General features: G+C 40.1%; 1 protein-coding gene across 5 annotated transcripts; it reads right to left on the bottom strand.

Annotated features, from left to right (window-relative positions):
• Positions 1-3,323: 3,323 nt before the first annotated feature.
• S1PR3 (sphingosine-1-phosphate receptor 3) lies at positions 3,324-22,399 on the bottom strand. Of its 5 annotated transcripts, none has more exons than XM_067568950.1 (2): positions 22,178-22,399; positions 3,324-6,772 (listed from the first exon to the last, which is right to left on the bottom strand). In XM_067568950.1, the coding sequence occupies exon 2, from the start codon at positions 6,599-6,601 to the stop codon at positions 5,462-5,464; it is 1,140 nt and encodes a 379-aa protein (XP_067425051.1). In that variant the 5' UTR covers positions 6,602-6,772; positions 22,178-22,399; the 3' UTR covers positions 3,324-5,461. The 5 variants fall into 5 exon arrangements, 4 of the variants coding, with proteins under 4 accessions (XP_067425051.1, XP_067425052.1, XP_067425050.1 ...); XM_067568951.1 differs by lacking the exon at positions 22,178-22,399 and adding an exon at positions 12,666-12,903; XM_067568949.1 differs by lacking the exon at positions 22,178-22,399 and adding an exon at positions 12,501-12,596.
• Between the last annotated feature and the right edge of the window lie 38,549 nt (positions 22,400-60,948).

Here is a 60,948-nt window from a genome sequence, read left to right as displayed (position 1 = left end):
TACTAAAAATATTGAGTTTTTACTTCACATATTTTTCCAGTTGAAGGTTAGTTACCTTGCTGCTGATCAAAATACAGGGAATTGTTCACTAAATCATATATTTGACTCTCATAGTTGTGGTAGACTCAAAGTTTAGAAATGCAGTAGCTATATTTCAAACATGTTCATACCTAACATGAAGATCTATTCTACAACTTTCTCCAGCAGTTCCTCTTTTATCTTCAGTGAGGTAAAAGACACTCAGAAAATATTCATTATAAACCAATGAAAGTACATTATAAACTAATGAAAAATAAATAACATAGTTGGTATGGGAAACAAATTTTTGTCCTCTGTGACTAGATTTGTGTAATAATGGCTTCTATTCCCAGTGGAGTGCTCTAGTCCAAACATAACTTAAATCCTGGAACAAGCCAAGTTTCTTTTTAAGATGAATACGTTTCTTTGTCATATATTTTTTTAAAAACTGCTGCTGTAAAAATATTTGTTCAAAAGTATATTCAATATTTATTACTTTTCAGACCCATTTTTGATTGAGAATTTTACATACCGTGCTATCTGTAAAAATGAGTGGTGTGTGGAAATACTGTGATAATAGAGTATTTTACAATAGATTTCATTTTGGATTCACAAAACTTCCAGGAAAAATAAACTATGTCCCAACTTTTTACTAGCCCACTACTAGTGGCTACTTTGATTTTAGAGCCAAATTGGCTTTTAGGAGATCCTTCAGCCATGGAATTTAGTCACTTAGCCCATTTTTGATTATCCAATTTGTGCAGGAAATAATGACATCAGCACTAATTTTATCACATCTAAGGACTTGTCTGTATGGCACAACAATGCGCTCTAGAGGGATGTGAATGGTGGCGTGCGTCTAACATGTAGACTTTTCTGGAATGGACTAAAAGATACCTGATTAAATAGGTACCTTTCAGTTTGTGCCAGCAGAGTCTACATGGGACAGCAAGAGCACAGAACGTTAGAGTACTCTACAAATCGCACCGCTCTGAAGAGCTTTACCACAGCACACAGGCAAACCCTAAATGTAGACAGTGGTTTCTTTCCCAGGCTTTCCCAGATTTCCTGATTCTTTCCCAGTTTTCCACTCAGTTGTTTAACTCATTTTTTACTTCACTGAGTCATTCCTGATTTAGAGCAGAGACAGTGAGATCAAAAGCAGGCCCAGTGTTAACCGGCGTCAAATTCTGCAGGCCTTTCTGTTGACAACGAGGCACATCAACCCAGCCTCCCTCTGGTCCCACAGATTACTAGAGAAAGGCAATACCTTGTATTACTTTTCTTGCAGATAACCCCCTCAGTGAGAATTTCCATCTCTAAAGGGAGGTCAGAATTAGCTGTGGTCAGGCATGTGCTTTGCAGCCATCCCACCTGGGAGTGTGGATAGGGGAACTGGAACTTAAGAGCCAGTGAAGACAGCAAAAGACCCTAGAGCTACTGTAGGTCCTGGGGGAATCCTTAGGTTTGCCTGCAGGCTCCACTGAAGTCAGTGGATGACATTGTGCTCTGATTACATCAGTGTAAATCCCAAGCACTCCATTAAATTAAATGGCACTAGGCCAGGTTTACACTGGTGGCATTCAGCTCAAAGAGTATGGCCCAATGAGAATTGATCAGCAAAAGGTCACAGCCTTGTGGATTTTATGATGGCAGATGGAGTGTAGTGCACACTGTTTGTTTTCATTATTATGACCATTGACAATAATGAACTTTCAGGCAATGCTGACTTATAATTGGTTATTGGAAAATGTGCCTTTTATTATGGAACTGCATCATTCTGCCTGTGTAGCAAACCCTTGGAGCATTTAACTTAAGTCCTAAGGATATGGGCCTGTGCCCACTGAAATCAGAGGCCAAACTCCCTTTGACTGCAACAGAGTCAGAGCCTATCATATTTGGTTGCCATTTTATTTGTGTAGATACTGTGCTTTCAAGCATGACTTTTATAATTTAACTAAGTTTTCTATACAAACACAAACTCTTGTTCCATTTATTTGAAAGACGACTGCTAAGGTAACTTTGGTTCAAAGGTTTGAGATTTTAAAAAAAGTTTTCTAAAATGTTTATGGTACTTAATGATTTTAAAATACTGTCACGCTGTAAGACTGTTGGCAATAAAATCTCTTGTGAAAGCTCTTTTCCTTAAGTGGTTTCTTTTGTAGTCTGAAACAAAAATAAAGACGCCAGTTCATGAAATGAGAGAGTGAAGTGTGTATTTCTTTTGTGGCTTTTCCTCTGTGTAAAACAAATCAGCTGCAGATTGAGGGTCTGGTTCTGATCCCACATAAGTGCAACTCTTGGCCCTGTGCAGACCCAGCTACTCAGGCTGCACTCAAGATGTTCTTTGGTGTTTTGGGTGAAAGAATCAAGGATGGCTATCCTCCTCCTGCACCTGTAGTCCCATCTTCACTGCCAATCCCCTAGCTTTCCCTGCCCCCTAAATTCCTACTATTTGCACTGCCAGGTGGGTTTCCTAAATCCAGCCTCCCCTTTGTACAGTCGAGTCAGGCTGGTTCTGCAGTGGGCAGTAAGCTCAATGGCCAGGAAGAACAGATGTATCCATTTGTGTATAATGGCCTTATATATTCTGATATTGGCTGTTGCATAGGAGTGCACAAATTGAGTAGCCAGCCTTAAGATGAGCACAGTGCTGTGCTGCAGGAAGTTGGGGGTTTGCATGATGAGTTTCCCACTTTCCCCTTCATTGGACTCCACTGCAAGAATGAGGGAGAGAGATCAGGGTTGAGTGGAACGTTGCCATGTCAGTCCAAAACCATCAGCCCCAAACAGCTGAATGGCTCACATAGCTTGTAGATTGGGCTAATGCTAATAGTATCTTAGAATAGACTTGGGCTTTTAAACTCATGCTTATGGACAGGTGTGTGGGCTTTGGCTGCTATGTATTTTCATTCTTATTTCAAATTTAAGTATGGAGACACGTAACAGCCTTAACTTGAGTCATGGGGGGTGAGTTCAGCCCCACTACTTTCCTTAACGCTAATGGGAGTTGAGTTGCTAAAGCCCTTCACATTTACAATAGCTGAGAATGCAGCCTTTGGGCTAAGGGAAGACTGGTCACGTAAACAAAGCAAACATTTAGAAGAACTGGTAACAGAAGACTTTAGCAAACATTTTCAATGAAACTCCTTTCAAGAGCGCTAGCCAAGACTGGAAACTACACATCAGTCGAAGCTGTAAAGAGGTAAACTGGGAAACTACCATGCAGACAGTTCAGTTTATAACATAAATACACATACAAATCCTACAGCTTTGATTCAATGTGTAGCCACAGTTCAGTCTCCTATGTCATTAGACTTATTTTCTTGCCACTCTTTGTCAAGCTTTTCTTGCAAGTGCCTAATAAATTGTAACTCACTGCTTTGGGCAGTCTCTATTTCATACAAGTAATTTCTTATTTATTGGTATCTTCACAGTTGCTGCAGAATCAGCCTTATTCTCATGCTTTTTACAAATGTCAAAAGATTACTGCTGACATTTTTTACAAGTAGCCTCCTACCTTGCACATGACAATGAAAAGACAAAACAGCATATTTTGAAAAGCTTTTGCTACATACTTTACAGGATTTTATGCACTGTACATACGTGGACATATAATTTGAAGATCTTTAATTCAGAGGAAAAACTAAGCATGAGTTTTTGTAAGTTGTGAATTCAGAATGGTTGTGATTGTTTGATAATTATGTGCATTTATCTTATTTAGTGATTTCCATACCACTATGGGGGCTTCAGGCCGTAGTGTTTTTCCCTATGGCACATAATAGTCTAGTCTCTGTGGGCTGTAATACTTTGGTCTAATTTTGGTTGTTAGATTTACTGTGTGGGTGCTGGGTGGGTAGGGGTCTGTGATATACAGGTGCTCATGTTAGATGATCTGGTGGTCCCTTCTGATCTTAAATTCTATGACTCGAATGCTTCATGCTTGATTCATTTAGGCTGGGATTTTCAAATGGGTCCAAGAGAGTCAGTTGCTCAACTGCTATTGAAAGTTAATGGGAGCTATTTTAAGCACCTTATTCACTTGGGTGACTTTGAAAAGCCCAACCTTAAAACACAATTCATTTCTTCCTGAGTATAAATCAGGCATGCTGCACTGACTTCAAGAAAGCTATGCTGATTTAGACCAGCCAAGGCTCTAGCCCCATATATTTATGAGCTTTTAATCACAGTGGACCAGACTACTTCCTCCTTAGAGAATGCACTTGGAAGGGGACAGAGGGACAAGAAAAGTCCATGAAGTCCTCAGATGGGCTAGAGTTGGGGTGCTAAGGTGACTTCAGAAAGCAAGGCATCGCAAACCCAGTGGATTCATGGGGATTCATTCCACATCCAGAGGAACAAACTGTGATATCCCTTCCCTTGTGCAACATGACTCCAAATGAACAGTTCTGCAGTGGATGGGTCTGCCCCCAGAAGATGTTAATACAGCTCCATGCTGTGCTAACTCCTGAATAGAATTCCAGAAGTTCTGCAAGGATTTTGTCATGGTTCATTATCTTTTTAAAGGAAGTCTGCTTTAACTGGGGGAGAATGGCACTTCAGACAGACTTTCATAGGTTTGACATACTTACATTTTTAAATACTTTGCAAATAGTAAAAATATATGCATTGAAAAAATACCTACACGTGAGATATGTGAATTGTTAAATCATATTTTAACTACCTTGAACAAACAAACATATGTATTCACTGTCAGTGGTAGTTTGCTTGAAATAAACTGAAAAGATTTGGTCACAGCCGTAGTGCTTATACTGTTACTATTTAAACATGAACAGACTGTGGTATTGTTTGCAAGGAAAAATACTGCGGAGACATAGCAACTTTATCTACTCAGTTCAGAATTACTACTTGATACATTTTCAAACATACTATTTGAAACATCTACATACTTGTATAATCTGTACTATTGCATTATATATTGTAATACTATGTGTAGCATAATGCAAACTTCTGCCATACAATTACTATTTAATAAAGAAATGTACAAATATACAGTTATTTATACCACATACATGTAAGGCCATTAACATAACAGCAAGATATGTAGTGAAAAATATAATGCACTTTGTATAATGTAATTAAATTTTCTCCCAATTAACAAGATAGTGAGATATATATATATATAATAGCTGAAGTTTCTTGTAGGTGATGTAGATGAACTGTAAGATCAGACTGTACCAAATACATTGATGTCATACATGACACACACAAGGATTTTGTGTAGACGGGTGGGTAGTAAAAAAAAGCTTTCCTGCATCAGATCTCTCACAGAATTAAAATCCAAACCAAGTCATGTGATAAATAGGTACTCAGAGTTAAATAAGTGGTTACTGTTTTCCCCTATGATTTAAGTGCATGAACATTGAAAGTTTGTAATTGGATCCTAAAAAGCCATAGACGAGTCCTTGACTTGCAGAGTCCATCATTTGCACAAGGTTCCATTCTGAAATGATTTATTTTTTTCAATTATACATGAAGGAACACTGATCTGTGAGAAATCATCCTTTGGTTTCTGTGCATTGCTGCTGCTAGACTTACTTCGACTGTGATCTGGAGTACGCTGAATAGGCAAAGATGTAGCCCCATTGGTCTTTACTAGACAGCCACAAACAAGGCGAAAGAAAGCCCGACGCATTTCCTTACTGGCCAAAGTGTAGATGATGGGATTCATCGCAGAATTGAGGACAGCCAAAGCAATGAACCAGTCAGCCTTGTATAAAATGGCACACTCTTTTACGCTGCAGGCTACATCTATGAGCAACAGAATAAACAATGGCGACCAACAGGCAATGAAAACACCAACTACAATAACAACTGTCCTAAGCAATGCCATAGATCTCTCTGTGTTATTATGGTTAGTGACATTACGGCTACTGGATTTTACCAGTATGTAAATACGTGCATAAAGGATAACAATCGCCACCAAAATGGCTATGAAGATACTGATGCAAAATACAACATATTTCTTGGAATAAAGAGGCAAAATTGTTGAGCAGTCCGGTAAATTGTTGATACAGTTCCAGCCAAGGATTGGTAAAGCACCAAGGGAAACCGAGATAAGCCAACATGTTCCAATAAGAAGGAAGACCCTGTATTTTTTATTTGCATCGTAAGGCCTCATTTTAATCATAGTCAAATGTCTCTCAATGGCTATAGCTAATAAGCTTAAAGTGGAAGCTCCTAGGGCAACAAACATACTGCCTTCCCTAATAAACCAGAGTGTGTAGGACAGGCTCAGAGTTCTTTTTCCAGACATAAGAATGTTTACTTTGTAAACAATTCCAGCTAACAGATCACAGAGAGCTAGATTGCCAATAAAAAAGTACATGCGGTTGTGAAATTTGTTATTTTTCCATATGGCAATCAACACCATCAAGTTCTCCAGGACTATGAAACTACATATGATCAGAAATGAAACCGTTGTAAAGCCAATGCGATCAGTTGCCTTTTCTCTTAGAATAAGTTTTCCTGTATAATTATAATGTAGTACTATTAGAGAGTCAGATTCTTCATTTCCTTGAGGGGTGAACGTAGCAGCAAGTGGTATGGTAACTTTTGCCATAATTTGTTTGTTTTGTTTTTTAAAATCATGGAAGTTTAATTCTAATATCGTTCCACTGGAGGGAGCTCAAGTCACAGTCCCTAAAGCACTTCTCTGAGTCCTCTGAGGATGCCCCCAGGCTTCAGTAGTTGTTGCATGTCAACATCCAGCAGTGGCAGTGAAACCAAGGACCTGGGGAGGGGGGGGAGGAGGAAGAAAAAGTCAGTAGAGTCAATATCACTGTCTTTATATAAAGAAAATCCCATGTATATGCCCTATAATAATATATACTAAGTGTATAAGAACTTGTGGGGACCATTAAATATGTACCCAGGACAAGAGTTACAGTGGATTTGATCACTTGGTACCTGAAAGCCAATCATCTACTAAGACTTTAGTCATGTACTTTACTTGATTATAATTCTACTGATGAAAAAAGAAGGAAACGGAGGGACTTGCTGTATTGTTGGATCCAAACTGTTCATTGCTGTGTAAACCCCAAAGTATGTGGAACTGGGGAGTAGGAAGGAAGGTTTAGTACAAACACCCAACCAGTCTCAGGGAGTTTAGTAACTATCTAATTTTGACTCTAAGCAGGAATAAGTGTAAGTAGTTTTACTTGAAATCCAACAAAGCCAACACAATTTTTAAGAGAACAAGTCAGATCCTCAGCTCCTGTTATGCTCCCTGTGGAGGAACAAAGTGACTTTACACTATCTCTAAAGTGTTGATGAGCATGGGAGAATCCAGAGCTGATGATGAGGTGGCTTGGGTAGGATGGGGATATTCTGGAGCAGGTCAGGAGGGTGACAGAATCAAGGGGGCAGTGCTGGAATGCTATGTGCTCTGCTGATGTCCTACCAGTGGAACTTATCTGTGGCTGTTAAAAGTTGCTCTGGGAGCTGTTTTGGTCCCTGGCAGCCCTAGGATTAGAAAGGATATAAAAGTGGATTATAGCCCCTTACGCTCAACTTGTCAGGTGCCCAGCTCCCAACTGCTACTGTAATGGGTATGTTATAAATGCCTAAAATAGTCTCTCTCTCTTAACATGGCAAAATTATGCTACTTATAGTTAAGGAGATCTGTGAAAACCCACTAGCCCAAATACAATTCTACTAGTTGCTTGGATTATGTAATTTTTCAGTATCATTACTTTATATACAAATTAAGTCCAACCTTTATTTGCACCATCCAATGAAAAGAAACCAGTAGTTCATAGCTTGTAACTTTTCAGAACTACATTAGTTTCTTAATTTAATTATACATGAAAGATGAATCAGATGATATTTTATTAATACTTTTAAAAACAGCTTTGATTTTTCTTTCCTTGTCATGATTTTAAATCATCACTAATTTTTTCCATGGACTTTGATGTAATATACATTCACAATGGAGTCTCTGAGACTTTGGTATACAAATACTGCAAAGGGACTGCATGATTATGCAAAAATAATATGTGATGGTGCTTCAGCCTTATGATTTTGCAGGAATTATTAGAATTTAGATACTGCATGGTCACACTGGTACCAGCACTTCGTTATTAGGTTATGGGTACTATAGAAAATACATACATGTTGAAAGATGGATTTCATCAACATGATCTAAAGAAAGTAATATTACATGTTAAGACCTTCAGAAAAAGAATCTCACTGATGAACCTTTTCAATGTTTATATTAAGAATAATTCAATAAATAATTTAAGAAAATGCTTGAAAATTAAAATTTAATCTGTAACCAACATTTTAAAGTAATGTTTTGGACCACATTATGCCACTGATTTTTAAGCAGACCATCCCATTTTTCTGTTTAAAAATCAATGGCATAATATGGCCTGTTAATTTTTTTTAATAGTTAGTTAAAGAAGTTGAATATTACTATAAGACATTATCAGCCAAAAATTTTTTACAGGACATTTCTTTGTCAACACCTCACTACAGATCTAGACGTTCTATAAACTGTTGTACTGCCAGTTACATACAAATGACTTGTCACTCCTTACAAACTATGGGCCTGATCCTGATATCTTTAAAAAAAGGTAACTTACCTCTTAACTTTGTGTCAGGTTTTTTAGTTAAAATCGGTGTTAACCAAACCAGACAAAGAGCCAGATTCACTGGTATATTCAGGCAGCTTTGTGCTGCAAAGCAACCATAAACAATGGCAGGAGTGAAACAGAGAATCTGGCCCAAAAAGTTGTAAGTAGTTTGATTACAAACTTGATTCCCTGCCTTATACAGTTGCTCAGGTTTCACTTCCTTGGTACTAACAATGTCATAATCCTTCAATTTCTCCTGCTGCCCATAGAGCTTTCCAAGTAAAATAGGATAGATGAGATGAAGTTCTAATGTAACAAAGAAACAGAACCTTCTCACCCTCACCTCCTCTAAATAAAACAAAAAACCATCCAAGTCTTCTTTATATATATCATAAAGAAACAAAAATTCACAAACTCCTAATTTATTTCCAGGTCATCTTTAAATTGGCCTAGCAGAAAATTGTTTCCAGCTAAACAAAAACTTCTCTCTCTCCCAACACATTCACAACAGTGTGATGTCCATTCACCTTGGAAAACTACATCTAGAGGTTCACATGAATATCTCATTGAGAATATTTAAATATCAAACATTTTTCTACATGTCTGATTCAGCTGTTCTCAGTGAAGACACTAAGGTGGAGGGCAAAGGTGGGTGTACATCATCTTTACACCTCACTTTCTCTCCAAAACCCCACTGTTGTTGGGGTCAGTTTGTCACTATATATGAAGTATAACAGCCTCATTGCTGCTGTTACTCACACCAGCAGTAACAGCCCCTTAAGACCCATTAAGTTGGCCTGGGATCCCCAAAGCAAAGCAATGCCATTTACATGCGCTCTATGCTGAGAACAGAGGACATAGTAACGCGGCTGTGCTAGCAGTGGATTTTCTCATGGCAGGGAAATATCTAACTGCCCAATTAATACACTTCATGGTCTCAATGTGCTGCTGGAGTGGTTCAAAGGACTGTATGGAAGCCAAGGATCTGCCCCAACACTGTAGATGCCATCTTGCACCATTGCAATCAATGGAGCAGGAGCTGGTCCATTACACATAAGTAATGTATAAGGTCTATCTTGCAAAACACTAAGCAACTCCCTTCCATTGGGAACTGAAGGCTCAGCATCGCACAACAGACACTCAGCACTTTGCAGTAATAAGGCCGAAGAAATATTCATCTAGGAATTATATTATTTGGAACAATGGGGCAACTTTGCTCTCAATTACACACACCCTGAAGTCAAAGACGTTGTATGGGTATAAAGGAGAAAATAGTTTGTCTCATTGTTTCTATGCTCTCCCTTCTACTTCTATCTATACAAGGACATATTATATTACACAATTACATTGGTAACGGAATTATATCTCTATCCTGTACACCACTAGAACTGACCTTTTCCTACATTCCAAGCAGCAACAAAAACACTTGAATAAAGGGACTGGAGAGACACTCCACACATTCCAGGTCTCCGTCCTTCTCCAAATGTAGCCATTTACTTTACCCACAAATGACAATTTTAAGAAAGGAGAAGGAAAAGAAAAGAATATGTGTACAATGCCAAACTCTCTTCTATTTTATTTATTTTTAAAGCTTTTCCAGATGATGAGTAAATGTGTGCAGTTTGTCAGGCACGCCCTGGTAGTGTTATATTTAAGAACAGAAAAAGCTTTCTGAGAACATAAGTGAATTTTAATCTACATTCCCAGTTTGATACTGAATGGGTCTAGCTGCAGATGGGGTTTAGACAACAAACATCAGCTGCAGAACAATATTTTTTCTTGGAAAGCGCAAACAAAGAAAAATGTAGAAGTTTTTTAAATGAATGTGCTGGCAGTTTTATGGCTTAGGCCAAAACCTCTAATAAATAGTTATTTTTCTTGGCTTCTGAGCTTTTAGACAACAGCATTTTGCATTTGTAATTTTTCCAAGTAGCATGCATGCAAATCTCATATAGGAGTTCTCAAGTGTTTTGAATCTTGGCTTTAAGCATAGTGAAGGAAGTTATTTACTCTGCTCTTTCTCACTCCCTCTAGCTGCTCTCCCTTCCAGGAAAGCATCCACTGTTCAGTATCCAGATTCTAAAAGGTTGCTGTGACCTCAACTTTTTCTTTGGGTCAAAGATCTTTTTTAAACAAAGAACTAAAGGTATGAAAAGAAAGTATCAGTGCCAATTCTATGGTATGACTATTCTAAACAGGAAGTAATTTTCTAATTCAGAACAACTCTCATGACCTTACCTGTTTAACCAATCTCCTGAAAATTCAATCTGTGTGACACTGAGCCTTCACTTTACATCTTAAACTAATTTCCCTTCCAGCATCTTTCCAAGTAATGTCACAAAAAATTCATCAAAAAATGCAGCAAGTGGCACCAACATATACTTTTGCAGGTTATCTAATATAAGGAAACCTTGGAAATTACATTAAGTATAGTATATAAGACAAAGAACTGATTATAAAAGCTGACAGTTTTCAACCTGAACAGTGCTTAAAATAAATGTCATGGGAGCGGTATAACTTTAAAAGAGCCTCAAAGACTGACTACATTAGAGTGATAGATAAAAATTGAGTGTGGAGATATAAATTATGACAGCGACTAAAATTTGCAAGAAAATAAATGAAATAAGTTTTAATGCAATGACCAGAGAAATGCAGCATTCACAAGGTATAACTTTGCCCAGGCCAATATAACAACCAGCTGTAGGTGGAGACCTAAATTTGTCATGGACTCCAATATTATACCTGTCTTAGGCTGTATGAGTTGGGCATGGTATTTTCAGTTTCAAGGAACTTGATCACCAGCCTTGATAAGTTACCAACACATCCTGAAGCTGTTCAGTGGAGCTGCCCTATCACACGGCCCACCTAAATCGTGTTCTCAGCACACAGAAGGTGAGGCGGGCTGGGGTTTGACTACTCCCTTCAAGTGAAATTCGTGGTAATCAATCTATAAGGAAGCGGGAGAATATAGACTCCGACGTGGTATAACTGGGACTAGCAAGAGGGATGGACTCATTGTACCCGTTCTATTCCTCTGACTTTCGTTGAAACGTTTACACGCAAATCGGTCTAAAAATGGTGACGAACCAAATAAGCCTGGATTGGCCCAAACTAGCTGAACCCATACAGACCCCTCTCCTCGGAAAGCGCATCGCAGCACTCAGACTAGTCCAAGGGCGGGGGAGGGGGGGGGGGGGGTCTGAGCCCACAAACAGCGAAGCTACCTCGGTGGCCTTCTGACAATACACCCCTGGCGTAAAGTCCAGCCAGTGGGATCCGATTCCAGGTTACCTTGATGAAGGCTGCCCAGCGACAGCGACAGCACCCCTACCCTGCAGCACGCTCGGACGAGCCAGGCTGCGGTGAACAGGAGCTGGCAGCTAGCGCTGAGTTGTTAGCCCCACCTGTCCATACTCCACACGGGACAGCCGGCTACTTAGTGCTCGAAGCCCCACTTTTTTGCACAAGTGCCTTCCCCGAAGATCTGTTTTCTGCATCTCCTGGTCAAAAGCGCACGCTCCCCTTCAGCAGCCCGGCCTGGGTCCCTGGGTCCCGTGCCTCGCCTCGAGCCCACCCCGCGCGGGGCCGGGCCGGGCAAGGTCCCGAACCAGGGAGACCCAGCTGACGGGCGGGTCACGCGGGGCTGGAGCTCAGCATTCACTCGAAAGGCGGCGCGCGGGGCCGGGCTGGGAACCCGCGAGCTCCCGGGTTTGCCGGAGGAGCGCACGCCAGGCGAACGGCGCGTGCGCGGGGAAAGGCACTCGGGGGCGCCCCAAACTCCGCAAGGGGATGCCCGCCAGGCAGGGATCCAGCATGACCCTCCACCCCGACTCTTTACAATCACCCCTCCCCCAACCAGCGCCAAACCAGCCACCAGCGACCAACCTGCGGGCGGGCAGTTAAAGGCCCGCGTGGCTCCGGTGATTATTACTGGCGCGCCTGCCGCGGGGAGTGCAGCCCAGAGAGCGAGCTGCCTGCCTGCCTGCCTGCCGTGTAAAGTTGCCCTCCCCGGCCCGCGCCGCTCAGCGGTTCAACTTTGCTCCTACTCACGCTGGACACGCGCGCTATCGCCTGCTCACGCCCCGCTCGCCTCTGCCTCTCGGAGACATTCGGCTGCCCGGCATCCTGGGCTGAGGTGGCTCTCCGGGGGTCCGAGCCCTCTGGGGTGGGCGTGACGGAGATGGCGCCCCTGCAGCTGCACTGCTCTCAGGCAAATGCCCCCGAAGCCGCTTCCTTCTCGCCCCCTCGGTTCCGGGCCAAGCAGGGACCAGTCAGCAAACGCGTCCAGTCCAGCTGACTCTCCCCCCGTGCAGCGAGTCAGGGCTCTGTGTGGTGGCTCAGGGATGCTCAGCAAACTTCTCAGGCTGCCTGGGAGGAGCCGCAGCGCCTTCCTTCGCTTTACAGCGCCTCCCCTCTGTAGCCCCCTCCCATTCCCAGCGCTCAGGTCCTTCCACTCCCCTTTGTCCCTCTCAGCCTCTGTCCACCCCCTCCTCTCTGCTCCTTCCACCTTCTAGTCCCCTCTGGGCCCCCCTTCTACCCGGCCTTCCACTATCCTAGTCCCCTTTCTAGCCTCCCTCCATCCCCTCTTCTCCTGTTCTCCACTCCACCTTGTCCCTCCCCTTGCTCTTTCTCTCCCCCCTCCATTCCCTGGGCCTTGCCTTTTCCCTTGCCTCCTTCTTTCTAGGCTGCTCTTTTTATTCTCATTTCCCATATTCCTCCCACTCTTCCCCTTCACTTCTTTCTCTCTCTGACTTTTCCTCTCCCGCCCTTCCTCTCCTTTTCTTTCCTTCACTTCCCTCCTCTTTCCCCCCACCCTTCCTTCCAAGTCCCACTTCTAGACCTTTTCTCAGTTTTGTCTCGACATTGTGCTCTTGTGCAGGGACTGAAGCTGGCTGATTGCTGTCCCTATGACCTTACTGCAGTGACTTCCCAACCCTGATACAGCTGCCTGCCAGTGAAAGTTAGTGACAGGAACGGGAACAATAGGGAAAAGGGGGGTTGACAGAGAAGTGCCTTGAGGCAGTGAACTGCATTGGAATCAAACATTTTGGAGGGACAAAAATGCCAATATTTTTCATTTTTTTTAAAAAAATGGCTAGTCCCTACTACACTGGAGCTGTTGGCATTCTTGAGTCAGAGCCACACTCCTCGTTGCTCAGCCTGTCTTTATTACTATGTTATTTGAATTAAAACAGCACCAACTGGGGCCAATAGGAACAACATGAAAATGGGGTGAGAAAACGCTCTTCTCTATGTAGGCTCACAGCAAGGACACTGCACTGTTTGTCTCTAACTTCCTCTCTACAATAGGTTCTTAGGGGAGTCCACACTGACAATGCCGGGATACTGACTGAGAAAATGGAGTTCTTGGATCACAGAAATGTAGGACTGGAAGGGACTGAGGCAGGACTAAGTACTAACTAGACCATCCCTGACAGTTGTTTGTCTAACCTGTTCTTAAAAAAATCCAATGACAGAGATTCCACAACTTCCCTTAGTAATTTGTTTCAGTGCTTAACTACCCTGAAAGTCAGGAAGATTTTCCTTATGTCTAACTTAAATCTCCCTTGTTGCAATTTAGGCCCATTACTTTTTTTGTCCTATCCTCAGAGGTTATGGGGAACAATTTATAGCTACATAACTACAATATATGGAAGCTGCTGATTTTGAAAATATGCAAAAATCTGATCAAGAGGTGCTGTGTACTAATGGTTAGTGTATCAGGAATTCCAAAATGCACTAGTACAAACAAGCTTATAAGCAGTCTGTGAATATAGTAGAACCTGAGCATTAAAAAAACCAGAGTTACGAACTGACCAGTCAACCACACAGCTCATTTGGAACCAGAAGTACACAATCAGGCAGCCACAGAGAGAAAAAAAAAAGCAAATACAGTACAGTACAGTGTTAAAAATAAACTACTAAAAAAAAGGGGACAGCAGCATTTTTCTTCAGCATAGTAGTGTTTCAAAGCTGTATTAAGTTAATGTTCAGTTGTTAACTTGAACCACCATAACGTTTTGTTCAGAGTTATGAACATTTCAGAGTTACGAACAACCTCCATTCCTGAGGTGTTTGTAAAACTCTGAAGTTCTACTGTACATCTAGACTGTTCTCCCAGAGACATCACTGTTAAGTGGACAGACTGAACTTGAAAGAATGAGTGAGGCAACAAACCACTTCAGTCAATCAATTTCCCTGTAACAGTTCCATTGCTAAGTGCAGACAGTCCTGTAAGGTTGCCAACTCTTCTCAGCTGCAGTAACTCAGTATTTGTCTTGGGAGTCTCCCCTCTGGAGTTGAGCAAAGCCGTGCTGGGATTTGTGCCAGATGCTCATCCATGTAATACTTAGTTGCCAGCAATTTTGTTACTGAGAAAGTAGAAAAGCAAATCCTTGAAGACAACGGAATAATTTTCAAGCATTGACAAAGCTAGAAGCACAAAATAGGTGGAGTGGCAGAACAAATGGCAATTTCCAAGTCCAATTTTTATTTTCTAAATTGGTAAAAATATGACAAATATAACTTTCCTCTGACATTAGGCAGAGGAACTTTTTGGGGATGATGGGGCTATACAGCTGTACTTATATTTGGGCTTATTTTTTCACATTACATAAAATTGATTGAAAAAATATTGTTTCCTCATATGATGGCTTAACTACTTAGTCATTGTTTCTTAAGGTCTTCCCCTGACTCCACACAGAACATTACAAACTTAAACTCTGATCCAGCGCTTGACTTCATTTGGGCAAACCTTACACCTGTGTGGAGCCCCACTGTTTTCATGGGTCCACCACAAAGTCAGTTGCTAGACTGGGGCTTTAATTGCCAAAGTTAAAAGCCGATCTATCCTTCCTCTCTACCAACAATCCTTTGTTCATTTTAATGGGGCCAATGGGAATTCACTCTTATTTTTGTCTTTTTGGCACCCACCTACACTCCCACACTGACAGCCACAGTCAGTGACTGACCACTCATTATCCCTTCACCCATTCACTCAAGGCAGGGTCTAAAGCTACAATTAACTTCAGTGGACTTTGAATCAGGCCCTCAGTCTCCCAGTCTTGAGTGATAAGGCCAGGAGCTCTAATAACTTCAGAGCAACCTGAAACCACATTTTTTTCCATCAGCAGCATAACACTTACATCTTCCCACAGACCTCACGACGAACATCCTTTTGGTTCTCATGTAAAACTACTCACAATGCACACACCTGATTCCTCTAAATTATCCTGAGGTATATAGATTTAACTATGACTTTGGATTTGTTAGTGTAGTAATAATACATGCCCACTTCCACAGTGAATGTGTATTTCCCAGTAAAATATCTTAATCTCATGGAGGCAAGATTTAAGGTTGTATGTTGGAGTGTGATTTAGAGGAAGTGGGTATTACGGTGTGGGTGATTGTATGTTGGAAATGAAAGGAAGTCAATACCAATTTCCTTTCTTGGGATAAGAGCACTTCTTTTAAATCTCTTGATTTATAGAAGGGTGGGCATTGATGAAACTTCTTGTGTCAAAGTTTTTTGGAGGCAAAATTCAATTTGGTTATGACAAATTATAGCACTTAACTTTTAAATTTCATTATTTCAATGCAATACCTAGCCAAAGTCTGAGAGATTGTGAAGATGAAAACCGAATTTTCTATAACATTTATCTTTTAAGTTAGAAGAACCCAAATACATGAAAGGAAATGGGCAACATTTTAAAAAGTACACATTTAAAAACTTTTCTCTGCAAAAGCTACGTCTTTTACTGAAAAAGTGGGAATGAATATTAAATTGTCCCTTGGAGAGTTATCGTGCCAAATCTGGAGACTCGGTCAATTCATTAAAGTATAATCAGAAGGATTTTAGTTCTGATTTAAGTGGAAATCTCAGTGCAAATGTAATTCTGAAGTCACAGCTGATGCCTCTATACTATACCACACAGGTGGAGGAGATAGCCAAATTTATAATACATCTTGGACTGAATTCTGCCCACTAATCCATCTTTCCAGCACTGAAGCTAACATTCCAAACTCCTCAGCCATACACTCTCCATTTAAAATTAAAAAAAATCAACCTGCCAGAGAAATGTTTGCTTTTTCTCCTGGTATATATGTAGTCTCACTCCTCAGAATTACACTGGCCTGGTAATTAGGATAGGCAAAACTCTGGTTGGCATCAATGGCAAGTTCACGATATAAAAATGCCACAAATTTAAACTGATCTTGGGACCTTGCAGGATTAGAAACAGGTTCTTTTTCCTATTTAGAAGGGGTCATTCCCAACTTCCCAGTAGGAGTCAGCATTCACTTTTAGCTCAGGAAATTCCTGAGATTTTGGACCTTATACTTGGGACATTTGTATATTCAGAAAAGCTATTTTAGGTCATTTTTAGAGGTTTCTATTGCATTCCCCTGAGCCATGAACACTTGCACTCATGTTACCTTAGAATCCTGACTTTATATGGAGTGGGATACAAAAATAGTCCCAATATATTTTTTTAAAACTCACTAAAACATTCCTTCCCTTGTCTTCCCTGTAACATGCGTAATATACAGAATACAGGATGGGAAAACTTCCATTGATTTCAATGTGATCAGTATATGGAGAGTGATCCAATTCCCACTGGAGTCAGTTGCATTGATTTCACTTAGCATTGGATCAAAATAATTTGGCCCCAATTCAGGAAAGCATCTCTGTTCAGCAAAGCACTTAAGCATGTGCTGAGATCCCACTGAAGGAAATGAGACTTCAGCACATAGTTAAACAAGTGCTTAAGTGCTTTCTTGAACTGGGGCCTTGGTCTTTAGTGAATACGAAATTATCTTCAGATGACATTTACAGTAACATCCTATGAATAGATAGAACAGCTCTTAATGACATCAGTTAACTTTCCCACACATTAGTTATGTCTACTCTAAAGTATCACATATGAGGTTGTCCTCCTTTAAGTACATGAACAGTTCCTTCTTCACAAGCTGCTTAGGGCATGTTGAAATATTTTTCATTTTCTTCTACCTAAATTAAAAATTCATGCCATCAGCATCTTAATAGTGGCTTGGTTATATTTTACATTAACATTATTTAATCAAATGTTTCTAAAGGTCTGACATTGATTCTTTTAATCTATCAGTTATATGGGTTTTAGTTCTTGACTGACTTTTTCCCACAGTGCACATGAGGTATTCTCAAATGTTTTACGTAGGTGGCTTTGTGTCAGGGGGAGCAGATTGTAGGTGCTCAGACTTACTAGTCAGAGTCCAAATGCCAGAGCCAAGGGTCAAGACAGGGTCAGAACCAAAGTCAGAGTCCAAATGCTAAAGCCAAGGTTAAGACAGGAATAAGAGCCAAAGGTCAGAACCAGATTACCAGGAGTCAGGGAAGAGAGGAGCAAGGCTGGGACAGGACTGGAACACAGCTGCGTGCAGGACTTGGCAAGAGAGACAAGCACGTAGAGACGGGAAGTCCATGGACATATGCTACAGCTGTAAATGGGCTTGAGAACCATCCTGCTAGCTTCCTCAATAAATCAGGAAGGGTGGTACACCAGCCAACCTCACTGACTCATTAGACTGTCATGAGTACTTAACAGGCACAGCTACAGGACCTTATTCATGACAGTCTAAAAACCAAAACAGCAATAATGTAATTTAAAAATTATATTTAAAAATAGAGTAGAATTGACCAAACTATATTAAACACTACTTTAGCACTCTACTACTTTCCATTGCTAATTTCATACTTTTAAATCTTAACTATCAATAATATGCCTTGTTTTGTTTAAATAATGAATTATTGGGGCATATATGATTTTGTAATGTCTCCTATGTTTATTGTCTGCAGTTTGGCTTAAATGTTACACTGTCTGCAGCATGGTTTAATCCAGAAAGCTTCAATTAAGGACTCTTTTTGGATCCTAAAGTGTGACAACCAAATTTGGTTAATATAGTCAGGAAATGGGCCCCAAACAACTTTTGTCACAGTTAGATTTAAGAAAGGAAGGTTTTGCAAACTGCAGAAATGATTAGCCCTTAACATTTGTCATCTGTATCCAATTGTTTTGCACAATTTTATTGTCTTCTGGCCTTCCTTCATTTGCTGTAAAAGTCTGGCTTATTTATTTTCTTTCACAAAGCAATTAACTTTGATAGTTAAATTGCAGGAGCTCCCAAACTGCATTCCGGTATCGGCCAAATTCCCATTAAATTCACCTGAGATTTTTGAGTGTGTAAAGCCTAGATCTACAAAATCCTATATATTTATCTAAATAAATCCATTTACGCTAACAATAGTAGCAGCAGCTCACATTCAATGTATTTTTAATGAATATATTTATTTAGTGATTTCTAAGGAAATAACATCTTTGATTTAGAGAACTTTAAAAAATATTAATGTTGCTTTAGTGATCTGAATTTTGATGTTACTCTTAGAGCGATCAGTATATACTGTATTCAGTGACAGTTAGATCTATTACCATTTCTGGCACTTCAGATTGTTATTTAGGATGTCCAAACCAGGGCTGCTATTATCTTAAAAGCTAAATGCAAGATCACGTGATTTTTGCAGCTTTTGTTATCTTTTTTATTCTTCTTCTGTGTGAATGTACTGACATTTAAAGGGGTACAATGTATCTGCATAATATATACCTAACTACCTCAATTACATACTTAAATATGTTCAAGTATGGCTGCTTCTGCAGAGATGCATGGGGGAGGGGCATGAGGATGCTGTGGGGCCCTTACCTCCAATATCCTCAGAGAAGACAGGCATTTTGTATTTATTTCCAGAGGGGTAGCCGTGTTAGTCTGTATACAGCAAAAACAACGAGAATCCTGTAGCACCTTAAAGACTAACAAATTTCTGCGGGCATCACAACCAGCCTTTATTTGTATTGTAGTGTCCAGGAAGTGGATTTCTTGCGTGGACTGATCCACATCATGTGCCAGCAATGCCCCTCTGCCATATACATTGGCCAACCCGGACTGTCACTACGCAAAAGAATAAATGGACACAAATCAGACATAAAAAATGGTAACATCCATAAACCAGTAGGAGAGCACTTCAATCTCCCAGGACACTCTGTAGCTGACTTGAAAGTTGCCATACTTCTACAAAAAAACTTCAAAAACAGACTTCAGCAAGAAACTGCAGAGCTGGAACTCATATGCAAACTTGATATGATCAGACTGGCTCTGAATAGGGACTTGGAATGGTTATCTCATTACAAGAAGTAATTGTCACTGTTCACACATTATCACCTTCTAATCAACAGTTGTGAATAGGCCTCATCTACTCTAACTGAATTGACTTTGTTAGCACTTGCCCTCCCCATCGTTGTTTCTTACCCTTGGATGTATATATATATACCTCCTATATGTGATTTCCATTTCATGCATCTGATGAAATGGGTTGCAGCCCACGAAAGCTTATGCCTGCAGAAATTTGTTAGTCTTTAAGGTGCTGCAGGATTCTCATTGTTTTGGGGTTTTTTTATATTTATTGTTATTAGTAGCACTCACAGAGTCAAATCAGGGTAGAGACCCCATTGTGCTAGGTACTGTACAGACACATTGTGACATTTTGGGGTTCCCCCAGGCCAATAAGGGGTTTGGTCTGCCTTGTAACTCTGGATATATTGTAGCTGTGCAGCTTTGGTCCAGAGCTCTGACTCTCAACTGCCTTCCAACAGTCCACAAGGCTCACCCTTGCTTTGCCCAACCTGGTTACTCCTTGCAGACTGACTTTAGTACTTAGTACTCTTCCAGCCCCAAATTCTCCCCCAAATCATCCTACTACAGGGACCAGTCCCTCTCACTGGACCCTCACAGGGAAAGCATTAAATTCCTCGCCTGTACAGAAATGGTAAAACACTCCAACGTCTCATTACATACCTTACTGAATTTACACAGCAGTGATGGTTTTTCTCATACACGCTCTCCTTTCCAACTTTGACTGGACAGCCTGGCCAGGATCCATTTTACACATATTAAGAAATAGTTGCTGTCATGAAGAACTTACAGCAGTCACAGCAGACATGAGGCAAAAAGTAATGCAAAGAAGAAAGGGAAGGGCAAGATGAGGATACAATGAGAATTCACAAAGTTATTCGGGTTTCTTATGTGTGTGTTCTGTGGTTAAACAATATAATACAAATTCTAGAATATGTCGTCAATTTAATTTTTAGCTTTTCCTTTCACCTTTCCCTCAGTTTCATTTCTACTCCACCAGCCCATTGTCACTGAATTCTTGCCATGCCCCTACATTCTGCCTCTGGGAAGAAGGACTCTGCCCTGTTCCATGTGGCTCTGAGATGGGAAGGGAGCATAGTAAGTGTCTAAGGAGCTCTCACTTTGTGGTCTGTGGGTGGGTGGAGTCATGATTTGTCTGTCTGCATTTCCTTAGTGCTGGGGCGTGGGGTGGGGGGGATCAGTGATGAACAGTATAGACGGGAGAGATTGAGGACATGGCTCTGCTCCCTGCATATCAGATTTCAGAAGATGTAACAAGGGTCAGTGAAGCACAACTTGTGGTATTGTGCCTGCTGCTAGCCTCTATGGGCATAATGCCTCCTATCATCATCACTCATGAAGTGCTCCTTCCTTTCACCCCAATGAAGCATCATGTACAGAAATAATAAGGCCTTTAGAGTACTGTGTTTAATCGTGGACATCTTATTTTAAGAAAGCGATAGAGTTAAGTTGGAGAAAGTTCAATATGCTAGTTATTCTTATTGTTTAAACAAGAAAGATAATTAACAGAATGGAGGAGCTCACCTATGAGGAGAGAGGGATGAAAGTGGGAATTATTTAGTGTTAAGAGAAAATAATTAATACTGTAAGTGACCTCACTGAAGTATTTAAAGTAGTTTAGGGTTATTATAAGATTAAGGTTTAAGATAGGTTTGAGGTTATTGAACAGATTGGAAGAAGGGAAACAGATTTTGGTTAAGAGATATAAATAAAATGAGGAGGTGTTATTTTCTGTATGATGGTGGTGAATAAATGGAATGCATATCCACTCAAGAGTCTAGAGTCAAGTGGTAATCACATTTTTTAATTAAAAATCAAATGACTGCAATATGTGGAATTTAACATGTTCAAGCATTCAGAGTAATTTTTGTGTTTCAGAGTACAGCAAAGTAGTCAAATGTCATCAGAAGGTAATATTTTATTTATTATTTTAAAAAGATTTTCCCCCTTCTGAGCTGAAACTGGAAGAGAGGCTCCTTTCAGTTTTGGGTCTGACCAAGAATCAAGCCACAGGAGCAGAACTGAATCTATGGGTTTCAAATTTAAGGTTGCCTAACATTCAAAGGGATTTGGATTCCAGGATTTGCTTTTGATCCAACTCTAATATTGTATGGATGGGATAGATTCTTGCTACTAACGTGTTTGTTTTTAATATTTCCCTGAAAACCTGATCTCTGGGAAAAGCCCCTGACATATGTTTATATGAGTCTGTTGCTCTATTGCATCATAAGCATAATTAAGCATGATTTCTTTCCCCAAAATAAAAATAGGACTAGATCCTCAGCTGGTGTAAATTGGCATAGTTCCACTGATGTGTTCATTACCTGATGCTCCTCTGATTTGCACCAGCTGATGTGGTCCATTTTGTTCAGCTCAGCAGCATGAAAGTCCAAGCAGTAAGAAGCACTTTTCTGTATAAAAAACCCAGGAAACAAATTTGAAAAGACATTCTTTTGTTACAACTGATTTCTTGGGCCCAGTGTTAGTTGGAGCCCTCCTGCTAAAAACAGACAAACTTTAGTGCCAGCGGGGAAACACAGTGCAAGAAACCAGAGTTTCCTTCCTGTTTTCATACTGATTTAACAAATGATTAAAGGTATAGTAATATTTAAACAAGGAACATTTTATTTAAATATTAAACAATGATGCTTTTGCTCATGATGTTAAACCAGCAAGCACTGTATTAAACTGCCATTATACTTTGAAACATTCTGCTGTAACAATGGCATCCTAGGGCTCTATGTTTATTGTGTCTCAGTGACTCATAAACTGAACAAATTTGTTATGGAGTAACATGGTTTGTTTTTTTTTCCTAGCTGACATCATTGCAAGCTTTTCCAGGCAACTGAAAGGCTTTATTCTTTAAGACATATTAACCCTGACCCAGATAACAGGTATGGTTGATGTACAACTCAATTATACCCTGGGTATCTTTCAGCTGGGATAAAGTTACTAGTGCTGATGCATGACAGTTTGACTTTCAGATCCTAGGTCAAGATTTTAGTGATAGCAGTCAGAGGGGAAAAATATCTTTGTAAACTGAGCAAATCTGGGGCTCAGTTCTGTGAGGTGCTGAGTACTCTTAGTTCCCATTGAAACCAGTGGGAGTTTAGGGTGCTCACAACCTTAAATGATTGAGCTCTGGATTTTGAACCACTGAGGGACAGTAAATATGGAACCACGCTATTTCAATTTTTCAGAATAATTCTTCGGAATTCATTCATTTTCTTTAGAGCAGAATGATTTACAATCAGGCTAGGCTGCCAGGAACCCATAAATTTGCCTTTGGGCTGGTCACTAGCATGGACTGAAGGACCTTATGGTTACTGCTGATTTTACATTGTGTGGAGTGATTCCTGTGCCAGGCCACACGGTAAGGAGGAAAAAGCGAGTGAAGGAAGGGAAACAGGATGGAGAAGCAACGAGAGTTCTGTGTCACTTTAAAGACTAACAAATTTAATATTTGCAGGCATAAGCTTTCAAGAGACTTCAGCTCTCTTCTTCTGATGCAGTAATACAGAAAATATGTAACACAGAGGCATCTTATAGATATCCAGGTGCATTGAGAACAATGGGGGAGGTGGAGTCCAGTACTTAAGACCTAATGATGACCATTGAGTAGGAGGTGAGAATGGGTGAGCAAAGTAATTTACCTTCGGTAGTGAGATAGCCACTCCAAGTCTCTGTTTAAACCCAGTTTGAATGTGTCAAGTTTGCAGATCATTTCTAACTCAGCAGTTTCTCTTTGAAGTCTGTTTCTGGAGTTTTTTTGGAGAAGTACAGCAACTTTCAGGTCAGAGACAGAATGCCCTGGGGAATTAAAGTGTTCTCCCACTGGTTTATGGATGTTGTTATTTTTTATGTCTGATTTGTGTCCATTTATCCTTCTGCATAGTGATAGTCCAGTTTGGCTGATGTACACGGCAGAGGGGCATTGCTGGCACATGATGGCATATATAACATTAGTGGATATGCAGGTGAATTGAGCCCCTTATGGTGTGATTGATGTGGTTAAGACCAGTGATGATGACATTAGAGACGATGTGTGGGCAGAGCTGACAACGGGGTTTGTTGCAGGGATAGGTTCCTGGGTCGGATTTTTTGTAGGGTGTATGGTTGCTGGTGAGTATTTGCTTCAGGTTGGGGGGCTGTCTGTAAGCCAGGATGGGTCTGCCGCCCACTGCCTGAGCGAGAGATGGATCATCTGCTAGGATAGGTTGTAGATCTTTAATGATGTGCTGGAGAGATTTTAGCTGGGGACTGTAGGTGGTGACCAGTGGGGTTCTGTTGTTTTCTTTGTTGGGTCTGTCCTGTAGTAGGTGACTTCTGGGTACCCATCTGGCTCTGTCAGTTTGTTTCTTTACTTCTCCAGGTGGGTATTGTAGTTTTAGGAATGTTTCATAGAGATCCTGTAGGTGTTTGTCTCTGTCTAAGGGATCAGAACAAATCTGGTTGTATCTTAAGGCTTGGCTGTAGACAATGTATTGTGTAATGTGTCCAGGGTGGAAGCTGGAGGTATGAAGGTATGCATTGTGGTCAGTTGGTTTTCGGTATAGGGTGGTATTAATGTGCCCATCCTTTATTTTTATTGTAGTGTCCAGGAAGTGGATTTCTTGTGTGGACAGGTCCAGGCTGAGGTTGATAGTGGGATGGAAATTATTAAAATCCCGGTGGAAATCTTCGAGGGATTCTTTCCAATAGGTCCAGATGAAGAAAATGTCATCAATGTAGCGTAGGTAAAGAAGAGGTGTTAAGGGACGAGTTTTGAGGAAGCATTGTTCGATGTCAGCCATAAAAATGTTGAAATACTGTGGGGCGATGCGGGTGCCCATAGTTGTGCCACTGACTCGGAGGTATAGATTGGTTCCAAATCTGAAGTTGTTGTGGTCAGGACAAAGTCACAAAGTTCAACTGTGAGATGTGAAATATGATCATCTGGGAGAGTGTTTTTGATGGCTTGAAGTCCATCTTTATGTGGAATGTTAGTGTAGAGAGCTTCTACATCCATAGTGGCTAGGATGGTATTTTCTGGGAGATAACTAATGGGTTGTAGTTTTCTCAGGAAGTCAGTGGTATCACGAAGATAGCTAGGAGTGCTGGTGGCATAGGGTCTGAGGAGAGAGTCTATATAGCCTGATAGACCTGTAGTGAGAGTGCAAATGCCTGAGATGATAGGGTGTCCAGGATTCCCAGGTTTGTGGATCTTAGGTAGCAGATAGAATAACCCTGGTCGGGGCTCGGGGTGTGTGTCTGTGTAGTTTATTATAAGTTTATTATTTAGGGAGTTTATTATTTCTAACCAGGATGGAGAAGGAAAAACAAAATCAAGGAAGGCTTTTTCTTAAGTGGATGAGCTTGATTTTCAGAGCTGTTGAGCCTTTCTAATGCTCATTGAAGTTAACAGGAGTTGTGCAGCTCAATAGCTTTGAAAATTAGGCATCTTTATTGATTTTTAAAATACCGATTCAAAATTATACATGAGTGACACAAAACAAGCACTTGTTGGGGTACCATTAAAAGCAACTAAATATCCAGGTCCAAAAATTGAGACACTTCCTCAAAACATATTCACAGGAAAATGTATAATGAAGATTCTTTTGTAGTGATTCACAAAGAAAACTGGACTTTAAATGAAAAGCCATGTTTACAGAAGATAAGTGTTAACTTTAAAGAAACATCATGTTTTTCATAACTCTCCTCCTCTTCTAACAGATTAGAAAGGGATAACATATATAGAGTTATAATACTGAAATATAAAATGAAGAATTGAGAATGGTAAGATTCAGAACTTTGATAGCTATATTCACAGTGATTTGTGATTATGGATAGTGAATGAGTACAGATGAGGTAACACTGAGGCCACGCCTTGCTGGCATAAGTGTGGTTTTGCCAATTCTTTTACATAGAATTGCTAATCTTCTTAAAGTGATGTTATTGCAGACAGAACTGGAAGTTTTGGGGTGAAAATAAACAAACCTGTTACAACAAGAAGCCTTTTTTACTGAGAAGACCCGGGGCAGGGTGACACAAAAAACCAACATGACACTGAACCTGCAAAATAAGCAGACAAAATAAAGAAGCTGGATAACTGAAGCTTGCCCATGCATCAAGTATGAGTTATCTGAAACCCAAAGGGTTAGTGTGTTAAAAGCCAGATGGATAAAGATTAAATAATCTGTAATGTAGGAATGTATACAAGATCTAAGTGAACATGGGCCCAAACTGGAGAAACACCAGACCAGAAACTGAAGAATGAAACTCAAGGATCAGAAAAAGAGGTCAGGGGAGATAACAACCATCAAGAAGACAGGAGGACTTCCAGATGTCATGGAATGTGGTAACTTGGCTCCTTTACCAATTCTGTCTTGTATCTTATTATTTGTCTGGCATAAATGTATGTCCAGCCACTATAGGTGACAATAATTCTGACTGGAATTGTACAAATAAAGGCAAAAATAAAGTCTAAATTGGGTGGACCTGTGACTCAGTTTCCCAGCTTTTACCTCAACACAGTTTACAAAAAACAGCCCGCTGATCTGTTACACCACTTAATCCACAACAGCTCCTAAGATAGCTCATGTCCCTCTCTCTTGCACATCTGTTTTTCTTTATATAAGAAATAAATTCCTCCCATACCACATGACATTCTGCACTGTCATTACACAGAAACAAGATGCTCATGAGAAGCAATTTCTGCCAATTCAGTGCATCAATCTTTTAAAGTGTCTAAACAAGTCATGCAACGTTTGCTATTTTATAGAAAAATTAATGCCAAATGTCATGATAAAAATACATGTAAATAACACCGTTTATAATATTTACCAGGTTCTGATGTCCTTAGTAACATTCAGTAATAACTTACTCCCCAATTAGTTCCATTGAAACCGATAGGATTGCTTATGGGGGAAGGTAAGCAAGGAAGGAGAGTAAGGACATTACAATTTTGTCCAATATGTTTTATACAGATGTCCATATGATATAAGGCATATATTGTTATTAAAGATTTTAAATGTTTGTTAACTGTTTTGAAGATGAAAAGCGCTGCATAAATATTTCTCCTTCTTTCTCTCCTTTATGCTGGCACCTCTCAGGGTTATAGTCAAACTGCCTCCTCACCTCCTTCTACACACTCTTCCTTGGCAACCTCATCCTCTCCCAGGTTTCAATTATTACCTAATGCAGAGGGTGCCTGCTCTAAAGCCCTTTCAAGTCAGTGGAAAGATCCCATTGACTTGAATGCGTTTCGTATTACATCCAGGATTCTTAAAGCTACTGCCTTACCCACACAGCTTCTCCTTCTTTCTCACATTTCCAATTGCTTCTCAAATGTCCCACCTTCCTCTGAAACTCAAAGTCTCTTGACTTGTCTTCTGATTCCTTTCCTATATCTCCCTTCACTCCATATCGAAAGCTCCCCTCCTCTTCCTGTCTCCTAGGCTTGCAGTTTCATAGCGATCTTTGATTATTCTTTCTCCTTCTCCTCCCAATATTCAGTCTTCACTAGCGGCCGGATCTAACTAACATTGAAGGAAAGATTCCCATTAGCTTTAAGTCCCAGTCTCTTCCTACTCATTAATATCACAAAAACATGTCCTTTCCACACCATTCCCTCTGCAAAAAGCACTTGTCAGCACCTCTCACCTTGACTGTGGTAAGCTCTCGACCACATCCCTCCCAGTTTTTCACCTTTCCCCCTAATGTTCCATTTTACAATCAGAAAGTGTATCTGAATGTCTGTCTCCCTTCTTAGTTGTTCATTTCCATGTTTTTAAAAGCCTAGGTTATTTAAACACATTAATAGCCCTTGGAATATCTATACATAGTATCAATGTTAACTGCAAGTCCAAAGTTTCTTGTTTGCTATATTACATCTAACAGAAATTCTTAAATCTAAATTGTGATTTGGATTATATGCCCATGCAGTGCAATAAGAACTTTGTGCCTTGTGCCTTTGCATGCACTACCTGGACCTTGGGTCTAGGCATGAAGGGAAAAATAGGGAGGAGGGAGTAGGGAGGAACAACCTCCCCTCATTCACTGACCCACGTGAGGGGTGGTGTTATATGTTGCTGGTATAGGCCAGTAGCAAGTTATTGTCCCTTCCCCCAAGCAAAGGGGAAGGAGGATGAAATTGTATGTCCCTGGGCACAATGTATTTTGTGGTAGCGTAATTTATATCTCACTCCTTGCTCCAGGCTGTTCCCAAAAGGCACAATATCTAGCCTTAACCAAGCTTAAATGTAGAGGTCTGTATTGCCTCTTCACAGATAGTCATGTAGCCCATGCAGCCATAGAAGTGTTACAATTACAAGCTGCTTTCCTTAGTTCTTTTCTTGGGCAGACAGGGAAATGGAGAGCAAGAGAGACGGAGACAGAGACTTGTTCACAGCAAAAAGATATTATTATTATTATTACAGTTTAACTAAAACAAAATACTGTAAAATATGTCTCAAAATCCAAATATTTTATGTCTATTTCCTAGCCAACTGGCCATCACAGTTAGATTCAGGTGGACCAGGGAAGAAATTGAAAGCCAAGGCAAAAGGCCCCTCACTGAAAATGTCTTGCCGCCAGCCCTCTCACATTTATATCAGGAAAATATTGCTGGCTCAAGTAGCTCAGATGACCTCAACTGTGGCAGTTTTACCCATTACTACACAAACACACACACAGGCAATCTCTCAAACAGCTGAATCCTAAGATCAAACTCAGTAAAAACCTCTCATGTTTCACTGAATTCCTATATTGGCTTAGCTGACCTCAAAAAGTCATCCCAGGCTTGCCGAAAGGTTTGTGATTCTTGGTGATGCTGGCATGAGTTTTAGGTGTGGATTGCAACCCTGATAGTATTATCTGGTGATCTTGCACATCGTACTTCTTCGTCCAACCATCTCATACTGAGCAGTTGCTTCCAGCATGGATGGCAGGAGCAGCAAAGGAGCAGAACCAACTATATAAGAAACAGATATAGCAATAAAATCAATAATGCACCTCTTTTCAGTATATTCAAACCTTAATTCATGCACTTATTTACTATTAACACCCATGGGAACTACACATGCATACAGAGAGGCGAGGGGAGTAAGTACCTTAACGCTTCAGATGCAAAAAACTGGTTTACATCCATTCTTTTGCTTCAGCACTTACCTTATTGTATCACGTGGAGCCCCAGATGCAGTTCTCCTTGTCCTGCAAAGCAACAAAACCTGACACTGATTCCACCGGAAAATAATTTGCATCAGATCTTTGTATTTAGGTACTTTGGAGATTTGTTTAGTTGTATCGTAATGCCAGTTTGGTGCAGTGAAATGAGTATGTGGTTTTTGTTTAACTTCCAAATTCTCTTTGTAGAAACAGAACACAGTGTGTTTTCTTTTTCAACAACTGATTTGATTATAGTGTACAAATTATAGGCCTCATGGTTCCTTCTGTTTCATGACCTGGAGAGGACCAAAATTATAGCCAAGACAGCATGCTTCCCCTTTCCCCAGCCCCAAATGCACCTTCATGTCGATTGGGAATCAGGAGATCTGGGTTCTGCATCTAGCTTTGCCACTGACCTACTATGTGACCTATAATCTCTGGGCTGGTTCACACTTACCGCGCAATTCGGCGGCAATTGACGGGAGTTACGCAAACTACACATAGTAGTTTGCGTAACTGACGTCGACTGCTCTGCTTCCTTTCTGTGCGCTGTTCTCACTGTGCTGAGCCGTGTTCCTGTCGGTTCAACGCTACGCTACTTGAGGGGGTAGACTTACTCAGTTGACTTCCTGACTGATTGAGCAGGTCTCACTGACCGCTCAATTGATCAAGAAAGATCGATCTGGCAGTGGCGATTTTGCCGCTGTCAGTCTGAACATAGCTTCTGTGTGCATCAGTTTCTCTATCTGTAAAATGCGGATAAAGTCTTCTATTGCAAAATGCTTTGAGAACTAGAGATGAAAAGTTCTATATGGAAGCTAAGTATTAACATGCAGGGATGCATGTGTCTTTGAGGGACAGTACTGAGGTGGGCGAGCTTGAAGCAGGAGATAAGATGCTCTCCATTACATGCTCCCTTAAGATCTTGTGGTGTTCCAAGACATCTGAGCAGGTGGTAATATTGTTAAAACAGCATTTCCTCTCACACATAGTCTCCTCTGTAGATTCTATTGTGCAGTTGAGTGTAGGGGAAAATGTTATAAGATCTGTGTTGTTTGATTCACTGTTTGGTGTTTCTGATATTTAGTTGGTGGGAATTCTGGCCATAGTTTTACAAATGTCCATGTTGTATTGTTTGATGAAATACTGTTACTATATTGATTTTTATTTGTACATCTCTTCCCTCTATCTCCCTTCCTCTTACAATGGCTATTCCTACCAGCTAATGGATGGGCTGGCATCAAAATAGTATAGCAGCCTGTTCTCATATTATTCCCAGGAGTGGCTGGACCAGGAACACAAAATGAAGATGGCCAGGAACTAGTCTATTTTGAAGTAAAGGATATCACATGATCAGGGAGATAGTGAGTCTAATTCAAATCCAAAACAATTTTGCCTCTTACATTATAGTCAAGGTTCCTCAATGTTCATATTTTCAGGGTTTTACATCTTGTTAATAGAAATTTGCTGTGAGCTGAAACTTGGATTAGTATATAAGGTCTTTTCAGCATAAAGTCATAAAAATCAGAGCAAAATATGCTTTCTTCATGTCAGTGTTAATTAATAAGCACTATTAACATAACTCCGAGTTTCCTGACTTTGTTGGTTCTTGTCACAACGTTAATGTTATTGCAAAGCAGTTTGAAATGGTGCAAAATCCTCCTGTCCGCTTTATAACTATTTTCTGAAAGATCTCCTAAAAATAAAGAATTGTGCATGAAGGCTTTTTACCTTTCTGAATGCTACATAATTGTTTGGAAGCTAAAATGGAATGAACTACCAGATATTTAGATTTTCCAAACAAAGAGTGGAGTGCAGCACTAGGAGTTCCTGGCTCCAAGCCCTGCTGCTCTAACTACTATACGATCTTGCCTATTTCAGGCACAGCACTGAAAATGTGAGATCATTGTTTTCATGCCACTGTAAAAGCATCAGACAGTCTCAACAGGGCTCTAAGAATTTAGTAGCAGTGCTTTCTCACATAAAAGCAACCAAGCACTTTTAAAAATATAAGCCTATGTCCTTAGCTAGGTCTAGCATGAGTCACTTCAATGGATTTACATTATCTGAAGATTTGTACCACATATTTTATTTGAGAAAAAAAAAAAAAGAAAAGAAAAAGACACTGTTTTTCTTAGGAACTGTCACCCTCAGATCTTGTGACCTTTGCTGCAGGAAAGGTACAATGGGTTCTTTTAGGTCTTACTTGATGTACATACCGTATGAGAAGTTGTGGAAAGTGATCCATAATAATGAATGACAGAAGTATATGATATTGGGCAACAATATCCTAACGTTATCCGTCCAAAACCCCTTCATTATTTTAATTTGTATGATCACAATTGTTATTCTCTACTAGCTAATTGTTGACTCAGGCAGTGAAGCAATCTATATTCCTCCAGTGATAATACATTTTTAAAGGCTCATTTCATGGACATTCTGTTGAACTTTTGACCGTATCATATCAGTTAAAGCTCTGCAATGTGTAAATGCTTATTGGGTGTATCGTAAAATAGGTTCTGTTTGAATCTAGTTCCTCATGATTCCAAGAATGATTTGCAAGGGCTGAAGAAAAGGAAATGATGCACTGATTTAAAAGCTGCTGTTTAATGTGACATCACTCTAGATATAGTCATTTAGCAGCTGCTTAAAGAAAAATGAACCTGAAAAAATTAGTAGGTGAATGCTGTACTGCAGACACTGTGAAGCTGCAGAAGAATCATCCCTTTACACTTCATGTCTAAACATTTTTCTCTCCAGGAGATTTAGGAAAATGTACCCCACCTACTCAATTTCATTTTACCAAAGCTTTCCTTTTCAAAAACATCCTATGCAGTGTCTCCATTATCCGAATGGGGATGTTGCGGCATGTAAAATGAGGATAAAAATGTCCATGGGGAGGACAGAATCGTTTTGGGGGAGTGGGGGTGGGCTAAGACAGTAAGCTGCACAGTTGCATCATGAAATAGATACAGGGGAGTATCTGTCAAAAGACCATCGCTCAAAAGAATTATCTGAATAACAGTACAACATGTGAGGGAACTGGATGGCTTAGGTCAGTGGCTCCCAAACTGTGGCCTGGGGGCCAAAAGTGGCTCGTGGGGTCTTTCAAAGTGGCCCACTGCTCCCTTCTCGCTGGCTGCAGAAGGGAACCACTGCTTAAGGACCCAGGTGGAGTGCGTTGCCACAGGTTACATGACTGGTGCAGGCTTCTTGCTGCAGACAAGAGGATGGGAGATCAGCGCTCCCCTCCCCCAGCTTGTAGCAGGAAGTACAGCAAAGCAGTCCATCTGGGTCCCTAGGTGCTGGGTCCCTGCTGGAGCCAGAGGGAGGGGAGCTGTGATCTCCCGGCCCCCTGGCCTAGGGACCCAGGTGGAACACACAGGGCTACAGGATGTGTGTGGCTTCCCTGCTATAGCCAGAGGGACAGAAGATCAGCAAGACAGCCTCCTTCCTGAACTCCTTACATCCGGCTGCAGTGGGGAGGGTGGGGGGAGCTGCTAGCAGAGCAGCCAGGGCCCACTATGCTTGAGGAGGGGCAGGACTCTAAAAATCCATGCCTTCCAGTTTGGCCTGCATTTAGCAGGTCACCCACTGTGACTTAGCTGCCAGGCCATGTGCTTTACTGTGTAATGACAATCACTCATCTACACTAGTGCTTTGTCTGTGGGTGTGTGACATACTGTGGGTAACTTGTAGGTGTAAAATAGTAAATGTGAAAATGAGCACAGTAGCATCAAAATCTTTACTTTAAATATGTAGTGATTTGTAGTCCTTAATGGTGTATATGTCAGTACATTTTCTATGAGTTGATAGACTGGTGGCCCTTCAGGGTTGTAAAAGTGATATTTGTGGCTCTCGAGCCAAAAAGGTTGGGAACCACTGGTATAGGTATTTCACAATGGGGTGAAAGAGACAGTCTTCATGGATATGCAGCAATAGGTTACCAGCAGGGTGTACATATGTGTCTATATACGCATCTGGTGGACCTCAGAGTGCCTCACAAGCATGGTGCTTGGAGGAGATCCTGCAGATATTATTTCTATATTTTCTGTCCCTTCCTTTTTTTATAGAAAAAGCCCAGCAGGCATTGCTTGTGGGAATTATCTTTTGATTTTGCTTCCCTTCTAGATTGTTGGTTGTGTTGATTTTCCAGAACATCTCTTTTTCACAGTTCTTAGAGTCAACATCTTCCCTATCACAGACAAACATGATCCCATCATCAAAGAAAGGAAATCAAGCCAGAAACCCACCCCAATGCCCCCTCCTGCCCTCTCAGACAACAAAACCACTCAAACCAAAACATTTTGAGCATTTTTTTAATGGAATAAAGAACTATGTTAAATTAGCAAGTCTAACAACTCATAAGTACTTTGTGGGTTTTCTTTCTTTGTGAGGTGCTAATGAGCTGTGATGACCTTTTGTCGCTGCTCTTATGAACACAGCAATTGTGACAACACAGATTGCATAAGCAGGAGTCAGGTGGAGATGAAAGACCAGTTTCTTGTCTGCCCTAGAGCAGTTTGCACCATTCAGCTGATGCTGCATTTCCTACAAAATGTAGCATAAATTATTGCAGCAGGTTACGTCCATACGATATACAGTTTCTAAGTGGAAGAATTAAATAATTAAAACCTGAACTAAAATTCCAGTTCAAACTTTCATTCTTTTTTAAGTCCTTCCATATTCAGTAGCAGTATTACTGAAGCTCCTGCATGCTTCTAACTAAATTCAAAGCCCCTTCATGCTAGACATTCTACATACACATAGTAAGATAGTTCCTGCCCTGAAGAGTTTGTGGTGCTAATCTAATAGAAAAACTAATGCTGAACAAAAAAGATAAATGATCAGTAAGCTGAGAGAGAGAGAGAGAGAGAGGAAAAAGGTGGTTTTTATTATTATTGTTTTAGTAGAATGGTTAGCATGTGGATTACAAAGGACCAGACAAATAGACACCATGAACCAGACCCTAACAAGTGCAAATCAGTGTAGTTGCATTGACTTCAGGGGAGCTGCTGCCATTTACACCAACTGAGGATTTGACTTTATATCATGAGAAATTTGAAATGCATCTTATACTAAAATTTATTTAGGTTAATGTATGAATACAGGGGGAATGAATTCACATGTAGTTCCATCTGAATTGTTCATCTGAAAACCAAAACTGGCTGAAGATTTTAAAAGGTGACACTTTATTCCCCTCACTCTACTTGGTTATTTGTGTTAATCATTTGAAATTTCACAAAGTGTTAATCTCCTTCCTGTTGTTTCTTATAGCCCTCTTAGATCTCTAGTGTGTTCTAAAATACTCCAAGACATATCCGGTGTTACTTTTTTCAATTCTATTTAAAGCAAATGACTTATATACTGGGTTTGCAAGTTGGCTGAGGTGATAGACATTTTCAACATAATGTGACATGAAAAATTAATTTACATTAGTTCTCATAGCATAGATTTTAAAAAGTGATACAACATGAAAGCATCAGAATCAAAGATACACATCTAGGTCTGAATATCTTTCACAATAACAAGAAGTCCCATAAAAATAACTGGAATTAGGCATATGGCAATTCCTGGGTGGGCCCAGTACCCTGTGGTGAGTGCTGCACACTGCCATATAAGAGAGACCTTTGTTTAGTTCTTGGACCTGGTTTATTGGTCCCTAAACCGCTGGGGGTGTGAACTTGCCATAAAGGTAACTTGTGCAGCCTTTGCAGAGGGAATGCATGGTACCACATGCAATGAGTGACCTTACTGGCCAAAATAGGGGTGACCTACATTAATGTGGATATGCCTTCCATCTCAGCCCTCCTCACTTCTTTGCAGGATCACGTAGGATGTGGAAATGGACTGTGAGGGAGCAAAGTCTTGTTCAAACACAAATACATTCAGAAGTTAGCAAATGTGGTATCTTGTGTAAAAGGTGTGACAGGTAAATAAAGTTAAGGATGAGTTATTTTCAAGTTCTCCTCAGCATAACAATTGCACTTTAGTTCTGTGTAGTTCATAAGTTCCACTTGGAATAGCAGACATGACTGAATAGGCACCCACCATGTTGTTTGTCACAGTGAACTGCACAGAGCTCTGGTACAGGAGAGAGTCTTGCCCTGGGAACTGTAAATTCTGACCTTTTGTTTGTGAGACTTGGTAATCATTTTTATCCAGCTTAGATGTAAAGGGAAACAACTCAAAATCATGGACCTTTGAACTTGATTTCATTTTAATACAATAGAAGGGAAGTTTGATTCAACGGTAGGTGGAGTCTTCATGTCTTAAACTCTCTGTGTTATTTGGGAGATAAATTTTGCCTTCTCCAAGGGTGTGTGGAATATGGTTTGGAAAAATGCCTCTTCTCAGATGAACTCTGGACTAAAGCGTTCAAATGTCTACATAAATGCCAATCTACAATGAATTTCAGCCAGAATGCAATTACATCTGAGCCTCTTACTTCCTGGGAATGTGCTTGTGTTAAATATTTATGGAATTTGATCTCTCAATGAATCACAGATGTTACAGATTTACCCTTTGCCTTAGATCCAGTGCTGGATGGAAACTAACAGGTTTGAATAACTCTCAAAAGGTCTTTTTATGTATGATGAGGATTGTGGAATAAATGGTAAAGAAGAATATAAATCCCTTACATATTATAAATACTTATTGCAATGTGCTTCATTATTAGCAAGCAAAATATTAAGGGGAAGCACCAACAGCCCCTCCTAGGGAATCCTGACCAGAAGAATTTTCTTCCTTGTTTTTGTAAGCTGACCTGGCTCTCACATAAATGAAAGCTACAGCAGGCTTTTTCCTGGTCATTTGCGGATTCCAATGGGAAAATTTGGAATTGATTTTATTTGAAACAAATACACATGGGACTGTTGCCTCTCTGTCTTCAGAGATCCACAAAGAAATGATTGTGCTGATCAGTGCCATATAAAACAATGCAAGTGGAAAAACTTCTTTTACATTTTTAATGTATTATGGATTTCAGATTGCAAGTAACCATCAGCTCTCGGACATATTTGCAATAATGTTAAACAGTGCAATTCCTAAATAATTCATATCTCACTTTACTCACCAGGATCATATTACACAACATACCAAGGGCATGTCTTGACTTGGAAAACTGATTGTGTTTAAAAATGTTTTGGTTAACACATTTTTATTAACAAGCTTTCACTACTAGTGCAGAGAGGGTTTAACACCTTTAAAATGTGTTAGCTCGTCATAGTCAACCTTAGGGCAGGTCTATACTGCTGGCAAAATTCGGTGGCAGTCGACGGGAGTTATGGAAGCTACACAGAGTAGCTTGCGTAACTCCCATCAACTTCGTTACTTCCCTTTAGCGCACCACCTCCACTGTGCTGCGCTGACAGGAAATGCGTTCCCATTGATGCAGCGCTATGCTTTTTTGGAGGTGGTTTTAATAGATCGACTTCCGGATTGATTGAATGTGTCTTCATGCTGCTCAATCGATCCGGAAAAATTGATCTGTGTACATAGCCTTAGGCCAGGGTCTACACTTACCTGGAAATTTGGCAGCAGTCATCAATAGTTACGCAAGCTACACAGAGTAGCTTATGTAACTCCCATCGACTTCGTAACTCTTCTTCTATGTGGTGTCTTCACTGTGCTGCGCCGACAGGAAATGCATTTCCATCGACACAGCGCTATGCCACTTGAGAGGGTGGTTTTATTGCACTGACTTCTGAATCGATTGAGCGGGATAGATCAATCTGACAGCGGTGAATTTGCTGCCATCAGTGAAGACATAGCCTTAGACTCCCACATTTTTTTAAGTTGTTGAACCCTGTCTTCACTAGTATTTAAAACCGTATTAATTTAAATGAGTTAGCTAACATGTTTTTAAAGAAGACCTATTCTAGACAGGGCCCAACTGAACAACAGCTGTCCTAGGAACCAGGTTTCTGTGTGATCCATCTTCTTGTTTCCCCACTCCAAAGAAGGCTTACTCTACTTATTCCTTTAAAAGCAATAGTGTTCAACATGCCAACAGAGACAGAACTATCTCACTAAGATAACTATATGACTACATTTTCTGCCTTGAAGAGGAATTCATTGCTGAAGACACCCTGGACATGCCCAAAAGTCTAGACTGAGAGTTGGGACCATGCTTTTTGGTGGAAGGGATCTTGGAGCATTGAAAAGATGTTTCTCTGTAGCAGCTCTGTCTTGAGATTTCGGCTCTGATTTACCAAAGCACTTAAGTATGCTTTGCTCTTTTGGGATGGGATAATTTGTTTAAAGTTAAGCACATGCTAAAGTGATTTGCTGATTCAAGGACACAGTCAATGGAACTACACTGACATATACCTGCTGGAACAGTTTTTAAAGAGCTTTACAAAATTTGTCATGGTTTAAAAAGGAGAACAATGAGGACCCAGGGAATAATAGGCTAGTCAGCCTAACATTGATACCTGGAAAGATGCTGGAATAAATTATTGAGGAATAGCTAGCATGGATTTAACAAGAATAAATCATGCCAAATCAACTAATTTCTTTTTTTGACAGTGTTGCTGGCCTGGTGTCTGGGGAGAAGAAGTAGACATGATAAATCTTGATTTTAGTAAGGCTTTTGACACCGTCCCACATGACATTCTCATGAGCAAACTAGGGAAATGTGGTCTAGATTAAATTACTATAAAATAGGTGCAAAACTGGGTGAAAAACCATATGCAAAGAGCAGTTATCAATGGTCCACTGTCTACTCGGAGGGTGTATCTAGTGGGGTCTCACAGGGTCACTCATGGGCCCAGTACAATTCAATATGTTCATCAATGACTTGGATAATGGAGTGGAAAGTATGCTTATAAAATTTGCAGATGACACTAAATTTAGAGGGATTGCAAGCCCTTTGGAGGACAGGATTAGAATTCAAAATGACCTCGACAAATTGGAGAATTGGTCTGAAATCAACAAGATGAAATTCAAGACAGACAAGTGCAAAGTACTTCAACTTAGGAAGGAAAAATCAAATGCAAAAAATGGAGAATAACTGCTATGCAGTAATAATGCATAAAAGGATTGGGGGTCTTATAGTAGATCAAAAACTAAATACGGGTCAACAATGTTTGCAGATAACACAAAATTGGGGGAGAAGTAGATAATGAAGAGGACAGGTCACTGATTCAGAGCGATCTGGATCACTTGGTAAACTGGGCACAAGCAAATAATGTGTTTTAATACAACTGAATGTAAATGTATGTACTTAGGAACAAAAGAATGTAGAGCATACTTACAGAATGAGGGACTTTATCCTGGGAAGCAGTGACTTTGAAAAAGATCTGGGGGTCATGGTGGATAATCAGCTGAACATGAGCTCCCAATATGATGCTGTAGCCAATATAGCTAATGTGATCCTGGGATGCATACATTTGGGAATCTCAAGTAGGAATAGAGAGATTATTTTACCTGTGGATTTGGCACTGGACTTCTGTGTCCAGTTCTGGAAGGATGCTGATAAATTAGAATGTTCAGAGAAGAGCCATGAGAATGATTAAAGGATTAGAAAACATGCCTTATAGTGATTGACTTCAAAGAGATCAACTGATTTAATTTAACAAAGAGGATGTTAAGGAGTGACTTGATTACAATATATAAGTTCCTACATGGGGAACAAATATTTAATAATGGGTTCTTTAATCTAGCAGAGAAAGGTATAATGTGCTCCAATGACTGGAAGTTGAAGTTAGACAAATAAGGTGTACATTTTTGACAGTGAGAGTAACTAGCCATTGGAACAATTTACCAAGGGTTGCAGTAGATTCTCCATCAAACGGCAATCAAGATTGGATGTCTTTCTAAAAGATATGCTCTAGAAATTATTTTGAAGAAATTCCATGGCCTGTTATTCAAGAGGTCAGACTACATAATCACAGTGGTCCTTTCTGCCTTAGAAACTATGTGATGCAGTTGTGAAAAAGGCTAATATGATACTGGGGACATATTAACAGTATTGATATATGTAAGACATGGGAGGTAATTGTCTCACTCTACACAACCTCAGGGAGGCCTCAGCTGGAGTACTGTGCCCAATTCTGGGCACCAAACTTTCAGAAAGGTGTGGACAAATTGGAGAGAATCCAGAGGATAGCAACAAAAATGATGATAGGTTTAGAAAACCTGACTTATGAGGAAAGGTTTTAAAGAAATGGGCATGTTTAGTTTTGAGAAAAGAAAGCTGAGGGAGGACCTGATGACAGTCTTCAAATATGTTAAGGACTGTTATAAGGAAGTAGGTGATCAATTGTTTTCCATGTCCATTGAAGGTAGGATAAGAAGTAATGGGCTTACTCTGCAGCAAAGAGATTTAGGGTAGATATTAGGAAAAAATTTCTAACTATATGGGTAGTTAAATTGTGGATTAGCCTTCCAAGGGAAGCAGTGGAATCCCCATCACTGGAGGTTTTAAAAAATAGGTTGGTCTAGGTTTACTTGGTCCTGCCTCAGTGCCGGGGGCTGGACCAGATGACCTTTCAAGGTTTTCTTTCAGCCCTACATTTCTTTGATTCCATAGTACATAAGAAATATTTATAAAAGTAAAATGTTTAACAAACAGTCATAATTAAAAAGACAGTAAGTTCCACATTGTGACCTACAAAATGTCTCAGGTTCTGCATTTTGGACATGGCTAGTTAGTAGTTTGAAATTAGAAGTAGCCACTAAATAGTGATTTTAAGAATAATATTATTGCTACAAATTCCTGGCTACACATCTTTTTGATCTTTTATAGCTTTCCATCCTTGCCCACCTCTTTCTAACAAGACTGGGTAGAAGTGGATTGATTTATATGGCAAATACATCCTCAATGGATATTTTAAAATACGTCAGGCCACATTTGCCTCTGTTTCCCCATTAAAGTCAATGGGCGTATTTTGGCATTGAGAAGATAATTTGGCCCATCCTGATCATTTTATGTTGAACTGGCAGTTTTCTGTCCCTCTCAGTTCTCAGTGGGGATGAAACCCACCCTAGTTGGTGGAGGGCAGCGGAAGAAGGCCTTAGAGGGGTCACATACCACTCTCTTGCTTCTGGTCAGATGTCCATCTTGACCACGGAAGTAATACCTCAGAGGTAGTCTGAAGGTGACAGGTGGGTGGGCACTGACAGGTCAGGGGGCAGGGGTCAACATTTGAGTGATGGTAGGTCCCTTGTACTATTTTTATTGATGCTTCAAATGCTCTGCATACAAAATGCTAAATGAATGTATAGGAATATGGCAAAAGAAAGACATAACTGCATTTTAATTTTGATTCTTGACACAAGATCTTGCTGTCACAGCTTTGGGTGTCAGAGGTAAAGGTTAGCATTTTTACAACCATCTAAATAACTTAGGACCCTGAATCCTATTTTCAAAAGTGACTTAGACACTTTGGCCCAGGACTTCAAAGGGATTTAGGTGCCTTAATGAGTTAAGTACCTACATCTGTTTGAGGATCTGGGCCTTGGGCACTGGTTTTTAAAGGTATTCAGACATCTAACTCCGATTGTCTTCAATGGGAGTTAGGTGCTTAAATATCTTTTAAATTCTGGACTTTACGAATCTACATCTCACTGAAGGCTAATGAGATTTAGGTTTTTATGTACCTAAGTCTCCTTTGAAATTGGGACTTAGATTCCCAAGTCACTTAGGTGCTTGAAAACTTTACCCCAAAACAGGTTTGGTAACACAGGGCCTCATTCTCCCCCACTTACTTGTTTTATATGAACTATGAATAAATGTATTCACGTCCTATGAAATGATAATGTAGCACGTATCAGTCTAACAAACAGTTTTCTTCTACCTTTCCACAGATGGGTAAGATATTACTTGTTGGATGATGTATCAAGATCTTTAGATCTCTATGGTAAACCGCATAGACAGACTAATTTTAATGATCAGAGTTAGATTATTCTTCTGAAAAAGGGACTAATCCATTATCAGAGTCCCAGATTATGGAATAAGACCTGGGAGGGCGGGGCAAGACACCTGGTCAGTGTCACAGTGTCTGCTGGCCAATGGCAGCCCTCCTTTGTTAAAAGGGCTGCTATTGATTAACCCCAGCACTCTTTACATGGCATGATAGGTAGGGTTGGGTGGCCTCTTCCTGCTTCACCCTCCAAGCTGCCCTGGACATAGTTTGTTTAAGTAAAAGCTTTGATAAAGCTGCAGTCATTTGGCCAAAATTCTTGTCTCATTCTCACTGGCCCTTTGCCATTTGCAAACAGACATCAAGGTTGTGGAAGTTAGTTGGGTATGAAAGGCCATCATCACTGCTCTTCATTGCAGAACTGTTTATAACCAATCATAGTTCTTGAGCCATAAACTTTAAGCCATGACAAGAGTTCATCTGAGAACAGCAACAGGTACTGAACAGTCAGTATTTCTTTAGTTTTAACCATCGGTTTTAAATCATAGAGTGTCACGAAAGCCATAGATACAGATTGTGATACTTTTCTATCCTTTCAGTTCATAAAATCCTCAAAATGCTCATCCCACAAGGCTCTGGTCACCCTGATATCAATTGTACATACTGCACAGTATAAATCACTCTCCAGCCCCAGTCAATAACAAACCCACAGAAGTGAAATCCATAGACCTGCCACTCCTTTCAAAAGCCACACCTAGCCATCTGTTCAAAAGCACAGAAAACAAAGATGGGGTTACAAGGTTAATGAATCCGGTCTTGGCAGACAAAGAGAGGAGCTGATCTCAACTGAGGCAGTAGGGCATATGAAGGTCTCTAAAGCAGCCTGCTTACAAATCATTTTAGGGCTTGATAGATCATAATCAACACCTTGGTCAGGTGTCCATCTTGGTGTAAACCCTCACTTACTTATCAGAGACAATCTGTGTTAAGATGGAATTAAGGCTATGAGTACATATCTGTAATTTAGGATATATTGCATTGCAAGAATGTTATAATTATCCAAAAACCAAGCATCATAAAACCAAGGAATTCAGAATCAAGATTAAATTTAAAAGAAATCCAAACATGGAGCAATCAAACAACCTTAATTCTGCCCTGTAACGATGCTATACCATGATCATACAATTATCATATGGTTGTAGTCTCAGATTATATGAAGCAGATATTTAAAGACACATTCAAATTTTTTTTTTCATTTGTTCCCTTTGCGCCGCTACAGGGCAGAGTTAAAGCTGTTTCTTCGCTCCAGAAACCTCTGCAGGACTTTGAAGGGGTTATCCCTTAGTCATTAGTTACTATGTTTCTCTGCCTGAATCAATAGTTCCCAAGCAACTTCACATTTTTTTTTTCTTCAGAAGGGAATGAAGTGTGTGGATGCCACGTTATTTTCCATAAGCACCCTCCACCCCACCCAAAACAATTGATTAATCTGATATTAAATATGTAGGTTCCTTAATTATTCATGGAAAAGTTAAGGCCTGTGATAAACATGCAGAGTCTGTAATGAAGTGTACTTCCCCTGGGTATTTCTTAAAATGATGCAGACTGACCACATCCTTTTTTAACAGTCTTGAGGTCATCAGAGAGTTGTGTTTGTGACTTTTCATTCTGTATATATCTTGTCAAAATGCAACTCTTTTGGCTTCATTGCTTTGCTTAATGTTTACAAAAGTTGCAATTGTGTGACAATGAGGGAGCTCAGTCATTAAAAATGTATCTGTATCGAGACTCAGATGATACGTTTAATAACGTTCTTGTGAAAATTAGTAGAGCCATCATGCTGGATGGGATGCTGGTATGCAGCCCATCCAAATTAGCTGCCTATAGTACATCGTGTTTCACATTCATTCGCACCTCTTTCTCATTCTCTTTGTTTTAGCTGTCACAATTTCTCTGCTATATAGATCTACCTGGGTGCTTCATATGTAGCTATCAATGCACATTACAATATACAGCAACATCTGGTTTGCATTGTATTGTCCATCCCTCACTTGTATTTCACTGTTAGTGGATTCACATACTTGTTTTCTGTCATTTGGGTCATTTCTGGTTTTTATGTTCCAGGATGGTTTGCAGGCCTATGAATGTCAATGGGGAAAGACTTGCAAATAGATGTGTCTGTAAACTGGTGGAATGTCAGCAAACAAACAAAAAAAGAAACAAAAACCAATCAAACAAAAAGGATCTTTGTCTTCAAAGGTTAATATTTATAACAAGAAAGTAAAATAATTTAACATAATCAGAAAGTAAATAGAAAGCTTATAGCACAAGCCACTCCTCTGACCCTGGTTGTGAGAATTGGGTAGGTTTTTAGGATATTACTTTTGTACTGCCACGACTTTAATGGTATTTTGAGTTAAGGGTTTGGTTGCCAGGGACTTGGATTTTCTTGTTGTACATCAGTTAACAAAAACTCTTTTCAACATTCATTCAACTCACATATTGAGAAAAGACTAAGTAAACACTTAAAGCAGTTCAAAAAAAAAAAAAAAAAATCAAGTAAATCAGAGTTTTAACCATTTCCTTTACTTCCTCTCTCTATATTTCTGTAGTCTGTCAGCTGGAAAAATCTCTTGCTTGACAGTCTCCCAGAGGATATTAAATCTCCTTGTTGGGAAAAAGAGCGGGTCCACTTTATGTGCATTTGCTTTTCGCTTTCACATTTTATTATTGCTGTTTAATATTTATATTGCAATAGTGCCTTGAGACCCTAAGCAAATTCAGGGGCCTATTGTGCTAGGCACCGAACAAACACAAACAGAGGCATAGTCCCTTCCCCTGGTGATTGAGGCTTTTGTTTGTTCTGTTTCTTCTTAAAACAAAACAAGACGAATGCAGCCAAAGAGGAAGAGAGAACAACAGACTAGAGGAAAATGTAGCTTCTGTCTCTACTGCTTGCAGTTCTTTTGCTGGATGAACCCAGAACCAGCTTACAGGAAAGGCCCAATTAGTCACTTTCAGAACCAGTGTGGGAAAATGCTTTGCAAGATTGCTCTTGTTTTCCTGTGGCCAGTCTGTGGGACGTAGCTTTTTTTTTAAGCAAAGCCTGGCTGCTCAGAATGGCTTTTGGTTTGCCAAATGGGCCACATCAAAGTGTTGCAAGATGAACTCCCTAATGAACAGTTCAGACAACCTTGGTTTACGCTATTATTGGACTCCATGCTGTGCTTTCTTTCAACAATTTTACATCCCATGCTTATATGATGAAAGGACTTCCTGTCACCTTTCACCCAGCTAGGACAACTGAAGATTGTAACTATGGCATAGTTCAGCACAACAGAAGCCCTGCCTTCCTCAAGGCAATCCACCGCCTTCCCCCAAATTTTCCAAGCACCCCTTCTTATAGCCCTTTCGCTGAACACAATTCAAAGGGCAGGAGGAGCTCAGAGCTTGAGTTAACCCTTTGTTCTTCAGGGATCAGGTAACTTCTTCACCCCTATCCTGACTGTAGCTCTTAGAGAGTGAATCTCAGTGCCGAAGCTGGACAAGAGCGCTGTCCCCCAATAGGCAACTTCAACTCTAGAGAGCACTTAACAAAACAAAAGATTCCAAATGGAATCTCAATTAGCCCTATATTTGAACAGTGGGAGTGGGAGGGAGGTTAAACCATGCCTGGGGCTCTAAGGCAGAGCCCACACTTCTAGGCAGGCATACCTGCCCCACCCCCATCAACCTTTAGAGAACACTGGCACCTGAGCCCTTTGCTTAGCCAGTTCGGTTCAGATGATAGTGACCCTTCAGTCAGAACAGGCTAAACACAGTTCTGCTGCCCTTTGCTCATACAATAAGGAGAACAACATTTCATAACCCCTGCATTTACCACTAGAGTATCTGTAACCCAACATTAGCCAAAGGGATCATTTGGGCAAAGCAATCTCATCATGCTGAGCAACTAAGCAGGGTGGGCGTGCTCATGCAAATACAGCCTGGCCCTGATGCCTGTGCCCTTCTCCCTAGCCAGTTCTGTAGGTGAGATTTCATTCAGACCCTGCTTACATCTGTACACACAAATAAATAGCGGGACGGTGGAACTTTAACATATTGTGCTAAATTCTTCTCTAGGTTGCACCAATGCAACACCAATGAAATTGGATTTCCCATTATATCGATAGGGAAGTCAATGGTATTGCACTGGTGTAATTGAGAGCACAATCTGTTCAATAAAATGGAGTGAAAGATAGAAATAAATATTAATGAAGAAGAATGAGGGAAGGATCTGGATGGATAATGAGTCTGATAGTCAGTTAAGTTAAAACTGATTAAATGAAAATTGTGCCGCCTCCAATACTTATCACCTCCAATAATTATGTGTCTCTATCTAAGGCTTTTTTACAGCCCCACTACCATAAAGGCTAAATGACTAGTTCTCAAGGGAATATGCCAGGTGAATGCAGACACTTCAATGCAAGTTAAAATACTGCATGAAGGATTGTGTAATAGCACAGGGCTTGTGACAAGCAGCCTCAGAACTCATCAAGGAAGAGATAAGTACATCGTTGTGTGTGGACCACTTCCAAAGTATAAGACATTCTCCTAAATGCTAATTTAATGCTACTGATTGTAGCAAGATAATACAAAGCCTCTAAAATCCCCACTGTGGGTGAATTCATGATATATTCATATTCAACAGGGAACTTGGTTTACACCACATACAGGAATTAACAAGATGTGCAAAAAGAGAACATGTTATCTGTGCTATGTGAAAAGAGTCTAAAAGTATAACTTTTATACAACATAGCTACGAAAAGGATAAAAATGGAGAACAATTTCCTATCCCAACAGCACATTTTTGGGCTTAAAAGCTATAATGCTGGCCTGTTTTTCTATATCAATAGAGCGCAAAATAGACTTTTAAACATTTTCTGAAAAGGATCTGAATTCTATGTGAACAATAATTTGATTTTACATAGACAATCACGTGAGCCATAGTTCAAAGCTGGCAATAAGCAGACCTCAAACAGAACATCTCTGTATGGGCAAAAGTAGCAGAAAATTCCATTAGTTGTTTTGCCTTAGATAAAATCTATGCAAAACAAACTTTACTAATATGCACCTAACCACAACTTTATTACAAACTTTAGTACATACGTGTTGGATTCCTGATGCTAGGAGTTCTAATGGAGGAGGATTCTGAGGGGTCAGCAGTTGAACTAATCAGGACCAGGGACTACAGAAAAAAGAGGGGAGGGTTGGAAATATAATAATAGACTTCTACTTCTAAAAGGAAACAGAAACCAGGCTCTCTGTTCCGTCTGTGCCTGGGAGACTTGGACTTCGTTTAAATATAAAAACATGGAAATTTAGATGGGAGTTGGAGTGACTGGAGCTGCCAAACCAGACCCCCTTATATTGAACCACAAATGGCCAGAATGCCAGTCATTTTATGGCTGCTGAGGGCACATCAAACCCTATGCCTCATTTCATTGTTACACAATAGTTCAAATATTATGCGTAGTTTTCTTTACATTCAGACTTTATCACTTGGCCAGAAGCATGATAAAATTCCTTGGTTTCAAGCCTTCAGAACTTAGCGACAGTAGTTGCTAAAACCCAGCACACAATTTGAACCAGGAGTTCAAAGCATATGTAGTTTATTCACATTCCTTAAAATATTAGGCAATTATGTATTTATTATTTTTATTATTGAGAACAGTCCAGGCTCATGTGTCCTAAAAAGCCCTGAAAGCAATTTAACATAAAATCAAGGAAGAAGGATTGTGAGTTTCACAATATTTGGTGGTTTTTTGTAAAGTCTTAGGTCCTGGAGTCATGTTATCTCAGCTTTTTTTTTTTTTTTTTTAAAGGGCATTTTACCCATCAGAGTTGCAGAAGGAAGTTAGGAAACATCACCTGAGTGCATATGAAAGGTTGAAAAAACAGAAGCTAAATAAAAACAACCCAAAAGGTATTATATTTTTAAAATCTCATGATTTTTAAGTCAATCTCAGGACTATTTGGGGTCTGACTCATGAGTTTTGAATGCTTGTGGTTAGGAATGCTGCTTCTTGATTTACTGCTTTCTCTGAATAGGTATGTCTACACTAGACATTTGTATTGTGAGTTAATTGTTAATCATTTCACCTGAAGTACTTAATGTGTTTGTAAAGACTAGTATGAACCACCTCGCTCTCTCACTCTTGCTTTACTTTCACTAGAAATTTAACTCTTTGTGCACCATGAATTTTCTTCTTAACGTGCTCCACATTTAGACACCAATCCACCTCAGTCAAGCTATAATTGTGCCGTACCACAAGGCAGCTGAGCTGCTCGGAGATGGAAGGCAGATCACGGGTTAGCTTGTCTCACTTTTTGCTAATATGAGGTGTCAGAAGTGTCTTGCTAACTCAAGGTGACTGAAGTGAAAACAGGCAGCCACAAACCAGTCACAACAATTGATGGATGATGGTCCTCCAGTCCCTACCCACAGGCACCCAAGTACATAGTCCTGTGTCCTATCTTGCCATGTACCCGAACTCTGTCCCTTAACTGGAAATTGCTAATCGTCATGTGCTTCTTCTCAGAGTCCTTGGTCCCACACTGCTTGCAGGATCTTCATTTTTAGTCATATCTGGTCTCCAGTACAGCCATGAGATGAATGTCTGGCCAGAAATCCATGCATCAGTATGCAGCCACCAGGCTAGAGGCTGATACCAAAGCTTTGGACAACCTTTTGGGCTGAAGTAAGCAAAACCTATGACTTTGGGACCCAGAAAAGGAATGCCCTGTACTTTGATGATACTGCAGGCCAATCCTAGGATCAACCAGCCACGAGAACAGTGCAGATGAATCTATAAAGGGCCTCAAGGTAAGCAACTGAAAGGGCCAAGAAAAACAATTCAAAGTCTGATGCTGCCCCAAATGAGCTGTCTGTTTTTACAGAGAGCTGGACCATGTGCTTAGCAGCACCCCATGCCTGGATCCTAGTTTTAGCCTAGACGAGTCATCTGTGGAGCCAAGCTGGGGATGGATTTAGAACTTGGATGTCTGCGAGGACTTGGAGCCCACCTGCTCAGCTGTGAATAGCTAGGTGGAGAGGACCTTTGCCCCGGGTCACAGGATCTTTTCAGTGAACTGGACCCCAGGAAGCACAATGAGGTGGAGGAGCCCCACATAGAAGAACCAGAGGAGGTCACAGCATCTCAGCCAGGTAAACTGGGTGCAGCCATTATTATTATTATATGAAATGTGTGACTGGGTATTAACCTCTAATCTAGGCTTTCACTTAAGTTTTGGCTGGATGCAACATCATTACATGTGTTCCTCTTCCCCTTGATACCCCCTTTCCTCCTGACTGACCATGCTATTCAATATGGCAGACAAGCGGGGAAAAAACTGTAAAAGAGCAGCTTACAGCAGCTGATCACGGAAGCAATTGTTAATAGAAAAGCACTGCATTGGTGTGAAACACTAAAGTTAAAAGCTTTGCAACTTTAACCCCGGCAAAATATAGTCTAACCAAATACAGTCCTCAAAAGCTCGACCAAGAACCTCCCAGGACTGACAGTATGTTAACGCAACATGTGGCATTACCCTCTCACTAGTGCTGCAGCCGGTTGATTGGAGATTTCATTTTGCTCCAGTCCTGATGGGTGATAAAGTAACTCAAAACCACTTCCAGTTCATCTGGGACAAGACACCGAAAGATTTCCCTTGCCTAAGCAGAAGTCTCCACTCTGATGCCTGGAATAACTGCTTTCTCTTCCATTTTGGGATCTTCACCAGGCTTACAAACATCTAAGGCCACCCACAGCAGCCCGGGATAAGTCTGAAATAGTCACCAGTGCTACCCTGTTTCACCAGGACTGTCCCTTTCATCCCTTTAGAAAAAGGCTCCTCAATGATAATAAATATTTGGAGGAGTGGGAAGGTTCTGGTAACACACCATTCTTTTCCTGGAAATATTCTATAGCTGAGCTTGGAATCCAGCAGAAGCTACAGGAATGGTATTTGAAATATAAGATAGATTTTTTTTTCTTTCTGGCCGCATAGAGAAAATATAAAACCATATGGGACTAACAGACATTCACAAACTTTTTTCATTTATTAGGAATCTCAGAGCCAGCCTCAGCCTCAGCGAGGGGAGGGAGGATGCCACAGAGACTGCTCTCTCAGAGCCAAAGGCTGCATGATCTAAGGGCCAAGCGACAGAGGATCAGGAACAATCTGCTGCTGGAGGTGCACAAGGACTGCTCCAGCACTCAGACCAGCTCCACAAAGTAAAGCTCAGGCAGTAACTGGAGGATATAGAGATGGCTGCAAAGTGAAGAAAAGGTGGATCTGGAGTTGGAGGAGAGGTGAACCTGAGATGAAAGGGAGATTCTGTCAGAGTAGCTTTGAGATGATCGGCAGACGTGGAAATGAGACATGATGTTTCAGAAGGACAAGTTTAAAAGATTTTTTGAGATCGTGAGCCAGTTAGCGCAAAGCTCTTCTACCCAAACCCACTCATGTTCTGCCCATCCATGCCCAGTCCTGATGCTTCACCTCCACAGTACCATGTCCCCCAGTCTATGGAAAGTTGTTGGAGGGAGCCAGTTGCATGGAACCCCACACCATTAGCAGTATCTGCTGCATACAATTCCTCTTCTAATGAAGGGGAAAGAAAACAGATACCTAATGATGAGCAGCCGTTATACGTAACCCCACATGTCATATTTTAGTTTAGTTTGCTCTTTAATATTTGTAATGTTTTGCATGCATCTGTTGCTGTTTTGCACTTGTTTGTTTTACACACCTGGTCAACTTTGTAATGGTGGCTGGACTGCCCAAATATATTTACTTTATGTAAAGCTTTATTTGGTCTCAGACTGAGGTTTGGAGTTACAATAGATAACTGCATCAAATGGAAAATGACAAGTCGACCATAGAGACAAGGTGGGTGAAACAGAAACTAATGTCAAGCACCTAAATCCATATTCTGAGGCCCTGTAATAAATGGCCTGATTTTCAGGGGTACTAAGCATCCACAGTTCCCTCTGTTGGGCTTAAATATAGTTTTAGATGCCTACATTTAAGTACCCAAGTTTGTACATTATTTCTCCTTCTTCTTCTTCACCATCAGCTTCATTTACTTCAGAGCCCATTTCATTTACTTTATCAACCTCATTTATTTAATTTACTTCAATGTTGGCTGAAGTTTCCTTTTGATTACCTTTAAACTGCATACAGGTAAATCAGTTATTGTGAATCAAGATTCCTTGAAACTGTGTTTCAGTACAAACATGTCCATTGCCTTTTTTTATACTTTCTATGTTACCTAAACCATGAAGAATATACTGAATTATTTGTTACTCAGATAAAACTCTCACTTAGACCAATAAAGACATGAGGTTTTGGCCCTAAAGATATTATTAAACTAATATTTAACAAACTATTTTTAACATGTGTGATTTTTACATTTTTGGGGAGAAGGGCATTGCCCATATTTCTAGTGATAAAAATAAATCTACAATGTTCCTACATTCTAGAGCTTCTGAGAGCTTTCCACCTGACAAACCTTTTTTCATGTTAGTGGTATTGGGGAAAAAATCCTTACACAAGCCCAGTTGTGCAGTGGTAATTCCTACAGGGGCATACAGATCAATATGCTAGTTCAAAGACAGATTGGGTGGTCAATATATGCCACTTTCTCACAAATGTCTGTGCGGGGATGAGAGAGAGGTATCTATTGTTCAGATTTTTTTGCTGACAAAACTATAGTCTTCATCAAATTACATTAACATCATTTCCTTTTGCATAACATACTGTGGTAACATAGTATCCAGAGATTTGCACTGGCCAGATGTTATTTGGTTTTCATATCACATGTCATCTGAAGAGTCATGCCTTGGCAGATTATCCTGAGACCATGCTAAAATTTACTTAGATAAATAGTAAACTTGTCAAAACACACAACTGCTCTTCTCAGTAGCTGAATCTCAGCTAGATTGACTGTTTAGAAGCAATTTTGGTTTGATTCTCCAAACGCTTACATGCACACACAACTAATTTTATAAAAGTGAGTAGACTCAATACTTTCAATTGGATTACTGACATATGCAAAATTATGATAAGTGTTTGCAGGCTCAGGACCATAGTTTGTACTTAGTTTGTACATAAGAGTACTTGTCCATTATAAAGACTACTTTCTTACAAGCCTTTTATTTAACAATAAGGAAGTTATTGTGTCAAGTTTAGGGAAAGAAGGGTCAGATGCTACAGTCCAGAGTCCATCCACGTTTCTGCAGCACTGAAAACAACAAAATACTCTTCAACCATATTTTATAAAATCATAGCCTCTCCCTCTCCCAGAACAGAACAAATCAAATTACAATGACTGGCACCATTTCCTCCCACTGGGCCTGAGTAAAGACACAGGTAAAGCTCTCACTGAAGTTGATGAAAGTTTGACCTGAGTTAAGTATATTCAGTATCACTCCTTGTGCTATTTGAAATGGCTCAGGAATTAAAGCTTGCAAAGCAGGCTTAATAATGAAAGTCAGCTCAACCCTAACTCCCTAAAGGTGTTACTAACAGAAGGGGGAAAAGTTAGCATCTCTCAGATGAGTTAGTCTTAAAGTGTATGACATTGGTAATGAATATCAATCACACATGTAAAAGTCTGATCCTTAGTACTTTAGCTAATGGTTACAATGAATGCTGCAGCCAGAGCTGTGCAAATCCTGGGGTTTGCAAGCGAAACCTTGGGAGTTCTATAAACAAGGATGGAGCAAAACATCCCCCATAGGTTTGCTTGGAAGTTCCAAGTTCAGTGACTTGACCCCTCCAAGGAGAACATTCCACGCTGACAGCTCTCACCTATTCTCTGCTGCCTTCTCTGCCAGCAAATCCCAGGAGAGTTCAACCTTAGATCTGATGTATGTAAGGGGGTCTAACAGCCAACTCCTATTTGCTCTGGTCCTGGGGACAAGTGGCCTTTGCCATCCTCCAGGGCTTTCATGAGACATTGGGTGACCACGCCCTCTTCCTACCAGGCTAACTGTCAATCAAGCATGGGCCATGTCTCCTCTTCTATGAGGTTCTTCTGGAAGTAGAATGTGCCCGCCACCTTAGTGCAGGAAGGAGCAGCAAATAGGCTCCTCTTGTCTCTGCCTCAGCAACTGACTACAGCGGCAGAGAGGTCATATCATTTCTAGCTCAAGAGGCTCCTTAGCAATCTTCCAGTAGAGATTATGGGCTACCTCTCAGTCCCAGGTAGCCCATAATCATATCTGTGTCATTTTTAGTGAACATGCAGTGGTCCCCTACTTACCAAGGCTGTTAAGTTCCATTAAGTGCTCAGTGTTGTCAAGTTTTATTAATGGAAGTTTTCAAAAAAGTACAGAGTGAGGTTTTAAAAGTCTCCTTGAAACACAGCAAAACCTTTCTTCATAAGAGGGAGACCAGCAACCTTCATTAAATGGCCAACTAACAATTGGTTCTATGCCCTCTTTGCTTCTTTATAGTGTATAAAGAAGGTCTGAAAGGTTCCTGCTCCTCAACCCTGACAGTAGTTGTAGCTTGTTGGCTGCTTCTTCTGCACTACGACCCTGTAGCTAAGAGAGTGGAGTCCAGTAACCCTTTCTTCTTTCCTCCGAAAGATTGTTTTAGGATAGGAGGGACATGAGTTTGTATCAAGCCCACTCCTACCAACAGCATCATAGTAGGAGAGGACAGCCACCAGGCATCCCTGAAGACATCAGAGGTAATTATGTAGGAGCCTGGGGTTAGTAGGAGCTGGAGAGAAGCCAGCTGTGGCTAAAGTTCTCAAACACAGGAAACCCTGCACTCCAGGCTAAAGTGTAGTGGGGCTTGCTGTCATTGTGAACAAGTCACACAATTCTAGCTGCAGCAAAAAAGAGAAAAGGCATATGAAGCATGTATAAAAGGGGAAGAGAGTGAAAACATAGGCACTGCCAAACTGGATCCGACCAGCTGTCTATCCAGTGTAGTCTCCTGTCTCCAGCAGTGGCCAGTGTGTCAGGAAACTCAAAGGCTCCCAACTGGGTTCAAACTCAATAAGATTTTCTAATCAAGACAAGCCAGACAATATGCTGCTAAGCATACTTTGGAGTGTGGGGGAGGAGGGTTTGTAGAAGTGGTTGCTGTGAGCTCTTTGTCTGAGGTTGCCATGATAGATAAAAAGAAGCCACCTGAACACTCAGTGTTCATCTTTTACTAGCTTATAGACAAGGGTTTTATTCACAGGTAGCTGACGGGATGCTGAACATACTCTGACAGCTAAGTAATGCTTGGCATTGTGGCTGCTAACTCAATTGTTCATAACTGTGTTCAAACACTACAGAATTTTGTAGTGGTCACCAGGCCTCAGTGTCTTCCTGCTGGTTTTTGATCAAGGCTACTGTGTAGCAGAATGGGATCATAATCAGTTTGATGGTTTTCATTGACCTGCAAGAAGTGGCACCGCCTTTTAAAGACAAAGGTCTCAAATGCCTGTACTTTAAGAAACAGGCCTACCATGGGCCCTGGTGGTATTTTCAACCCTTCAGCTAATTCAGATGTAAAATGTGATATCATAAGTCAACCAATTTTGCTACTTCTGTATAAAGTACAAGGCAATATCTTTGCCCCTTCTTAGATAAACTTTATGGCTGTTCCAGATTTTCTTTCCTATCTTCTACTTTTGTCCTCACCTCCACCCCATTAAATAGTTATCTGCAATTTCCATCTGTCAGTATTGTAACAGCTTGCAGAGCCTTTCTCTGTTATGCATCCTCACTTACAAGGCTTACAATGGTAAGAGCAGTGGCAAGAGAGAAGTAACTACTCTTTGCAAGTGCCATTAGGAGCTGTGCTTTCAAACCTAGATCATTTGAGCAACGACATGTGAAAAATTGCCCCTAGATTTATCCACGGTATGAAAAGGAGAACATAGCATGAGATCTGACAATAGTAAAAGCACTAAATCATGCTAGAGGTCAGATAACAGATACCATGCATCAACATGCCAAAAGAATTTCAGAGACAAGGTGGTTGAGGTAATATCTTTTGAGTTTGAATGCTTGTCTTTCTCACCAACAGAAATTGGTCCAATAAAAGATATTACCTCACCCATCTTGTCTCTCAAATAGCCTGGGACTGATGCGCCTACAACACTACATAAAAGAATTTGACACTGAGTGCTGTCTACTAATATGTTACATTTTCCTCTTCCTGTGTCTCTACAGAAAAGATAAATTCAGGCTGGATGGCTGTAGTTTTATGACTTCAAAACAATGATATCCTGTTCCCATAAAAGATATTGCAACCCTTTCACTCTTAGGAAAATTCATTTTGTATTTTTTTTCTTCTTAAAAGAAAAATCAGCAAGAGATTAATTATACCAGGAGGACAAATATTGACACCCTCTACTCTAAGATGGTATCAGTTTAAAAAAAAAAAAAAAAAAAGCTAATTTATCTCCTTTTTACTAAAATGGTTTATTCTACTACATTTCTCTGGAGGGTTTTCATCTGCCCAGGGCCTTATTTGGGATAATGTATCATTCACAGCAAGTTGATTGAATGTATAATTTAGGAAATTACTTGCTCGGGATATATCCTAGAAAGAATCACATAAGAATTTATGTGACGCAAAAAATAATGCTGTTAGAGATATAGGGCCTTAACCACTATGGTCCTCCCGTTGTGCAGTCTTTTACCCCACTGCAAAGTTGGTGTAACTCATTTCTATTCTTATTTAGTAGTATTTTATACACAGTTTGCACTGGTGACTTTGCACATGGTATCTTAAACTACATCCTACACTAAAAAGCACCTAAGTAACGCTAGAAGCCTAAGTCCCATTTTCAGAAGGGACTTAGATCCATAAAGGTATTCATAGATTCATAAATTCCAAGGCTAGAGGAGACCATTGTGATCATCCAGCCTGACCTCCTACATAACAGAGGCCATAGAACTTTCCCCAAAATAATTCCTTGAGCAGATCTTTTAGATTTGCCCATCTGTCTCTTTAGATACTTTAGTCCCCTACTGAGGTGCTACTGATATTTTCAAAGTCACTGCTCAGCTGCCATCTAACCCTGGAGGTGCTTAAGGTCTGTAGGTACCTAAATTTCAATTTTCAAAACCACCTAAGCTCTGACACCACACTACAGCTAATGAGCTGCTTGGAGCCCTTGCTCAAGCCAAAGCCCCAGAGGCCGTGAAGTGGGATTTTCTAACCAAGTATAGCGCCATCTGTCTCATCAGCAGGGCCCGATCACATGAGTGTGCTCTGAGCATACCTAAGACTTGATACCAGTCAGGCCCCATTCCAAGAGGCCAGATGCAGGTCACCGACAGGTGGAAGGGCAGCACGGCACCCACATAAAAGACAGCCAGATTCATACGTGAAAGTAGAGTGAGCATGAGAGAGAGATAAAACTTGAGCAGGAGACGGAGAGAGAAATGGTTTTGGTTGGTTGGTGATGGGGTTACCTAAGTGGCTGACCTGATTTAAGTGCCTAACTCCAGGAGAGGGTTTGTGGCTGAGCATCCCAAGCAGAGGGAGGCGTCTATCTTTGCCTCAGTGTGGCAGGGATGGACTAGATTAGGTGATGTCTTGAGTTCCTTCCAGCCTTACATTTCAATGTTTCTGTGACTAGAATATTATATACAGTAAATTAACAAAATGCCACACATTAATTCTGTATTGGACATTAGAAACAATGAGTGACAGCAGAGCTGGTCAAAAATGGCAATTGTTCACTGTGGGAAATTTTGAAAAATAATGCTTTTGCTTCTAAATTTGTTGGATAAATGTTTTGGTTTTTCAGTTTAAAAAACCTGGGTAAAAATATGTGGTTTTCAAAAACTGAATACTTTTACAAAAAAAAAAAAAAAAAAAAAAAAAAAAAAAAAATTCATTTGGCCAGAAAAGTAATTTTTTCTTGAAAAATGGTGTCCTTCACCCGCCCCCCCCAAAAAAATTAGTCAGCTCTACTTCACAGCTCATTGAGTGCCAATAGACCAAGAAATCTTTTCAGCAGTCTGCCAAATTATCATATTGACATATTAAGACCACCTCCTCAAGTAGCGTAGCGCTGTGTCGACGGGAAGTGCAGTGAAGACGGCGCACAGAAGAGAAGCAGAGAAGTCAACGGGAGTTACGCAAGGTTTTTGCATAGCTTACATAACTCTGGTCCACTGCCGCCGAATCTTGGAGGTAAGTGAAGACAAGCCCTTAGACACTATTCTCAGAGAGAAGGGTGGGGTTTGGCACACATCTCTCTCATCACCATCTCCTACTGGCTATTTTAGGTGGCTCCCTGCCTAGCAGGTTGGCTTTGTAGATCTCATTCTGAGACACCATTCCCTGTATGGGAACCTAGGCATCTAACTCAGGCTTCGTGGCACACAGTATTGTTCCTGTGATTTCCTGGGTGCCTGAAAGTTAGCTATTGTGACACTTGGCATTGCAACACCCAAGTCCCTTTGTGGATCTGGGCATGGGTCCTTAAAAGGAACTTCCTTTTACAAGCTTGTCTGCACAGTGAAAACGCTGGAGAACCTTTGTGCTAGACATAATCTTACATTATTTTTATACATAGTTAGATATAAAGAAACAGAGAAAACAGGATGAGATTTTTCCAAACATTAATAATGGAGATCTGTTTAGCCTCTAATGTTTTGGTCAGCAGCTCCAATTGGCCTCAGAGGGGATGCATTCATTAGAAGCAGCTGTGGTCAATTATATAAACACAAGATTTTAATAGGCTAGTACGGTCAAATGTAATAGATCTGACCCACACAGAATCCATAGGGCATTTTAGATCCAAACTATAATACAGCATCCAGAGGCTCAAGAAGCAATGTGTCAGCCTCTGCAATAATTGAGAATTTGACCAAATCTAGATGGATGGTGACTGTTTGCTAATTTGTGGCATATTTGAGCCAACTGTGATATTCTTATTCATTTAGGATGAAAATCACCCTGTCCAGACAGTCAGGACAGGGCTTATGCACCACTTAACAAGACAACATCCTCATTTTGCATGAACTTCAGGTTCTGAGTTGATTTAATGGGTCATCTCATATAAAGCACATTGCAGTAATCTAATTTCAGTATGATAAGACATGGGTCATGTGAAATGGTCACAGACTTCTGGCCAGACAGATGAAAAAGCCATTTTGGGCTTTGCTGTTACGTGACTATCTAAACAGCATGTGAGCGCTCCAGATGGAACAGTATCCACAGATTATGAAATATCATAACAAAAAAAAAAAAAATGATCACACAACCTCAATTAAAGACAGCAAATATAATCTTCAGCAAATAGTGTTTTCCTCCTGATCATTCTGGCTTTTCTTTCAATGGTGGACATATGCATACGTCATGTGTAATCCTTAAAAAAAAAATCAAAAAAAAAAAATCAGTCTTTTGCAAAAAGAATTGCCTCTCATCTGGCAAAGATGAACAAACCCATTAAAATCAGAAGTGGGAGGAAAACATTCATTCGTCAACATTTCATCAAACACGTGGCTAATATTGGGAAGGGAAACTGTCTCAGACCGCAAAGTGTAAGGAATTGGAGCTTTCTCTGTAGATACATGCTATGTGCGGTACAGGACACAACAGGAGACAGGAAATAGAATTGCAACTCAGGAATCATATTCCACTTGGAAATAAAATATTTATTATGGGCCTGGTTCTATGAAAAACCATGATCCGCAATTCCTATAGAAAATAAGGGGAGCCAACAGCTCTCAACAACTGGCAGGCTAGGGTCCTATTGAAGGAGTTTCCTCCAAATACAATGTTAGCAGCTTCACCAGCAATCCATATTTGTCAGATGCTAAATAACATTATCTCATACTTAAGGATGAGGTGAAGACTCAATGACAAAATGGCATACTTCCAGTAGGATGAGAGTTAGTATTTGCATAAGGAGTTATTAGCACCTCCTTTCAAATTCATCTCCTGTGCAATTTATTAGGAAAGTGCTGATCCCATGTCTCATATTCTTTCACTAAATGACCCCTTTATAGTGTACTCTTCCACTCTAGGGTACATGTTTCTTTATTTTTTTGTTCTTTCTTTGTTTTTCTCTTAATGACACTACAACCATTCTGTGGATAGTTGCTCAGAACAGTCTTCATTTGCTGAATGTATCCCACCTTATTCCTCATTTAATAACTAGAGATGAACTTTGGTTTTGATGTTTACATCTCTTCAGTCAGACACCTCCTCCTGCACCACCCACCTATTTTTACTCCTTCTCTGCAGCAAATTGAAACATTGTCTACTTTAAAAATTTTAATGCAATGCAGAGTTAGCATTATGTGATTCATCCAGATGCTGTAAAATACTAGAGTATAATCCGATCTTGGTCCAAACACGACATGCTAATTTATGGCACTCATTTTGCCAAGACCTATGCATAGAATCTATGTTTCTAGATAATCAGATGAACAGTTAGAATGGACATTAGAACCAGACACCACTGCTGGATATTGTGCAACAGTTTCTTAAACCTTAGCTTCCTGTGGGAAAAGATCCATACTTTTTAATAAATAGACCTCTTCCTTCTGTGCAATATTTTCATTATTTAGTTTTATGAGGCTATTCTTTCTTGGACTCAGGAGGTCTTGAAAACTATCATTCCATAAAAGAGCAACAACTGTTTTTGCAGCCAATAAAAGTTAACATTTTAGTGTGTAGACACATCCTCTGTTTGCAGTCTCTGGCAATTTATATTTCCCATGTGTGTCACACTGGTGCTTGAAGGCAGAAAGGAATTATAAGTGGGGGAAGAGTTATAAAGCTGCATTAATTTCTTAATAGGGTCTCATTTAATGGATTGTAAAATATTCCTGCAGTAAGTGTTGATCTTTGATTTACACTGGCTCCTGCAATGCTAAGAGTATGTACTACGTATTTACTAAAGAGAAGGTTTTTTTTTCTGAAAAGCTAGGACAAAAAGTTGTATGTGCACATTTCCCTATGTCCTGACTCTTCCCCTCAGAGCGGGCCCAAAACAAGACAACAAAACACATGGGCTGGGGTTTGCTTGAGGTTTTTTAATTGAGATCTGCACATCATATTCCTAGTAAATATCAGAAAAAGATTTTTTTTTTTTTTTTTTAGGAATGATCTAATTGCTATATTTTGGATCATCTCAATAAAAAAATCCAGAAGATGTCAGTAACATGAAAATTGATTAGTTCATCAGCAAAGACATCTGTGTCTAATGAGGTGAGAAGTCAGACTGTTTACCAGCTGCTAGTTGAATGTTAGCTGCATTTTTCCTCTTGTGCCCTGACCTTACAATTGATTGCTGCATCCCTATGGAGTCAATTGCAGAATCAGGGCCTTAGTTTGCACAATAGATTCTTAATTTCACAATTCATTAATAAATAATAATAAATGTTTAATACTGAGCCAATAAAAAGAAACCCCCCCAAACATTCACATCCTTATTTGGAGCTGCTTTATTTTCTCTCTCTGCTTCCTGCTCACTCCGTCACCCTTCCCATCAACTGCTCCAGTTCCATGTGATATATGAGGAACGGGAAACATCTCACTGGTGTTTCGTAATCTTGAACGCAGCCCCTATTGGAATTGGTACTTTTGTTAGGCTCATGATGTATGTTTTGTGGCACTTACTTTAGATCACTTATGGTGTAATACAAATGTGCCTGCTGGAAAGGGGTGATATAAAGGACTATTTTGAATTTGTAACCTTGTCTATCTTTATCTTTACAAAATTAACAGAAAAGTTAACCACTTACAAAATTAAATCAATTTACACGCTGCTGAGTTTTTGCCTTTGATTTTGTTTACATAGAGCATTGCAGCTTGATTTAATCCTTCTGAACTATTTATCTTATATTACTCTATGCTCAGCTTCAATAAAAGAATAATGTGTATGTTTACATTTTAATAGCAGTTTATGAGTTTAAATACATTCCCACCTACTTTATCAAGCCTAAATCCCCAGCTCCTCACTGCCAGGCTCCCAGGAATAAATGTTTCCCAGTCCCATGAAACTTCCTTCTTGCAAACATCTTTAATAAAATTAGTCTGCACAAAGATGAATCTGAGAGGGTTGTTTAGTGGTTAGAGAAAAGAATGAGGATTCCTAGGTTTAATCCCAGCTTTATTCATGGAGGGTGAAAGTCACTCCAGCGCAAGGCCCATGCATTATTCAAGTCCCATTCAACCCTCCATATTTTGTCTTGTGTGATCGTCACTGTGTCTCTTGACTTTCTGTGCTTCAGTTTCCCCCAAATGATTACATTTACTTAAAATAGTACTTCACCTGGGAGTTGTAAGGCTTAATAGATGAATGTTTGTAAAGCACCCTCAGCACTCTTTGGGTGAAAAGGGTTGTAGAAGTGCAAAGCTTTTGAAGTTTTAGCTTTTTTGACAAAATTGCTCAGATGAGTAATTATAGTGACTGAAATGAAGAATGGTATTCTGGTAAATGAAAACTCCTGGTGCAATAGCTATTTTAATGAGATCCTAGGATTTTGCAGCTGCACAGTAGTGCTATAAAACTTCAGGTAATTAGTATTATTTTGCAAAAAAAAAAAAATGACTGGAAGTTTATGTGAATGTAACATTAAATGTGACAAAGTAGAAAGTCAACAGACAAGTAGTTTAAAAGCCACAGTCAGAACACAGAAAAGCAAATGCAAAGGTTACCACAGGATTTTTAGTGGTGAATGAGACAAAGTTTTCTTCTTTGTTCAGAATACTGCTATTGCTTCTTTGTGGTCTCTATTTAGCTAATGTGATGATATTTGTAACCATTTATGTATTCTAACTACTGTAGTCCTGATTATCATCTCAAATATACTCATGTAAAGGAGGGGTAAAGCCACTGCAGTCAATAGTTACATCAGTGTAAAACTTTAGTGAAAACTGACTCAGGCCCAGTGTAATACTTCCATAATGCTGTGTGTCTCCATCTGATTCTATACAGCTAAATTCTGCTATCTTTACTCAAATCTTCTTCTCCAAGAGCCCCAGTGTGGTTCTATTATGACTAAAAGTTGAATGACTTCGCTCTTTGGAAGTTATAATGTACTCTTAATAATCCT

The sequence above is a fragment of the Emydura macquarii genome, unplaced genomic scaffold, assembly GCF_026122565.2.
Source record: "Emydura macquarii macquarii isolate MOO-44397 ecotype Brisbane River unplaced genomic scaffold, CSIRO-AGI_Emac_v2 contig_2897, whole genome shotgun sequence".
NCBI lineage: Eukaryota > Metazoa > Chordata > Testudines > Chelidae > Emydura > Emydura macquarii.
Note: the sequence above shows the minus strand (reverse complement) of the source record. Positions and strands in the feature narration are given on the sequence as shown.

What these genes read in the sequence shown, in the direction of transcription:
- S1PR3 (XM_067568950.1), bottom strand. Translation starts at nt 6,601, where the DNA reads ATGGCAAAAGTTACCATACCACTTGCTGCTACGTTCACCCCTCAAGGA.